We start from the raw sequence: 60,948 nt of genomic DNA, 5'->3' as shown, positions 1-60,948 counted from the left end.
TGTAAGTAACTTTGATAGGAGTTTGTATGTTTCTAACTTTGTATTTCATGTATATTGCTACTGAAATGGTTTAAGGTTCTCTGATATTGTTATGGAATGGATGTATTTTGTATATGGGGAAAACATGTCTTTTTTAGGGTACAGAGGATGGAATGTGCTGGTTTGAAAGGATGTATGTCCCCTGGAGAAGCCATTTTTTAATCTAAATCCCATTTCATAAAGGCAGAATAATCCCTATTCAATACTATATGTTTGAAGCTGTAATCAGATCATCTCCCTGGAGATGTGATTTAATCAAAAGTGTTTGTTAAACTGGATTAGGTGATGACATGTCTCCACCCATTTGGGTGGGTCTTGATTAGTTTCTGAAGTCCTATAAAAGAGGGAACATTTTGGAGAATGAGAGATTCAGAGAGAGAGCAGAGGAGAACGACATTGTCACGAGAAGAAGAGTCCACTAGCCAGCGACCTTTAGAGATGAAGAAGGAAAACACTTCCCGGGGAGCTTCATGAAACAGGAAGCTGAAAGAGAAAGCTAATGGATGATGCCGTGTTCACCATGTGCCCTTCCAGCTGAGAGAGAAGCCCTGATTATGCTCACCATGTGCCTTTTCACTTGAGAGAGAAATCCTGAACTTCATCAGCCTTCTTGAACCAAGATATCTTTCTCTGGATGCCTTCAATTGGACATTTCTATAGATTTGCTTTAATTGGGACATTATCTCAGCCTTAGACTGTAAACTAGCAACTTATTAAATTCCCCCTTTTAAAAGCCATTCTGTTTCTGGTATATTGCATTCTGGCAGCTAGCAAACTAAAACAGTCCTCAATTTTTGCTCTTTCTTGTTTTTTAATATAGGTATTTAAGGCAATAAATTTCCCTCTCAGCACATCCCATAAGTTCTGATAAGTTGCATATTCTCATTTTCATTCATTTCCAGATAGCTACTGATTTTTCTAGCAATTTCTTCTTTGACTCACTGGTTGTTTAAGAGTGTGTTAGTTAATCTCCATATATTTGTGAATGTTCTCATTCTTTGGCGGTTATTGTGATCCAGCTTCACCCCATTGTGATCAGAGAAAGGGCTTTGAAAAATTTCAATATTTTTAAATTTATAAAGACCTGTTTTGTGCCCCAGCATATGATCTATCCTGGAGAATGTTCCATGAGTACTAGAGAAGAATGTATAATCTTGTGCTTTGGGGTGCAATGACCTATATATGTCTATTAGGTCTAATTCATTTATCAAGTTATTTAACTTCTCTATTTCCTTGTTGATCTCCCATCTAGTTGTTCTATCTATAGAGGAGAGTGGTATATTGAAGTCTCATTGCTGAAACATCTCTCACTCCCTTCAGCTTTGCCAATGTCTGTCTCATGTACTTTGGAGCTCCTTCATTGGGAACATAAGCATTTATGATTGTTATATCTTCTTGGTGAATTGGCCCTTTAATTAGTATATAGTGTCCTTCTTTGTCTCTTATAATGTCTTTACATTTAAAGTTTATTTTGTCCAATATTAGTATAGCTACTTCTGCTTTCCTTTGGTTACAACTTGCATGGAACATCTTTTTCAATCCTTTCACTTTCAATCTATTTGCATCCTTATGTCTAAAATGAGTCTCTTGTAACCAGAATATAGCTGGATTATGTTTCTTAATCCATTCTGCTAATCTGTATCTTTTAATTGATAAGTTTATTCCATTAGCATTCAAAGTTATTACTGAAAAGGCATTTTGTTATTCCACCATCTTATGTTTTTTTATTTTATTCGTCAGATCTGTTTATTCTTTTCTCTTTCTGTTTGTATTCTTTAAATTACCCTTAGTGGTACTCTTCAATTCTGTGCCCTCCTTCAGACCTCCCTCTCCTGTCTTTTTTTTTTTTTTTCAGCTGGTAGAACTCCTTTTAGTATTTCTCGTAGGGCTGATCTCTTGTTGACAAAATTCTTTCAGGACAGCTTTGTGAAGGCTGTAATCTCTTCCTCAATTTTAAAGGACAATTTGGCTGGGTACAGAATTCTTGGCTGGAAGTCTTTCTCTTTCAGGATCTTGAATATATCATATCACTTCTTCTTCTTGCCTCCATGGTGCTAGTTGAGTAGTCTGAACTCAGTCTTATTTGATTTCCCTTGTATGTAGCAGATTGCTTTCCTCTTGCCCCTTTCAGGATTTTCTGCTTCTCTTCAACATTTGATAGACTGATTAGCATATTCCTTGGGGAAGGATTTATTCTGTTTGGAGTTCTTTGGGTTTCTTTGACTTGTATATTTATGTCCTTTATGAGGGTTGGGAAGTTTTCCCCCATTATATCCTCAACTACTCTTCCTAGCCATTTACTCCTCTCTTTTCCTTCTGGGACACCAATGATTCTTATATTTGTGCGGTTTGTTTTATCTATCGTTTCCCATCTTTTTTTTTTTTTTTTTTTTTTTTTTGCCATTTGCTGTTTTGAGTCTTTGAAGTCAATTATCCTGTCCTCTATTTCACTTATTCTCTCTCCTGTCTCTTCAAATCTGGTGTTGTGTGCCTCTAGTATGTTTTTTTATTTGGTCAGCAGAGTCTTTAATCTCCATGATTTCTACTATTTTTTTATTTATTCTTTCAAATTCATCTTTGCACTCTTCTACTGTCTTCTTGATCTCCTTTATGTCATTTGCTATCCTGCTTATTTTATTAAGTAGAGTTTATGAACATCTTTGATTAGTTGTTATAATGTCTGTGTCTCCTCTGGTTTTTTAATTTGGTCATTAGGCAGGGCTCTATCTGTCTGCATTGTGATATGCTTAGTAACCTTCAGCTGTTTTTATCACAGGTAGATATTTTGATTGATTTACTTTGGGAGTTGATTTTTTTCAGTAGCCTAAGGCTTTGTGTTTGAGGGATGGTTGTACAGCAGGGAGCAGGGCATGGGGTGGAGCATCAGTATGGTGATTTGTTTCAGGGCAGGTATGGGCGCAGGTAGGGGATGTTACGCTGGTGCTTGTGAATGTGGGCACCCAGCGGCCAGAGAGGATGTAGCTGTGTGGGTGCACCATTCTGGGAGATGTAACCCTGGTGGGCACTGGTCTAAGGCACGGGGCCCTTTGTGTGCATGCATAAAGCTGTGGCAACAGGTCGGCATTATGCCTTCATGGATTGGGGACAGATGTGACCCAGCTGTGCAGTTCAGCACTGTCTCAGAGCTGGGAAGTGAGGCTGAGGGCTGTGTGCATGCATGGCTCTAGGATTGCTGTAATGTGCAGTTCCCAGAGCTGAATGCCATGACTGGGGACCTGTGTGCATGCGTGGGCCTGGGAGTGCCGTAAACTGATGTGCTGAGCTCGGGGGGGGGGTGAGGCTGTGCGACACTATGGGGGGCTGGGGGGGCGCTGGGGGTAGCCTAGGTATGGAGGTTAATGCACGCAACCTTTATGCGCTGATAGCAACCTGCAGGGAACAGGGAGGGGGAGGTAGTGCTTGGGAGGGGTGTAGGAGAGGTGGGTTGGGCTGCGCTTGGGTTGGGGGTGTGGGGCAGGTATGTGCACTGGGGGCTGGTGGGGTGGGGGCACCTGGAGCATGGGGAATGGGAACAGGTGAGGGGGTTTAGGTGCGTGGGGTGTGGGGTGAGTCACAAGCCATGGGGCTGCGCCGGTGAGGATAGCACACCCAGGAAATGTGGTCTGGCTTACTTCCTAGTCCCGTGTACCCATCTGTGCACTCCCGCGGGTTCTGCCGCTCCCCGCCTCCATGCCAGACTCCAGCCCTCTGCCTCTCAGTTCCTCGTCCTCTGCAACCAGGGCTGCCACATGTGGTACAGAAGGCTCTCCTAGGTCAGCTGCACTCCTGAAATGCTGCCTCAGTTGGTCCCTTCTCTAACTTTTCCATGGAGCAGGGCTAATCTCAAGCTGCTTTAGTTGCCCATCTTCCCAGAAGCCTCCTCAGAATAAAACAATTTTAAAAATTCATAGATGTGTGAAGCACAGTGAAACCTAAAGCAAATGACAGACTATAGTTAATAGTACAAGTATAAAAATGTTCTTTCATCAGTTATAACAAGTGTTCCACACTAATGCAAAGTGTTAATAATAACGTGGTATATGGGACTCTGTATTTGATGCATGATTTTTCTGTAACCCTACATCTTCTCTAATAAAAAATTAATATGTAGGGTAGTGCGACAGTGGTTCAGTGGCAGAATTCTTGCCTGTTATGCCGGAGACCTGGGTGCATTTCCCAGTGCCTGCCCATGCAAAAAACAAAGAAATTAATACATAGATTACTGCAGGACCCATGGAGGAGGTGTCCATGAATCTGGGAGTACTTGGGCTGAGTCCACTCAATGCTGACTTCCAGGAAGGTGGTGGAATAGGACAGGCTGAGTTCACCTCCAATCCATGGAACAACCGGAGAGATTACAGAAAAATTACCTGGACCTCAGTTCCAGGGTGCGAGTGACCTGAGAGAGTCTATGTAGGGAGGTTCTGGATGAAAAGCAGAGAAATTGGGACACAGAGAATGGGGTGAATGAATGTACTTGGTCATGACTCCGCTGGGGACAAGAGATGGTGCCCAGGAAAGTTCCTGCCCCTGCAGCTAGGTTAGGCGATTAGCTCCCTCAGCTCCGCAGCTGGGAACTTCATTGCAGAGCCCAGAAGCCGGCAAACTTGCTTTCCCTGAGTACAGAGACCATCTCAGTAGGTTCTGAGATGCACGAACCTATGGCTCCCCTTTCAATATGGAGGCCTGGAGCCTTCAGGAGTATGTGGATGGAGAGGCAGGGATGAGGAAGCAAGCAATGCCATGCCCTATACCCCCGCACCCCTGTATGCACCATGCCCCACAATCCCCCCACTGTCATGTGCCCCCCTCCCCCATGCCCCCATGCTATGCCCTGCATCCCTCCATGGGCAATACCCAGTCCCACAAACCAAGGTGATTCCAAGCAGGAACCTGTGGGTCACGAGAATCATTGGGCCCACAAGCAGAATCCCGCTGAGGTGCACACTGCCCAGCCACCAGCCCCAGGGTTGGTGGGTTTTAGCATGCATCAGAACCAGTGGACTTGGCTGGATTTGCAACAGGTCTCCATCCAGCTCACCTGGCAGCCACAGTCAAGGAGAGGTGGGCCTGTGGAGACAAGAAGGCCCAAGAGTGACATCTGCTGAGATGAAATGGAAAGGGTAGTCTGTCTAGCTTATGCAGACACTCAAGAAGAGTTGCATCCCTGCATGAGGCCTGGGCCTTGGTTTGGTGGGAAATTACTGACTAACCAACTGTGAAAGGAAATTGTTTTGGTTTTAAGCTGCCAGAATGCAATATACCAGAAACGGAATGGCTTTTAAAAAGGGAATCTATTAAGTTGCAAATTTACAGTTCTAAAGCCATGAAAATGTCCAGATTAAGGTATTCTGAGAAAGATACCTTAACTCCCAAAAAGGGTCAATGAAGTTTGGAGTTTCTCTCTCAGCTGGGAGGGCATATCGTGGCATCTGCTAAATTTCTCTCCTCATTCCATAAAGTTTCCCCGGGGTGTTTTCCTTGTGCTCCAAAAGTCTCTGGCTGTGTGTGGGCTCTGTTGGCTCTGAGCTTTTTCCAAAATGGTTCCCTCTTAAAGGGCTCCAGTAAGCAACCCCACCTTGAATGGGTGGAAACACATCTCCATGGAAACCATCTAATAAATGTTACCACCCACAATTGGTTTCACATCTCCATGGGGAAAAAAAAAGATCCCACCCAGCATTCTTGAATGAGTATTAAAGGACATGGATTTTCTGGGGAACATAATAGCGTCAAACCAGCAGACAGACCTTCAATACAAACCCAAGTAAACACAAAACCTTAGAGGACTGAGGAAAATCAACATTCAAATAGCCCTATCAAGATAATCAAATATCTCAAAGCCCACAGAAAATCACAAAGCACATGAAGATGCAGGCAGATATGGCCCAGCCAAATGACCAAATTAAAACACCAGAGGAGACACAGAATTTGGAACAACTAATCAAAGATGTTCATACAAATCTCATGAATAAATCCAATGGGTTGGGAAATGACTTAAAGGATATCAAGAAGACACTAGAAAAGCATAAAGAACAATTTGAAAGAATAAATAGAGAAATAGCAGATCTCACAATGATGAAAGATACTGTAGACAAAATTAAAAATATACTAGCTGCCTCTAGTGTAGCTGTCTACACAACAGCATATTTGAAGAGGCAGGAGAAAGAATAAGTGAACTAGAAGACAGGACAATTGAATTCAAATGCACAAGAGAACAAATGCCAAAAACGATGGAAACCTTGGAATTGGATCTAAGGGAGATTATGGACAAAATGAAGGACAGAAATATAAGAATCATTGGTGTCCCAGAAGAAGAGAAAAGTAGAGGTCTAGGAAGATTAATTGAAGAAATAATAGGGAAAAACTTCCTGACCCTTATATAAGATATATAACTATGCAAGTCAAAGAAGTCAAACAAACACCAATAAAATAAATAGACCTACTCCAAGGCCCATATAATCAGTCTGTCAAATGCTGAAGAGAAGCAGAAAGTCCTGAAAGCAGCAAGAGAAAGGGAATTCACCCATTCAAGAGAAGCCACATAAGACTAAGTTTGGACTACACAACAGTCACCATGGAGGTGAGAAGGCAGTGGTATGATATATAGAAGATCCTGAAAGAGAAAGACTTCCAGCCAAGAATTCGTTATCCAGCCAAGTTGTCCTTCAAAAGCGAGGGAGAGATTAAAATTTTCACAAATTTCACAAAGACAAACAAAAGCTGAGATAATTTGTCAACAAGAGACCAGCCCTATATGAAATACTAAAGAGTTCTGTTGGCTGAAAAAAAAAAAAAAAAGACAGGAGAGGGAGGTTTGGAGGAGGGCACAGAATCAAAGAGAACCAATAAAGGTAACTTAAAGTTTAAAAAGTGAAAGAGGGAAAAGAATATATAGATCTGGCCAATAAAAATCAAAGGATAAGATGGCAGATTCAAGATATGCTGTTGCAGTAATAACTTTGAATGTTAATGAACTAAACTCAACAATTAAAAGATGCGGATTGGCAGAATGAATTAAGAAATATAATCCAGTTATATGCTGCTTACAAGAGGCTCATCTTAAACCAAATGATATAAATGGATTGAAAGTAAAAGGATGAAAAAAGATATTTCATGCAAATTGTAACCAAAAGAAAGCAGGAGAGGCTATATTAATAACAGACAAAATAGACTTTAAATGTAAAGACATCATAAAAGACAAGGAAGGCTGCTACATATTAATAAAAGGGACAATTCAACAAGAAGAAATAACAATCATAAATGTTTATAGTCCTGATCAAAGGAGCTCCAAAGTACATGAGGCAGACATTGACAAAACTGAAGGGAGCATTAGACATTTCAATAATAATAGTGGGAGACTTTAATACACTACTCTCCTCTATAATATAACCACCAGACAGAAGATCAACAAGGAAATATCAAACTAAAACAATTTGATAAATGACTTAGACTTAACAGATATATATATAGGTCATTTCACCCAAAACCACTGGATATACATTCTTCTCTAGTGCTAATGGAACATTCTCCAGGATAGATCATATGCAGGGCCACAAAACAGGTCTTTATAAATTTTAAAACATTGAAATTATTCAAAGCAATTTCTCTGATCACAACAGAATGAAGCTGGAAATCAATAACCACCAAAGAGCCAGAACCTTCTCAAATATTTGGAGATTAAGTAACACACTCTTAAAACAATCAGTGGGCCAAAGAAGAAATTGCTCGATAAATTGATAAATATCTGGGGACAAATGAAAATGAGAATACAACATATCAGAACTTATGGGGGGCAGCAAAGGCAGTATTGAGAGGGAAATGTGTGCCTATATTAAAAAAGAAGAAAGAGCAAAAATCAAGAACTTAAACTGCTTACCTGGAGAAACTACAGAAAGAAAAGCAAACTAACTGCAAAGCAAATAGAAGAAGAGAAACAACAAAGATTAAAGCAGAATTAAGTGAATTGGAGAACAAAAAAAGTAGAGAGAGTCAATAAAACCAAAAGTTGGTTCTTTGAGACAATCAACAAAATTGGTAACCTCCTACCTAGACTAACAAAGAAAAAAAGAGAGGGAGTGCAAATAAACAAAATCAGAAATGAGAGAGGGGTCGTCACCACAGACCCTGAGGAAATTTTTTTTAATCTTAAGATGACACTATGAATAACTATACACCAACAAACTAGACAATTTAGATGAAAGGGACAAATTCCTAGAAGCACATGAACAAGCTACACTGACTCAAGAATAGAATATCTCAACAAACCAATCACAAGTAAAGAGATTCAATAAGTTTTTACCTCATATCTTCTTACAAAGTAAAGCCCAGGGCCAGATGGCTTCATAGGGGAATTTTATCAAACACTTCAAAAAGAATTAACATCAATCCTGCTCAAACTCTTCCAAAAAAAAAAATGAAGAAAAGGGAACACTACCTAAGTCATTTTTGAAGCTAACATTACTCTAATACCAAAACTGGGTAAAGATGCTATAAGAAAGGAAAACTACAGATCAATCTCTGTAATAAACATAGGTACAAAAATTCTCAACAAAATACTAGCAAATCGAATCCAACAACACATTAAAAGAATCATACACCATGACCAAGTGGTGTTTATGCCAGGAATGCAAGGGTGGTTCAACACAAGAAAAGCAATGAATGTAATACAGCACATGAATAAATCAAAATGGGAAAATCAGCTTGATTGATGCTGAAAAAGTATTCGACAAAGTTTAGCATCCTTTTCTGATAAAAACACTTCAAAACGTAGGAATTGAAGGAAACTTCCTCAATATCATAAAGGACATATATGAAAAACACAGCCAGCATCATACTCAATGGAGAGAGACTGAAAGCTTTCCCCCTAAGATAGGGAAGGAGACAAGGATGCCCTCTGTCACCATTATTATTCAACACTGTACTAGAAGTTCTAACTAGAATAATCAAGCAGGAAAAATCAGAAAGAAAGAAGTAAGATCTTCATTGTTTGCAAATGACACAATACTATATTTGGAAAATCCTGAGAAATCTATGACAAAGTTTCTTGAGTTAATAAGCAAATTCGGCAAAGTGGTGGGATACAAGATTAATGTGCAGAAATCAGTAATGTTTCTATATGCACATAATGACCTCACTGAGGAGACAATTAAGGGGAAAACCCATTCAAAATAGCAACTAAAAGAATCAAGGATTTAGGAACAAACTTAACCAGGGATGTACAGGACCTGTACACAGAAAACTAGAAAACATTGCTAAAAGAGATCAAAGAAGATCTAAATAGGTGGAAAGACATTTCCTGCTCATGGATAGGAAAGTTAAATGTAGTTAAGATGTCAATTCTCCCCAAAGTTATCTACATATTCAAAGCAATACCAATCAAAATTCCAGCAACCTGCTTTGAAGATTTGGAAAAGCTAGTTATCAAATTCGTTTGGTAGGGAAAGAGACCTCAAATAGCTAAAAATATCCTAAAAAGGAAGAACAAAGTGGGAGGACTAACATTTCCTGATTTTAAAACTTATTATAAAGCCACAGTGGTCAAAACAGCAAGATACTGGCACAAAGATAGAAGTACTGACCGATGGAGATAGGTCAAGAATCAAGAGTGCGGAGATAGGCCAACAAGTCTATGGTCAATTGATCTTAGACAAGGCTCCCAAATCCACTGAACTAGTACAGGATAGGTTTTTTCAGAGAGAACAGGAACATAAGAGGACCCTTACCTTACACCCTATACAAAAATTAACTCAGAGTGGTTCAAAGACCTAAATATAAGAGCCAGTACTATAAAACTTCTAGAAGAAAATATCAGGAAACATCTTCAAGACCTAGTAATAGGTGGTAAAGTCTTAAACTTTATACCAAAAGCAGAGCAATGAAAGAAAAAATAGGGAACTCCTATTTTCTTAAAACATTTTAATAAAATGTTTCTGTATCTCAAGGGACTTTGTCAAAAAGATGAAAAAGCAGCCAACTAATTGGGAGAAATATTTGGAAATCCATACTGATAAAGGTTTGGTATACTGTATGCATAAAGAGATCACACTATTCAACAAATAAAGAGCAGACCATCCAATTATAAAATGGGATAGAGATATAAATAGACATATTTCTGAACTGCAAATACAGATGGCTATAAAGCACATGAAGAGATTCTCATTCTCATTAGCTAAGGGAAATGCAAATCAAGATTACAACGAGCTATCACCTCACACTTATAAGAATGGCTGCTGTGAAACAAAAAAGAAACTACAAATTTTGGGCAGGAGGTAGAGAAATTGGAACACGTATTCACTGCTGGTGGGAATTACAATGGTACAGCTGCTGTGGAAGACTGTTTGGCAGTCCCTTAGAAAACTAAATGTTGAGTTGCCCTACAATCTGTCAATACCACTACTTGGTATATACCCAGAAGACCTGAAATCAGGAACACAAACAGACATTTGCACACCAATGTTCATAGCCACTTTTCACCAATTTCCAAAAGATGGAAACAATCCAAGTGCCCCTCAACAGACGAGTAGATAAACAAAATGTAGTATGTACATATGATGGAATTTTATGCAGCAGTAAGATGAAACGAGGAACTGAAGCACGCGACAACATGGATGAGCCTTGAGGACAAAATGCTGAGTGAAATACGCCAGACACAAAAGGATAGATATTGTATGATTTTGCTATTATGACCTTTGTAAAAGTAAACTCAGAGACTTATAATGTAGAATACAGGGGACCTAGAGATATATAGAAGCTAGAGATGGGTGAACGGTTAGCTAATGAGGTTGAACTTAAATGTAAAGGAAATGATAGAAGTGATGGCAGTTCATTAGTGGGTTTATAAGTAATACTGCCATATTGAAGTGAACATGATTGAAAGGGATTGCATAGAGCCATGTGTCTCACCAATTAACACTACAAATATAAATAAGTTCTTGCATGAACTATTTCAAAGGTATAAATCTTGTACAAAGAGTCAATAATACAGGGGTATTGGGGGGAAACTACTATTGTATACTATGGCCTAAATTTAACATGAAGACATCAACAGTACCACAGCAATAACAGAGGGAAATAATTAGGGAGGAAGGACAAGACTTAAGGGGAGTTTGGGATTTTCTATTTAGTGAGGGTGTGTTTATTATTTTTCACTTTGGAGCAATGAAAATTGTCTAAAATTGAGTGTTGATGATTGTACAACAAAATGAGGATGTGAGACGTGGATTGTTGATTCTGGACATTATCCATCATGCCCAATGGATGGAGGTGGCTGGAGTATACATTGACTGAGAAGCAAAAAGGTGAATGTGGTGTGCACATATGATGAAATATTGTGCAGCCACAGAAAGGAATGAAGTCATGAGTCATGCAACGACATGACTAAACCTTAAGGATATTATATGATTCAAAATAATCCAGACACAAAAGAACAAATATTGTATGGTGTCTTTTAGGAAATAAGAAAAAGCCCCATAAGAAAATTGGGGCCTAGATTGTAAGTTCTTATAGCAGTCACATTTAGTCCAGAGCTGTAAATGTTATTTCTAGATTTTGAGATTCTATTCTACATATGAATAATTTGGCATTTCCCTGGAAATTTGGGTACTTGTGTGACCCTAAGAGTTAGAGTTGGAGTTCTGCATGTCTGAAAGTCAGCATTGTTACATACAACAACTGTTAAAGAAACTGAAAGAAGGATCAGGCTTCAATTAAAGATAAGAATGAAGCCAATCTGGTCAGGACTAAAGTAAATCAGAATACAGGGTAAAGAAGGCCATTGTCCATATTAGAACTTCACCTACTGTATGAGGCCAAAGGAAGAGTGGTTTATTTTGTCCCAAACCTAAATTTTCTGTAGCACATAATCCAGCTCAAACTGTCTGGATAGCTCATTGAAACAACCCAAACACATGGAGCCCAGAATGGGAACGAGGGCTTGTGATTCTGTATAGTTTAATGTACTACCTGGATACATCCCAGAGTATGCTAGACAGATAATTAAAAAGTGTTGGAGCAGTGCGATGGTGGCTCAGTGGCAGAATTCTCTCCTGCCATGCGAGAGACCTGGGTTCGTTTCCTGGTGTCTGCCCATGTAAAAAGAAAGAAAGAAAAAGCATTGGCAAATGCTTTTTAAAATCCCTTGAAGAATTGGAGAAAAAATATTGAGCTAGTAAACTTTACAGCCAGGGAGACCCCTAATGCTGTCTCAAATATTAAGGACACCAAGTCAATAGGCCAAACCCTTAATCTTAAGGCTTACTCTTACCAAATTGATTTATGTAGTGGAGAAGCTAAGCCTACCTGTAGTGATGCCTAAGAAACCTCTTTCATTGATAAGATGTAGCCTCTCTCTCTAAGCCCAACTCTGCAAGTGAAATCATTACCCTCCTCCCTAGGTGGGATATGACATTCAGGGGTGAAAGTCTCCCTGGCGATGTGGGACATGACTCCCAGGGATGAGCCTGGCCCTGGCACCGTGGTATCAACAACGGCTTCTTGACCAAAAGGGGGAAAAGAAATGTAACAAAATAAGGTATCAGTGGCTAAGAGAGTTCTAATAGAGTCAAGAGGCTATTCTGGAGGCTACACTTACACAAGCTTCAGCTAGATATTGCTATTTACCATGGTTTGCCAACCCCCAACCAACAACATTCCTGTTAACCCTAAAGGACACCTTGGGCTCTATCTGATATTGCATAAAACTGTCACACACTAAGATTAGTTCCAGAAACCTATAACCCCCAAATGGTTCCTAGGCCAGATAAAGCCTGAAATGTAGAGGAGCCAGACTCTCCAAGAACACCAACCTGTTCCATCCCCCTTTCCCACATGAAAAAGTTAGAATGGGCATAGCCCAAATACCCCTAAAGATTTGGAGAAAGATAAAAAGAGGTGGTGGAGTTTTACAGAGAAGGTAGGATTTAACAAATGAATATGACTCCTGAATCATTACATAAGTATTTCTTTTAGTCTCCAGTGTCTTGGAGTAGCTAGAGGAAAAAGCTAAAATTGTGGAACTATAACCCACAAGAAACTCTGAAATCTGCTTTATAACTGCTTGTTACAATATACTTGGAAATTTATTGCTTTTTTGGTATATATATTATATTTCACAATAAAAATGCTTATAAATAAATAAATTAAAATGATACATTAGAAAAAAATTTTTAAAAGCTAAGGCCAAACTAGTTTAGGGTGGGCCCTAATACAATATGACTGGTGTCCTTATAAAAAGAGACTAAATTTGGACACAGAGACAGACAGATACGAGGGGAGAAAGCCATGTGATGATGGAAACAGATATTGAAGTGCTGCAATAGCACACTAAGGATTATCAAGGATTGCCTGCAAAGCACTGGAAGAAAGACACAGAACAGATTCCTCCGTTCAGAGTTCAGAGGAGTTCAACCTTGCATTTGAACTTCTAGACTCCAGAACTGTGAGATAATAAATTTCTGTTTTCAGCCACCCAGTTTGTGGTCATTTATTACAGCAGTCCTTAGCAAACTAAGATACTGTTCTTACTGAGGTTACCAGAATGCTCCATGTCGGCAAAGCCAAAGGTCATTTCCCAGTCCTTACCCTAATTTGACCTCTCAGGAACATTCCACCCATTCTTCTGGAACCATTCCCTCCACTGGGCTGTAGAGGACTCCACACCCTCCTGGTTTTCCTCCTGCCTCACTGACCTCTCTGTTTCAGTCTGCACCACTGGCTTATCTTCCTCCATGGCTCCACCTCTAATAGAAGGCACATTCTAGGGATTGGCTTTGGGCATCCTTCTCTTCTCCAATACCCCACATACTCCTCTGCTGCAGTTACCACCTCTGTGCTAGTGAACCCCAAACCTATATCTGAAGCAGTGCCTTTCCTTCCATCTTCCACTTCAGAAGCATTTATAGTGGCATCACATCTTATTAGGGTTTACATTCTAAGGCAAAAATGGAATAGACCCCCAAAAGTCCCTTCAATAACCCAAAAAGTAAAATAATGTACCTAGGAGGCATTCTTGGCACCTCTCTCTCTCCTGTACGTGCATGTGCACACACACAAGCACAAACCCAAATGCAGCCATCTTTAAATACAAGATCCAAATGCAAGAATTGAGCCCAGTGTGATGGTCATACCATGAAAGGCGTGTGAGAACTGAGACCCACGGCAGAAGCAGCACTACCACTTCTTCCATCTGACATTCATTGCAGAACACATGCTCACTTGGTGGGAGGGCAGGTGGAATTGTTAGAATATTTTCCATTGTCATTTTCTTTCTTTCTCTGGCAGAGTGAGTAGAGTAGAATTCAGATAAATGAAATGCTTGCATTATGCTGCTCACTGGATAGCTCCACTTACATGTCCATTTTAAACTCTGCGAATCCCAGACTGAACTCATTGTCCACCCCCCACCCCCCACTCAATAAACCTTCAACTCCTCCTTTATTTCCATCACCCCACCCTGGCAAACCCCATGTCCCTTTTCTACTTAGGCAGGGGAAGGAGGGTCCCCGGTTTGTTTGGTGGTGTGCTTACGATCAGCCAGTGAGCTAACAGAAATGGTTCGGCACAGGCGAAGGAAAATATCTCTTATGAGCAATGTTTCCAGTTGAGATTTAGAGTCAATCTAGCGATGGTCTGGGAGACTCACAATGCCAGGGTGGTCTGCTATGTGAGGATGAATAAGGGCATATTATTGAGAAACCTAAGCCCAAAGCCCCTCCCACCCACTAACCCAGTGACAAGTCCTATTTAACATGCTCATGGGGACTCTCCATGACCTTGTATTTGATATGGCACTCTTCTATGTGTGACTGGTGTGTAATTTACCTCTGGACGAGTCCTGTAGAATTACATCTCGTTTGCTCCCAGAAGTCAGCAAACTATGGCCCACAGGGCAAACACAGCCCATCATCTGTTTTTGTAAATAAATTTCCATTGGAACACAGTAATGCTCATTCTTTTGCATGTTGTGTATGGCTGCTTTTGTGCCACAACAGGAGAGCTGAGTGGTTGCTACAGAGACCGTATGAATGGCAAAGTCTAAAATATGCAGTGTCACTTTTTTTGTTTGTTTTTACATTTTTAATACAAATGCCTGACTATGCTCAATCATTAAGCTGCATGCATGAAGAACTGGCCAACCCAAACAGTGTATTAGTCACTAAGAAATGGAACTTTAAGGGCTTCAGTAAGTGCTTCCGTATCATTAAGGTAGTATTTATGTATTTATTAAGTATTTATGTTGTAAAACTGATATGTAGCTTGATCTTTAGGGGACAGGACCACCAACCAATACATGGAGATTTTGTGTGTGTGTGGACAGAATTACTTTTGACATTCAGTTTTGCTATACAGAAACAGAATGAATAAAGGAACTTTTATTTTTTTGCAAAAGGTAAGTAAAAGACTCAATTTGATTCTTCTAGATGGGGGAAAAAGGAGTTGAAAGTAGGTCTTCATTTTGCAGTCATCATCCGTATGAATTCTTAGTGATTGACTTATCCATCACCAATATCTGCTTCTCTGCTCATTTCATTTACTTCTTTGTCCGTTAGTTTATCTTCTAAATTTGTCATTACATGACCATAGCTCTGCTGTGCTGATGTAATCACTGCCAACCTTGTCAAAGACTCGAAATGCCATGTGAACTTCTTCATTGTCTTTCCTTTTTCTAGCCATCATGGTAAAAATTTCTGAGCAGTCAATGGTGCCATTACCATCAGCATCCGCTTCATTGATCATGTCCTGTAACTGATTCTGCTGAGTTCTGACCCGTGACCTCATGACAGTTCCAAGTTCCTTTGTTGTGCAGGTGCCATCGCCATCTTTATTACATAGGGAGAAAGCTTCTTTGAATTCAGCAATCTGTTCTTCAGACAGCTCATCAGCCATGGTGCGAGTGAAGGGAGGATGTGCAGAGGGAGCAAGGGTGGCTGGACCAGCACAGGAGCTGTGACCTCAGGGGTGCTTCTGCAGCAGCAGCTGCTGGTCTTAAGGCTCCGTGTGAGCCACTGTTGCCTGTGCTGCTGCCTGACTGCAAGTAAAGGCACTACACTATGATACTTTCAGCCCCACCGCCCACTATGTCGCTCTTTACTGAAATAGTTTGCCAACTCCTGATCTAGACTGTGGTGGTCTGAGCCCCACCACCACCACTGGAGGTTGAGGCCCCTTAACATAGAACTTCAAAGCCTGGAAGTTGGCCTTGACGGTAAGTACATATCGCATAGCATTTAATTTGCAGGAATTAATATGTAAGTGCTCAGAAAAAGAATAATGATTTAAATAGGGCAGTAATTTTTACTCCCCTACTGCTCAATTAGCACATGATTAATGTAAGCATGAGATAAATGGGAATGGTGAATCTGCTGCTCCTTCAATCTGTTTTAGTTCCCACATGCTTCTCACCATGTGAGCATCTCACCATGTTGAGTGTGATGCTAGTGCATACTGTTCAATAAATCATGTTGGGACAACTGGATGGCCATCTCTATGAAAATATAGTTGGTCCTTACCTAACGTGTAAACCAAGAGAAATTCCAATCATCATGGACATAGAAACTCTTCTCCTACTTGAAGAAGTTATTGGTAGTATGGTCTGGTTGGAGACAGGAAAGATGACTGAAGCTTACTGGTACCGAGGGACACCAAGGAACCAGTAGGTGGGCTTGATGGAGCTTGTCTGAAGCAGGTAAAACTCTTGGCTGGACAAAAGGTGTTTTAATTTCCTTGGCTTCTCAAGTAAATACCATGTAATGGGAATTTTAAAAGCTCATGTTTTTACAGCAGCGGGGGGTGCAAGGGTAGTTCAGTGGTAGAATTCTCGCCTGCCACATGGGAGACCCGGGTTCAATTCCCATCCCCTGCACTTCCCAAACAAACAAGCAAAAACAAGCAGAAAAACAAAAAATTCAACAAATGGTCCAATAATGGGCTACTCATATGGAAAAAGAATGAAATATGACCCCGCCATACAGCATACAAAAAAAAGAAAAAACTCATGGTTTTGAGATTAGGAGAAAGTCCGAATCAAGGCATCATCAAGTGATGCTTTCTTCCCAAAGATTGTGGTGTTTGGGGGCTGGTTGCTGGCAATCTTTGATCCTTAGCTTGTCACATGGCAAGGCACATGGCGGTATCTCCTGGTCTCTCCTTTCTCTTCTGGATTTCACTAATGTTCAGGTTCTGGCTGTTCCCTCTGTGGCTGAATTTCATTCTGCTTATAAAGGACTCCAGTAATAGGATTAAGGCCTATCTCTATTGAAGTGGGCCACACCTTAACTGAAGTAATCAAAAGGTCCTACTTACAGTGATTTCACACCCACAGGAATGGGTTAAGTTTAAGGACTTGCTTTTCTGAAGTACATACAGCTTCAAACCACTACAGAGGATGACCCAGGAATTTCAGGTTGGTCCTTTCCAATGGGTATCTATCAGGGTTGACCAGGAAGTGGGGGAAAAGCAGTCTAGAGTGGACAAAGTCAGTGTTTCATGTATGGTGAAGCTCCAGAAGCATATCTTGATATCACAGGCAGATGACAACCGTCAGCCCAAGTTGGCAAACTTGGTCAACTGCTGGTCAAGCAAACTACTCTTCATTAGTTACTTCCAGGTAGCTGGAACACTACACAACCCAATCACCATGACCATGGTGTCATTCACCTCCCCATTCACAGAACCTCTAAAATTCCAGACACTAGAAGACTCACAGCCCATGGAGCTCGTCCAGGAGCTGAGGTAGTCCTGGAAAAGGTGGAGAGTGATTCCTGTTTCATTTTTCAAGTAGACAACTGGAGACCCTGAGAGAAGAGGAAGGGAGAGAGCTTGAGGAAGCTCAGATCCAAGCTGGTAACTAGATCCTTGCAGAGGTGTGAATATTATTAATAATAAAGCCAACAATAAACACTTCACATATATTAACTCAGCCTGCATGACCACCTTATGAGATGAATATTATTATTATTTCCGTTTTTGAGATGTGGCACCTGATAAACTATATGCTTATCCAAAGTCCTGGGCCCAAGAAAACAGGAAACAGGCCCCCCCCAAGGGACATGGCAAAGATTAATGGCCAAACCTGACAGAAAGCAGAGGACAAACCATTCCTAGAAGATGGCTCACCATCTCCAACCATATGGCATTGGAGACGGAAGGGAGACATTGGCAATGTTTCACTGATAGCACCAGCCTCTGAACCACAGGCTGAGATGCTCCCAACCTCCACAGCAAGTGTCTCAATTCAGAGGGCAAGGGAGGGAGCTGGACCTCCTTTAAAAGTCTGTTTCAATACTTCCAGGCCAACCCTGAACTCCAGCCCACAAAGTTATCTGAGGCTTGTTGTGTGTCTCTCAGCTCCCTCTCATCAGAACGTGGAAACTTGGTTCCTGTCGTATGCCCACAGGCTCCAGTGTGGAGAGGATATAGAGTAGGACATTTAACAGGTTCTTTCTGATAACTGGCTCTGACCCCAAAGAGGGAGGTGGCATGTTAGAAAGTTGATCAACCACTTTTAATCATGGCCACCCCACTACCTGGCTTGGAAACACCCACTGTGGGGAAACGAATTGTGAGATTAGTGGTCTCACCTCACCCCCAAATTTTCTGGGTGGAGCTGTTCACAAGCATGTGTGAGTAGGTCCTCAAACACAACTACCTTTATTTACAGGATGGTTTTATCAAATCTGGAAGGTTGGGGATTTCAGAGACTCTGGTAAGTTCAACCTGGAGCATCTTCCGGATCCTTGCCAAGAACCAAGAACTCGGGGCCTAGTTCTTTGTGGTTTTTTTTTTTTTTTTTTAATATCATCTTAGGTCACTTCTTTACCAGCAGGTCCATGAAACAAATGCTTTGTTCAGATCCCTAAGTGCCAAATAGAGGGTCAGCCACAGCAGGGGCAGGACCCCTGTGCCCTGTTCGTGGAGTGATCAGGATTGGAAAACCCTTCCAGTTGCCTGCAAACTATTCTACCAGCTCACTGCTGCCTGCAGTGTGCTGGGTGACCACTTGGAGACACTGTCGTGTCACAAGAAGCACAGAGAAGCCTGGCTACCATTTCAGTCACAGCCTTCTGAGGTATGAGACCCACTAGGGAAACTTGTGGGGTTCTGGTAATTTGGGGGATTTTCTTCACTGTCAGGAAGGATCTGTCCCAGTCAGTAGTAGGGGCCTGGGCTGTGCACCTCATGTAGTTATTGTGAAGAGTGGTGCAGATAGGCAAAAACAGAGGCCTAAAGGGGATCTAGCTTCATTTTGCACCAGACCTTGCTTGATCAGCTGCACCAAGCAAGGAGTCAAGACAAAGATGCAGAGCCAAGCAGGTATGGAAAAGAAAGGAACCAGGGCAGAAGGCAAGCAGAGAAGGGGAGGACAGAACCCCAGAGGAGGTCTTGGCTCCTGCATTTAGGGTTTCTTGCACTTGGTGTGTGCATGTGTAAGGTGGGGGTAGGGTGCATTTAGAGGACCAAACACAGAGCAAACAGCCCAAACCAGAGACCAGACATTATGTTTGACACCTCTACCCTTCTTTCCCCTTCCCAAAAGTTCTTTCATTTCTATCCCTGAGTATCCCTTACATTTTTCCGCTTCTATCCAACTCTACAACCTTCAGCCTAGTACAAGCCACCAATATCTCTACTTGATGATTTTAAGTAGGGTTACCAGATAAAATACAAGATGCACAGCTAAATTTGAATTTCAGACAAATAGAATATTTTTAGTATATTCTATGCAATATTTGGGGCATACTTATACTAAAAATTATTCTTTGTTTATCTGAAATTCACATTTAACTGGGCATTCTGGGTTTTCCTTTGTTTTATATTTTGTTTTGTTTTGTTTTTAAAACTGATGATGCTACCAAACACTTCCTAGCCTCATACCTTTACAATCCACTCTCTGCAAAGCAACTAGAATGAACTTACAGAAATTGAAATATAATCATATCACAACTCTACTCAAAGCCTTTCAATGACTCCCGATCTCCCAGGGATCAGGTTCAAGACCTTAGGATGGCAGACAAGGTCCTCCAGGCCCTGACTAGCTTTTAACTTCAAGTCCTACTGGTTTCCCAAACCCACACAATGCCCCCATTATACAAAATATCCTGATATCTCTTGAGTATGCCCCCATACTTTTACTCAAATCTATTTTTGTCTTGAAGACCCTTGCCCCAGCTAACTCAAACTCAGTCATCAAAATCACCCTTCACCTCTTCTTGCCATGTCCTTTCCAACTGTCACACCATGCCTCTCCCAAGAAAAACACGCCCATCTCTTTTTTAAAAACTTTTAAATTGTATAATATAACACATATACAAAGCAAAGAAAGAAAAAAAACAATAGACTTCAAAGCACTCTTCAACAGGTAGTTACAGGACAGATCCCAGAGTTTGTCGTGGGCCACCGTACCATCGTCTCAGACTTTTCCTTCTAGCTGCTCCAGAACACTGAAGCCTAGAAGGAATATATATATTTTTATAATCACTTTTTTTGTGAAAAATAACATGTATAAAAAAAGCAATAAATGTCAATGCACAGTGTAACAATTAGTTGAAGAGCAGATTTCAGAGTTTGGTATGGGTTACAATTCCACAATTTTAGGTTTTTACTTCTAGCTGCTCTAAGATACTGGAGATCAACATCATGACTCAGCAATCATAGTCATTTGTTAAACCCTACCTTCTCTGTATAACTCCACCATCACCTTTGATCTTTCTGTCCCTCTCTTTAAGGGTATTTGTGCTATGGCCATTCTAACTTTTTCATGTTGGAAGGTGCTGTCAACAATAAGGGGTAGGGAAATGGAACTAGGTGGTGTTCTGGAGAAGCAGGCCTCTCTAGGTTTCAGGACTTACCTGGCCCAGGGACCCATCTGGAGGTTGTAGGTTTTGAAGAGTTACTCTAGTACATGGAACCTTTGTAGAGTCTTATATATTGCCCTAGGTGTTCTTTAGAATTGTCAGGAATGGTTTTGGTTGGGATTTTGCAAGTTACAATAGGTAGCAATGTCTAACTGAAGCTTGCATAAGAATGACCTCCAGTATAGCCGCTCGACTGTATTTGAACTCTCAGCTGCTGATACCTTATTTGTTGTACTTCTTTTCCCCCTTTTGGTCAAGATAGCATTGTTGATCCCATCGTGCCAGGGCCAGACTCATCCCTGGGAATCATCTCCCATGCTACCAGGGACACTTTCACCCTTGGATGTCATGTCCCACGTAGTGGGCGGGAGCACGCCCATCTTTGTGCCACCTCTGCACCGAATAATGACCTTGAACATGGCACTTACTTAATTGTATCAGAGGATCTGTTTATGTGTCTGTTTCTCCCACTTCACTGCTGTCTCCTTCAAGGAAATGCCCCAGTGTTATTCATCTTTGTACCCACAGTGATTATAGCACAGTGCTTGACCCAGAGTGGGGCACTCATTAAATGTGCAGGGTAGGAATGAATGGGTGAATAGATGACAAGAAGTGATTCTAAATCTAAAACCTGAATGGGTTCCTGGAAGTGAAATGACTGCTATGACAGTAGGGGACACCAGGGGGCAGAATAACTTCAGTTTTCTTTGGTTTGCCAGGCAGGGGTGGAGGAGATAGTACAGAAAGCTGACTCCCTGCCTCTTGGCTCCCCTCTCCAGTTCTAAGGAGAGGTGTCCTGTCATGTGTTGTTTCGTCTTGTTTTCAATTCATGGAAAAACAAAAAACAGGAAGGGACTTAAGAAACCATTTGGTCCAATCCTCTGCTTTCAGGTAGATAAAAAATTCTTTCCATTTGCATTTAACAGGCTGTTTACAGGTAGTTTAAAACCATTCCTTTGTTACAAATTAATCACAAAGAGCTTTGGAGACTCACTCAAAGTGACACAGAGAGTGAAAGGTCTAAGGGGACCAAGAACTCAGCGCTTTACAGACATGCCATTTCATCTCACTGCGGCCCTCTGAGGTAGACGCTATTATTATCTTACAGATGAGGAAACAGGCACAGAGAGGTGATCACTTGGCCAAGATCACACAGTGGTACAGCTGGGACTTGAACACAGTTCTCCCATCTTCCTTTCAAGTGCTCTTGCCTCTTCACACTCAGAAAATTTTGCTTAGCTTTTTTCTTTTCTTTTGTTCTTTCTTTTCTTTTGGCCCTATTTCCAGGCAACTTTTCTGCAGGCAATATCTTGGATTTCCCTGTTCTGGAGCTGCTGATCTGAGTCAAGTTTGGTTACTGGGTTAGCCACAGAGCCAAGCCTAGACTTTCTTTGAGGGCCTGAAATTTCAGTGATTCCCAAAGAAACCACTAGGTCTTGGCCCAGGCCTTGAGGCAGCTACAAACATAAGCAAGGCCAAGAGAATGGTGAAGCAAGTGAAATGCCAAGGGTATAAAATTAAGGGAGACACTCATTCATAGGGTCACCTGAAGGCAGACTCTGAGAGTGAGTGCGTACCACCTTCAATTTTGTGCCTTAGATGCCTCACTTGTCTCACCCTCATTCTTCCTGGGTACAAAATTTAAAACCGAAGCCCTGTTTTTCTTTCCTCCAACTACTAGGCTAGCCTAACCATGGAGGGGCCACCAGGAGGCATGGGGCTGCTTGAGCTCTTAGAAGGAAGGTCAGATGCTTCTTAGATATTTGGGGACTGCGTTTTACACTGAGTAGCTGGTTCATTGAAGAATCTCACTCAGTAGGGTGTGAAGATACAATAATTTTCTTTTTCTTCAGTCACTGCCCCCAATTTGAAAGGGTACCAGGGGCCTCTCCACTTCAGAGTTTCCTGATGTGGGGGCACCTATTCAGCCACGACTTCTTCCAGGACCAACCCCTAACCTCACCCCCCACATGTGTGCCCACAGCAGTATTCTCAGAGGCTTTTGCTTCTGGGGTCCTGTCACCCAACAGCCAGTCCTGTTGGGTGGAATAAGGTAAGACAGCTCAAACCTACCTATCTCCCAAGGTGTCCACTTGACCCAAGGGGAACTCACACTGGTTTGCCATCCCACTGCTGTCCCTGCTCTATGCTCTCCCCATCCCGCCTTTGATTTGCTCTTGTAGTCTGAGGCCAGAGCCACAAGTCTGCCACCCAAGCAGATGTCCAAGCAAGATTGAGGTGCCACTCTCCTCTCTTCCCAGCCCCCACCCACCCACAATCTTGATGGCATTCTTTGGGAGTCCCTTCACCTGGCTGGGGGCATAAGGGAGGGTTTGCTTGTTTTGTTGCCTCTTAACAAAAGGGAAATGTTGGGTCCCCTTTGTTGGAAAGTCTTCAGCCTTGAGCCCTAGTTGCCTGTTCTAGGGCCATAGGAGAAGTCCCATTCACATCCTGTTGAATGTCTTTTGCATAAATTTGTATGCCTCTGCTCCAAGGATTGGGGATAAAGTAAGTGCTCTTATTCACTTTGGCTATTTCGAATTGAGTAGAGATTGGGCTTGGAGCACCAAGGTGCCAGCAGAGGAGAAGAGATTAACTGGAGCCCATTCTCAAGTAAGAGCCACCTTACTTAGGGTAGAATTTCAAGAGCAATTCATTATCACGCATTAGACACATGCCTCATGCAATTCTCTGAGCCTCAATTTCTTCATCTGTAAACTGGGGATCATGCAAATGTCTCAGGAAGGTAGTGAAGAATAGATGAGATTATATACATAGAAGTCCTATATAAACTGTAAAGTGCTGTCAATGAGGAGGGATGAATTATTAATCAGAAGTCAACCTTAACCTCAATGGGTTTGCAGGGATTAGGGAGCAATTCCGAGTCGATTATAATGGAGGGCTGAGCTGTGGAAGGCAGTAGAGTTGGTGGTTAAGAGCAGGGGCCTTGGGATCAGATTTGTCTAGGTCCTAACTCTAACCTGTACCAGCTGGGTGACTTCAGATAAGTCACTTTCTCTCTCAGAGCCTCAGTTCCCTCACAAGTGATACCACCACCAGCAGCAGCGGCACTACCAGCACCACCACTCTGTTCCCCCACATTTGGGTGGATCAGATGTGGTAACACACAAGAAGAATGAAGTAGCAGAGGGCTTGATGCATAGTAGTACACCATAAATGTTAGGTATAGCTATTGTTATTGGACGATCAGAGCCACTAAAAAGGAAAGAAGAGTCAGGGGAGGTTTCCTGGGGGAGATTAGGCTTGAGATTGACTTTGAAAGAGGAGAAGGGCTTGGAAGATCAGATAGAAAAAGATGCTTGAAGTTAAGTCTTGTCACACACTAAAACAAAACAAATAACGACACACTTCCATCCTCCCTCATGGATGATATAAAGAGACGGTCATGCGGTGGTCAGACGCAAGAAGATTATACCAATGAGAAGTGTATTAGTTAGGGATCTCTAGAGAAACAGACTCAACAGGGAACACTCGCAAATATAAAATTTATAAAAGTGTCTCACGTGACCACGGGAACGCAGAGTCCAAAACCTGTAGGGCAGGCTGTGAAGCCGACGATTCCGATGGAGGGTCTGGACGAACTCCACAGGAGAGGCTCTTGGGCCAAAGCAGGAAGAGAGCCTGTCTCCTCTGAATCTTCCTTAAAAGGCTTCCAGTGATTAGACTGAGCATCACTCATGCAGAAGACACGCCCCTTCGGCTGATTACAAGTGGAATCAGCTGTGGATGCAGCTGACATGATCATGATTTAATTCTGTGAAATGTCCTCATTGCAACAGACAGGCCAGCACTTGCCCAACCAGGCAAGCAGGTACCACCACTTGGCCAAGTTGACACATGAACCTGACCATGACAATAAGTCAATAGTGAGATGCCCCTCCTAGTCTTGATGCAATTCAAACCTCTTCATGGGGCAGGGGAGGGATCATCCTGGGCCAAGCTATGCTGTCTGCCTCCTTCTCTGTGACCCAGGGTGGCTCTAAGTCCTTGACCTGCCTTTCCAGTGTTTCCCTGAGAAATCAGTCCCTAACAATGTGCCTCATGATTGGCAATGGATAAATGCATGGCCCCTTCCAGGCATTTCAATGGGGGCTTTCTGGAGACAATGCCTTGTCTCCTAGGGTTTCCTGGTGTTTTAGCAGCTAGAGCTCTTGTTTTCTTACTTGAAACCTCAGTGGATTATAATGGATTGTTAATTGAATCCCAGGACTTCAGTTTGCATCTGTCCTTATAGCAAGGACTCACTAGGAACACACCGAGTCCTGGGGACAAGCTGGGCCGGAGAGAACAGCTGGTGGCATTCATCTGCTTTCGCTCTTTCTTGGATGAAAATGGTATACCATTTCCTTTTCTTTGCCACTGAGTATTAGTCAGGATAGGTTAGGTTATGCTGCAGTAATATAGAAACACTGAAGTCTCAGTGGTTTAACTCAGAAAGACATTTCCTGTTCTCACAAAATCTGATGCAGGTTAGACAGCCCTCCTCCCTCTTGTAGTTATGTTATCTGGAGCGAGAGGGCATAGGAAACTTGGTATATTTTGAGGTTTACTATGTCTCCTGCCCACAGTGTGAACACAAAACTTGCATCACAGATGTATCAATAGAACCCAGGAAACTCAGAGGAATTGGGTAGAGACCGGGCTTTTGATTGCCAAGTAGGTGTCTTCAGGAACTGATATGAATGAATTGATAAGCCTAGTCTGTGACCTGCACAATTATGGCTGATTCTTAACATGTTGGAAACAGATGAATTCTGTTTCCTTTAGTGAGTATTAAGAGGCAGTATGGCAAACTCACTGTTTCACAGCCCAGCCCCAGTATGAACAAGTTCAAAGTTGGACTTTGTGGAATCCAAACTAGAGCAAATTTGCTGTTCTGAAATGGTCATAACCATGTGGGGAAAATATGTGACTGGGTGCCATGCATTTCATCTTTTCTGTGAAAACATAAATAACTGAGTAGTATATTTTTACAGGTTGTTGAAGGGAAAGGTCTCAATAGTCTCAGATAGTTTCTGTGCTTGAAACCCTCCAGTAGCTTCTCTTACGATGGCTTACAAGGCCCTGTGTGATCGATCAGTCTATACCTACCCTCCAACCTCACCCCTCTTCACTCTCCCTGGGTCTGACAACCCAGTCACACTGGCCTTGGAACCAAAGAAGGTTCCCCAAGCCCTTTGCTGCCTTGTGGCTTTTGCACTTGCCTTAACTTCTTCCTGGAAGTCTCTTCACCCAGATCTTCTCAGGCAGTTTCCTTTTGATGGTTCAGGTCTCATCTCAAATGTCACTCCTTCACAGAGGCCCGTATAAAACCATCAAGTCTCTCCACCTCCCTCCTGGTCACCCACATATACATACCCTGCACTTACCTTGTTTAGTTACTTACTTTTGAATGACTTCTAAGGGAATTGTCCAAGCTGGACCTACTAGACCGTGAATTTCTCAAAGGAAAATAGGGACTGGGGTCTCTATTTCCTTTGTCTCCCCCATAGTAAGAAGCGGGCAGTGCTGACTCATGTTTAAGAATACCTGAGTCCTGGGACCTAGATTGTAAGCTCTTATAGCAGAACATTTAGTCCGGAGTGTTAATTATTATTTCTGGATTTTTAGAGGCTGTTTTACATGTTTGTAACCTGGTATTTAGAGGTAAGAATGAAGCCGATCAGGTCAGGATTAAGGTAATTCAGAACACAAGGGGAAGGAAGACATTGTCTATATTTTAGAACCGCACCTATTCTTTGAGACCAAAGGAAGAAAGGATTATTTTGGCAGGAACCTACATTTTCTGTAGCACATAATCTTAACTCGACCTGTCTGAATATCTCACTGGAACAATTGAAATACAGGGAGCCCAGAATAAGGGTCCTTAATCCTGTATAGCTTAATGCACTGCCTGGATACCTCCTAGAATATATAAAGCAGATAATCAAAAAGTATTGTCAAAGTCCCTTGAGGGATGGGAGAAAAAATATGGAACTTTTAAACTTTGTCATCAGGGAATCCCCTGATACTGTGTCAAAGATTGGGATACCCAAATCAATAGGCCAAGCTCTTGATCTTGAGGCTTATTCTTGTGAAGCTTATGTAGAGAGCTGAGAAGCTTAGCCTACCTATAGGTATGCCAAAGAGTCACTTGTGAAGGACCTCTGTTGTTGCTCAGATGTGGCCTCACTCTCCCTAAGCCCAACTCTGCAAGTGAAATCATTGCCTTCCCCACTACGTGGAACATGACATCCAGGGGTCGAGATCTCCCTGGAGGCATGGAAGATGACTCCCAGGGATGAATCCAGACCTGGCATGGTGAGATCAACAATTCCATCCTGACCAAAAGGGGAAAAGAAGTGTAACTAATAAAGTATCAGTGGCTGAGAGAGTTCAAATAGAGTTGAGAGGCTACTGTGGAGGTCACTCTTATGCATGCTTCAGTTAAACCTTGCTACCTTTCATAACTTGCAAAATCCCAACCAAAAAAATTCCAGCCAATCTTAAAGAACTTAGGTCAATATATAAGATTTTTCAAAAGTTCCATGTGCTAGGGTAACTTTCCAGAAACCTACAACCTCCAGATGGGTCCCTGGACCAGATAAGTTCTGAAACCTAGAGGGCCCAGCCTCTCTAGAACATCAACTAGTTCCATCTCCCTACCCCGTATTATTGACAGCACCTTCCAACGTGAAAAGGTTAAAATGACCATAGCCTAAATACCCCTGAAGAGTGGGATAGAAAGATCAAAGCTGATGGTGGAGTTGTGCAGAGAAGGTAGAATTTAACAAAGAAATATGATTGCTGAATCATTAAATTGATATTTCTTTTAGTCTCCAGTATCTTACAGCAGCTAGCAGTGAAAACCTAAAATTGTGGAATTGTAACCCATACCAAACTCCGAAATCCATTCTACAACTAATTATGGTGCTGTGCTTTGAAATTTATTGCTTTTTTGTAAATATGTTATTTTTCACACAAAAGAAGTCGATTGTGATGATAAAAAAATTTCCTTCTAAGGGGATGCAAGGGTAGTTAGGGGCTGCAAGCATGGTTCAGTGGTAGAATTCTCACCTGCCATGCGGGAGATCCATGTATTTCCCAAAAACAAGCAAATAAGCAAAGAAAGAAAGAAAAAACAAACAAAAACTCAACAAATGGTGCTGCAATAACGATATACTCACATGGAAAAAGAATGAAATGTGACCCTGGGCATATAGCATACAGAAAACAAACAAACAAACAAATATTTATTCCTTCTAGCCTCCTATATTCTGGAGCAGCTAGAAGGAAAAATCTGAGAGGATGGTATGGTAGTCCATGACAATCTCTGGGATCTGTCCTGTAACTACTTGTTGGAGAGTGCTTTGAAAGCTATTGCTTTTTTGTTTCTTCGTATATAAGTTATATTATACAATAAAAAAGTTAAAAAAAAAAAAAAGAATACCTGAGTGCTAAGGTAGCAGTGGAGTTAGCAAAGCCCTGGATGAAATACACATGAGAAAAATTGAGCAGCTGTTGTGTAAGTTGAGTCCTCACTCTGTTTTGGGCTCCAGGCAGTCCTGGCCTCTGTCTACCTCCATGGAGCTTACAGTTCCTATGGGACAAACACAAATCAAGTAATTATGCTATTATTATTACTACAGATTATTACTGTTATTGTTACATAGATAGCAGCAGTAATAGCTACACTTATATTGGTCTTACATATTTTGTGCTGGGCATTTGGGGATATGGATTCTGTCCTAGAGACTCACCATGTAGAAATAACAATAAGTAACACTTACATAGTGCTTATTATGTACCAACCATTGTTCCAAGCGCCTTAAATCTATTAACTCATTTAAACTTCACAGTGGCCCTATGAGGTAAGCACCATCATTATTTCTGTTTTTACAGAGGAGGACACTTGGGCTAGGAGAAGTCAAGTAACTTGCCCAAGGTCACAAGCCAGTGAGTGTGAAAAGAGCTATTATTAGTTGCTAAAGCGGGGGATTCCCTTGTTTTTATTGTGGGGTTGTGACCTAGGATGCTTAGGAAGTGCTATATCAACTCCAACTACAGTTTAGATCCTGTCTTCTGATAGTCAGTAAACAAACAACACTGGAGAAGACCTGAGTGTGCTCTGTGCACTGTTGAGTTTTCTCATTGATTGATTTTGTCTGTGACTGAATAGTTCTGAACCTCAGTCAGTGAGGCCCTTTCACAAGAGTAAAAATTTTCTGTAACTGATCTTGGAAAGGAAGTCATGGTTATGAGAATTTCTCTTTGCTCCAAGTTAGGATTTCACACTGGCCAGTTTAATGGATTCTATGTAGGCTGTTCCCAAATCCAATGCCAGCCTCCCTGCCCTGCCCCAAGGAATGGCTGAAAATGCATTACAATTTAAATACCATTATATTTTGCATAGTACTCAGAAAGAATTGAGCACTATACAAAGTAGGTGCAAGGCACTGCTCTTAGCATTTGGGACTACAGCAGTGTACAAAACAGCCTAAAGCCCCTCCTCTCATGGTATGTACAGTGATATGGAGAAAGGCAAACAATAAAGAAAATGAATGAGTGAAAAATGACATTTGATGTTAAGTTATGGAGAAACCAAAGAATGGAAGGGGAATAGGGAGAGCCCGGGAAGGGTACAATAGTAAATCAAGTGACCAGGGTAGGCCTGACCAAGAAATTGGCTCATGAGTAAAGATCTGAAGGAGGTAAAAATGCTTTCTGTAGCCTAGCTTGAGGGTCTGGCATATGTAACACCTTACACATTGCCCTAGCTTGCTCTAAGGTGGATTTCCGCTTTTTGTGTCAGCTCACCAGGTATGAGGTGGGGCTAGGCACAAGCAGTTGGGGCTAAGGGTCCCCACCCAATCTTCCAGGGCTTGGAAAGCTGCTGGCCTGAATTGACCCCGACATCAGACTCCTCCTGCAACTAAAGGGGCAGGTGGAGACCCACAGAGCCTTGCAAAAGTCTCAAAGGGGGAAACTCTCTCCCTAGCACCTTATCAGTTTCCTAATGAGGACCCTGCTGAGAACCTCAGCAGTTGTCTGTCCTTCTGGGTCTGTATTTTTGATGTGAAGGCAGTCCTGGGCTAGACTCTCCATCTCCCCCAAAAGGACACCAGCCACACTGGATTAAGGCCCACTCTACTCCAGTACGCTACATTTTATCTTGCCTAATTCCATCTGTCTTGACCCTACTTCCAAATAACTCACATTCTGAGGTACCGAGGATTAGGACTTCAACAGAACTTTTGAGGGGACACGATTCAAGCCTTAATAGGAGGTATTCCTTAAATGACAGCTGTTATTAGTGTTAATTAGCAAGCTTTTGCAGAGTACCTGCTTTGTGCCTGGCACTGTACTAGGTGCCTGGAGAGTTAGGCAGAGGGGTTCAGGGATGAGTCAGACAAACCCAACTTGGCTCTATTCCCCAACCAGATACTGCTGCTTCAATTCAGCTGCCTCATCAATGAGCCCTTGTATTTGAGTATACGACTACCTGGTGTGAGTCCCACAGGGTTCAAGCCGGGAAGCGTAGCTGACAGTGCAACATCCTCATCCCACCCCCCACAAACCACATCCCTCCTAGAGACCCAACTGAGTGCTTGAGTGCAGACCTGCCCTTGGCTCATGGCAGGTGTCCCCAACTATGTGTCTGGACACAGGGCCAGGCACCAGTGCAGTGAGCTGCTCTGCAAACCCATCAGGACAGAGTTTCTTAGCTTACTCTCCTCGGCTTCTTGGCCACTGGCAGTACATCATCGCTGTCTACCCATTCTTGAGAAGTAGCTTTCCCTCCCTCTTAGATACTTTCCCTGTGATCTTTTGTGCCCCTAGCTTTTCCCCCACCAGCCCTCTCCACAACCCTTGTCCTCAGTCACTATTAGCTTCAGCGATTAGTTGACCTCCCTTGTTGATGGAAAGGCTCATTGAATCATAACAATACATCTTACTGGCCACCAGGGCATTGGCCATTGTTGGATGCATTTGGGAAGAAGAAAGGCAAGGGAAGGAGAGGAGAAGGGAGGAGAGGAGAAGGAAGGGAAGGAGAGGAGTATGAATGACTTGGCCTATGCCCTGACTGATAGCTCGTCATCTCAGTGCAGGAGGGAGAGAGGAAACCCATCAGACATTCTGCACACAGCCCAATACTAAACTCTACAGCCTATACTTTATGTTGTCTAAGAAAGGGGAAGAGCCATGAGGACCACAGCAGAGGAAATGGGACTAGACCTGGATGCTGAAAGAGAGGAAGCACTGCAATTGGGCAGGTAGGCACCCAGATATATGAGTGCTGGTAGCAAGGACAGTTGGGTGGTGAGGAGTGAAGGAGATGTCAGTCAGGTCCAGGCAACAGGTGGATCACCAAAAGTGGGGGCCAGGTGTGGGTGCAGAGGAAAGACACAGAGGGGCCTCAACCTTTGGTGAGTAGATTGCAGAGGCTGTGATGACAGCCCGTTCTCTCCAACTCTTATTTTGTTCTCTTTCAGTGTGACCGCTCCCCCCACCCCCCACCACTCTCCCTTCTTTGGGTTTCATTGTCTCTTTCCTTTCTTCTAAATCTGTTATTTATCTGAAAAATAAGTATGTTCATACTGGAAGCAGATAGTGTCTCCTGTCCTGCTTTCCATTCCAGTTCTGAGATCTGATTCAACAAGAACATCTTCTTTCAGACATCTCTCTCCGACCTTGGCCCTGCCAACTCCTGCTGATGTGTGCCCCTATGGGAGAGAAATGGGGCTCCAGGCCTTGGGTTTCCTTCTGTCATTTGCTGAGGGTTCTGGAACAAGCCTGTTTCACTTCTGTCCCAGGCTGGAGAATGATGGGGATGCCAAATCCAGAAGTGGCTTTTCTTTCAGAGTTCAATGGCTTCCTCTTGGCACCACAGTCCCTTTAAGATGAGAGAGAAGCAGAGGAGATCTTTGATGCTATTCAACTGAGAAACCCATCAGGTGGGAGCAAGCCTGAAAATGCCAGGGTGAAAGGCTCAATAGTTGCTGGGGGTTCTGCTTGGACTTTGTTTTCTAATGATAAACATTCCCTGACATAAACACAGTCTGAGTGGGGAATAACAACATTCAGTCCCCGAACAAACAAAACAGGAATGGGACTGCCTTACGTGGGTGATAGTTCTCATTACATGATGCAGTTCAAGAGGCCTTCGCTGTGGAATTTCCTGTCTTGAGCATGATGGATTTTCCATTCTTATCCTTGAATGAACACCCACCTTGGGACTTAGTGCATGGTCACTGGGGCTCGGCAAGGTCCCTGGGAAAAGGGCTGCATTGTCTCAGCAAGACCTGGATTCAGAGGGGATGGCCTCCTTTCTTAAGTTAGGGTTGTGTCAGGTGAGTGCTGTTACTGCACCCTTCAGGCAGCCGTGAGACCTGTTGTCCTCAGGTGTCCTCAGACTTGAAACTGCTTTCTTTTTTTCCTACCCAATCTTGGGTTATTCCCCTTCACGCACCAAACACTTCAGAAGTAACGGATTTATCCCTGCTTTCCATGGAATGCCACGACTCTGCTTATTCTATTGCATCCCTGACTCTCTGTTTATTCTATTCCTATTGCTTGGAGCAGCCTGCCTCCAACCCTCATTTCTGTTCACTCAAGGGGCAGTATAGTATGGTGGTTTCAAGCTGGACTCTGCCTGAGTTTGTTTCTGGGCTCTATCACTTACCATCTGTGTGACTTTGGCCAAGATATTTAACTTCTCTGTGCCTCTTTTTCCATGTCTGTTAAATGGGGATAATGGTATCTACCTCATAGCATTGTGCTAAACCCTAAATGGGTTAATATTTGTAACAGACTTAGGAGTACCTGGTACATGGTATATACCATATAAAGTGTTAGGAATTAAAATTCAAATCCTTCCCTCTTTTCAAGGCTTAGTTCAAATGCCCCCTCCTCCATGAAGTCTTTCTGATCCACCCAAGTGGAAATGTTCTCTCCTTCCTCTAACCTCCCATGGTCTTTTACCTGGATCTTTCCTGGGGAACTAACTACTTGATGCCGTGGCAATTTATGTACATTAGCCATCTGAGGGCTGAGACTCTTCCCACAATGTCCACAGAGCCTTGCACCTAGTAAGTGCTTGAGAGATCCTTGGTAAATGGTTGAATTGTGTTGAAAAGGAGGAGATAACAGGACCTGGTAGGAGAGCATTCTTCAACCCTGGCTGGCTTCCCCATGTGAAGGTGACGGCCTTGACCTACCATAACAAGTTCTGTATGTATCAATGGGTGCTCACATGGGTCCTTCACTCCTCCCTTATCAGGCCTTCTTTGTGAGTATTGCAAAGCTTAGGGCAAAGGCAACAGAGAACAGAGTGAAGGGATGGACCAAGCAGCCTCCACTATGTTGTCCCATGATGGTAACTCTCTAATCCCAGGATTTCAGGTCTACAGTATAGCCAGATCAGTCCTGAACTCAGAGCCAGACCCTACACATTTCCAGCCCTCAAAATGCGAACTACTACTCCCCTTCTCATATGCCTTATCCAGGTCTGCTGAACTGGAGGCCTCCAGATATTGCCAACTTTCCTTCCCTTCTTTCTCTCCTGGCCAAGGATTAAACACATCTAGCATTTCTTTGAATGAGACCCATCATCCATTGAGGCTGGATCTACTGAGCTATTTTCTTGGTAGCCCCAAGCACCCCCATATACCTTTAACTACTCCACTTTCTCATTTCTGTTCTTTGCCTGTGCCACTTCTTACTGAAATGACTTATCTGTGGGCTTCAAGCGACCATGGATTTTTTGTATACTTCACAGCACCTAGCGTGGTGAGGGTGAAGGGTGGCCTTACATGTAACAGAGGGCTCAGAAGGTTGAAACAAGGGGGAAAACTATAATCATTCTGATGATACTTTTCCCAACTTTATAAATTCTGATCAGGAGTGGACTTCAGAGTGATCAGGGTTCTCCATGCCCTTTGAGATCTAAACAGCATTGCTTTAAGCCCCCCTGTGCCATGACCTGTGCAGGATTCACAATCTCATGGCCTCCACTGCTGCCCAGGCTCATTGAACATTGTCTCTGCTTTTGCCATATTGAACAAGACATGAAACATAGACCCTCCTTCAGTTCCCACCAAAAATAAAAAATTTACCTGTGATCTTTGGTGGAGTGGAATCCAGGGGAGGAGTCACATGACTGCACAGATTTCCTTCATCTCTCTAGCTTCCCTTTCCCCCCTCCTCTCTGCTCCTCACTCTTTCATTCGAGGCTTTCTGAGGTACTGCCAAATTCCTCCCCCTCCCCTGAAGTCTTGGTGCCCATTAGAGGAGTAAAGGTGGAAGAGAGGCATCACTTTCTACTCCAAAGTATAAGTATTATTTAAGTATTTTTACCAACATAGGTAGTTCTTGCCCTGTGGATCATGGGGCTAACTACTAAGTAATAAAATTTTCCCCACCTCATCACATGAGCAGACACTTTTTCCACTTTGGACTCCAATTCCATGATCTGTAAAATGAACTAGAATCACTAGAACAGTCCTGTCCAACAGAATTATAATGCAAACCACATATGCAATTTAAAATTGTCTAGTAGTCACATAAAAAAAAATCCAAAGAAACAGGTGAAGTTAGTATTTTATTTTTAATTTCTACCCTCTAAGACAGGAATGGGAGAACTACTGAAGGAAGTTTTAAACAACAATATTGAGGTGTGTTCTAGTTTGCTAGCTGCCGGAATGCGATATACCAGAAACAATGGGTTTTAAAAAGGGAAATTTAATAAGTTGCTAGTTTACAGTTCTAAGGCCAAGACAATGTCCCAATTAAAACAAGTCTATAGAAATGTCCAATCTAAGGCATCCAGAGAAAGATACCTTGATTCAAGAATGCTGATGAAGTTCAGAGTTTTTGTCTCAAGTGAAAAGGTACACGGAGAACACAGAGTTTCTCTCTCATCTGGAAAGGCACATGACAACATGTTCAGGATTTCTCTGTCATCTGGAAAGGCACATGGCGAACATGGCATCATCTGCTAGCTTCCTCTCCTGGCTTCCTGTTTCATGAAGCTCCCCAGGAGGCATTTTTCTTCTTCATCTCCAAAGGTCACTGGCTGCTGGACTCTCTGCTTCTTGTGGCTATGTTGTTCTGCAGCATTCTCCCAAATACTTCTTCTTTTATAGGATTCCAATAAACTAATTAAGACCCACCTGGAATGGGTGGAGACACATCTCCATGGAGATAATCTAATCAAGTTCCAACATACAGAGCTAAATAGGGTTTGAGAGAAACAGTTGCTCCCACAAGATTGGATTAGAATTAAGCCACGACTTTTCTAGGGTACATAAATCTTTTCAAACCAGCACGAGGTGTAATTGACATATGATAAATTCACATATTATTTGTATATAGTGTACAATTTTATATATTTTGACATATCCATGCACCCATGAAACCATCACTACCACCAAAATAGTACACATATTCATCACCCAGAAGTTTCCTTGTGCCCCTTTGTAATTATATATATTTAATAATGTATTTTTAGCCCAATATGGCCAAAGTGTTACGATTTTGACATATAATCAACATAAGCAATTATTAATGAGATATCTTACATTCTTTCTCTAATACTAAGTCTTCAAAATTGTGTGTATATGGCAAGCAAACTCACTGCCCTCCCCCTCTCTACATGGGACATGACTCCCAGCGGTGTGGACCTTCTTGGCAACGTGGGACAGAAATCCTAGAATGAGTTGGGACTCAGCATCAAGGGATTGAGAAAATCTTCTTGATCAAAAGGGGGAAGAGCGAAATGAGACAAAAGAAAGTGCCAGTGGCTGAGAGATTCCAAACAGAGTTGAGAGGTTATCCTGGAGGTTATTCTTACTCATTAAGTAGATATTACCTTGTTATCCAAGATGTAATGAAGAGACTGGAGGGAACTGCCTGCAAATGTGGAGTTGTGCTCCAGTGGCCATGTTTCTTGAAGATAATTGTATGATGATACGGCTGTCGCAGTGTGACTGTGTGGTTGCGAGAGCCTTGTGTCTGTTGCTCCTTTTGTCTACCTTACCGATGGACAAGTGAAACATATGGATTAAAAATAAATAAATAATAGCGGGAACAAATGTTAAAATAAATTTAGTAGATTAAAATGCTGGTGATCGGTGAAGAGGAGGGATAAGGGGTATGGTATGTATGAATTTTTTCTGTTTTCTTTTTATTGCTTTTTCTGAATTGATGCAGATGTTCTAAGAAATGATCATGATGATGAATATACAACTATGTGATGATGGTGTGGTTTATTGATTATATAACAAGAACGGAATGATCATATGATAAGAATGTTTGTGTTTGTATGTGGCTATGTATCATAAATAAAAAATAAATTAATTTTTAAAAATTGTGGGTATACTTTAGACTTCCATCTTGTTTTGCACTAGCCGCATTTCCAGGGCTCAAAAGCCACACATGGCTGGTAGCAACCACACTGGACAATGGACATCTAGATGATCAATCACTAAAGACCTTTCCATTTCTCATCCTAAAGGGCTCCATGTGTCCATATTTTATCTCTCATGCATCTACTGATGCCTGTCTTCATCTTGGGTCTTTCAGAATCTACAGTCTTTTGTCCCTGGATGATCTCATCTGGGTGCTGTCTGAGTCAGCTCCAGCTTTGTGGTATCTACCTTGGACATGGAGAGCAGGCTGCCGCTTCCCAGTGTTCAAAACGGCTTGAACCAAGTACAGCTATTACTGTTGCTGTGTGCTGGCCTCTGGTGAGGCCCACTGTCCAGACCCATATTCACTGTCACTATTGCCCCAGCTGAGGCATCCATTTGTAGGAAACCCTCTTATGCAATCACATTCCAGAGAAGGCTCTGGAAAGGGTAATTTCTGCCAAGAACGGAGTTAAAGCATATTGGTACTGAGGTGTGTGACTAATAATAAAGTACCAAAGTTTGCAAATGAGTTACTTTTTATTATAAACAAGGGTGGGTGTGGGGTTATCCTTATTATAAGTGAGGCTGGAGGCAGAGCTGCCCCAAGAATAAGGTCACTGTCACTCTGATTGGCTTTATTAAATGGGACAGAAAAGCTACAAAGCCTCTGAGCTGGGACTTGAACATGACCTGTCACATCTTCTTGTGCTTGGAAGCTTGAGCAACCATTAAAGATGGCTAACAGGGGCAGCCATGGTTAGTACAGATTTGGATGGGGATGTGGGTGTCACAACCCAAGTATGCCAATGGGAACATGCTTAACTGTTGTAGTGAAAAAAGATTGAGAAATTCTGGAACAGCGTACCAAGGTGGTTTAGGCTGTCTCGAGCAAGAGGCCTCCGTTTGCCAGGGATATTCACTGAGGTACCTACAGAAGTCTTAGAGCTGAGCCATGCCCAATAAGACTGCCTTGGTGTGGCTGCCAGTGAAAGGGCAAGAAAGCAAGCTCATAGACCTTCCAGACCCAAGTGCCCTCAGAATTAGCCCTTCTTTTGGCAGTGAAAGATAAGCCTAGGGTCAGGCAGGGAAAGGGCTACAGGTAATCAACTTAAACTCCCCCTGCTTTCCTTTAGACCTAAGGAGCATCCTGTATGGGTTGAGGGAGCTGCCTGCCTTCCTCAGGGATAGGGAAGGAGGCTAAGGTGGTGCAGTAGGGGAGAAGAACTGACTCTAGGATGGCCATTTGGGGCCAGAAGGAAGCTGCAGCTTTTGCTTTTGCAGCTGCAGCGGCAGTGAAGAAAGCGGGAGGGCATCCTGAGGCGGGAAATGCCTATCAGTGTCATCCCCAGCTGCTTCCGGCTTCACCCTTCAAGGATTCTGCGACTCCTCTGTATCCTTGCCAACTCCTCTCCTCTGGCCCAAGTTCTGGCAGGCAGCTGGATGTCCCCCTCAGGGCCCTAGTCACAGATTCTCTGAAGGACCATCAGCTCTCTATTGTTGTCCATGCTTCTCCGGCATTCCTTTGGCTCATGAAGGGAAATGCCTGAAGAGCCCACCCACCTCCTCAGAGATGCTTGGCCTAATAGTCACCAACACTCCTGACCCCTCAGGGGACACTGCTTGAGGAGGTCTGGCTAAGCTGGCTGCTTTATAAGTACACCTGCCGAAGGCCACAGATGGACTCAGAGGGACTAACTAGGCCTTTGTGCCTTGGGCACCACCCAAAAGGCCGCATCTTTCCCAAATAAACGAATCCCAATAAACAAATAAGTAAAATGGATAATACGGTATGTGGCAATAAGTGTTATGGATAAAAAATAAAAGAATAAAGGAGGACAATGAGTAAGGAGGGTGTTCTAGTTTCCTAGCTGCTGGAATGTGATATACCAGAAACAGAACAGCTTTTAAGGGGGAATTTATTAAGTTGCAAGTTTACAGTTCTAAGGCCATGAAGGTGTCCCAAACAATGCGAGTCTACAAGTAAGTCCAAATGAAGTCACCAACAAGAGGTTACCTTCACTCTAGAAAGGCCAATGAAGTTCAGGGTTTCCCTCTCAACTGGAGAGGTACACGGAGAACATGGCAACGTCTGCTGGCTTTCTCTCTAGACTTCTTGTTTCTGAAGCTTCCCCAGGGGCGTTTTCCTTTACTCCAAAGGTCTCTGGCTGTGTGGGCTCTCATGACTCTGAAGTATTTTCTAAGATGGTTCCTTCTTAAAGGATTTCAGTAAACTAATCAAGCCCCACCTGGTATGGGTGGCTTCACATCTCCCCCTAATCAAAGGTTAATACCCACAATTGGGCGAGTCACATCTCCTTGGAGATAATCTAGTCAAGTTTCCAACCTACAATACTGAATAGGGATTAAAAGAAATGGCTGCCTCCACAAGATGGATCAGGATTAAAGTATGGCTTTTCTGGAGTACATAATCCTTTCAAACTGGGACAGAGGGGTTGCAATTTTAAATATGTTGGTTATGGAAGATTTTATGGAAACGATGAAATGGTAAGCAAATACTGAAGTTTTGAGGGAGTGGACCATGTTAATATCTCGGAGAAGAACACTCCAGGCCAAAGAAAGCAACAAAAGCAAAGGCTCTGTGTGGGGATCCAGGGCCCGAGATTCTCCTCCAAATTGAGAGCGGGTCATTGCACGTAGGTACCTGTGTGGGGATCCAGGTAGACATTAAAGGCCATTAGACCTCTTCAGAGGGGAAAGAATGTGCGAATGGCATCATAAACAAGACACTGAAACTCCCCTCCCCTGATCACTGCTGATAACAAGCCTCCAACCCCTTGTCATAAGACCCGTTGAAACTCTATTGTCACACCCTATTAAATTTCTCTGGCTTGAACCCCTGTCAACCACCCTCTGGCATTTCCTGACCCCTTTGGAAAGTGCTAACTTTTACTTTCTGTGGCTGGCCACCACCGTGGAAGATATTCTCCTGTTTGTAACTCATAATAAAATTCATGTCTGACTCAGCCTGACATGTCATTTAGTCTTCTGCTGCCCCAACCCAAGCCCTCCAAGAGCTGGATTGTAACACCCTGCAGTCAGAATGTGTCTGGAGTGAACAAGTAATGAAAAAGGACCAGTGTATTTGGAGTTGAGAGATAGAGGAAGGAGCATTAAGAGGTGAGGCTGGACCAACACAACAAGCAAACTCACCACCCTCCCCCTGTCTACGTGGGACATGACTCCCAGGATTGTGGACCTTCCTGGCAACGTGGGACAGAAATCCCAGAATGAGCTGAGATTCAGCATCAAGGGATTGAGAAAAACCCTAGAATGAGCTGAGACTCAGCATCAAGGGATTGAGAAAACCTTCTTGACCAAAAGAGGGAAGAGTGAAATGAGACACAGTGTCAATGGCTGAGAGATTCCAAACAGAGTCGAGAGGTTATCCTGGAGGTTATTCTTACACATTAAATAGATATCACCTTGTTAGTCAAGATGTAATGGAGAGAGCGGGCCACAGTGGCTCAGTGGCAGAGTTCTCGCCTGCCATGCCAGGGACCCAGGTTCAATTCCCAGTGCCTGACCATGCAAAAAAAAAAAAAAAAGATGTAGTGGAGAGGCTGGAGGAACTGCTTGAAAATGTAGAGCTGTGTTCCAGTAGCCATGTTTCTTAAAGATGATTGTATAATGATATAGCTTTCACAATGAGACTGTGAAAATCTTGTGTCTGATGCTCCTTTTATTTACTTTATCAACAGACAAGTACAACATATGGAATAAAAATAAATAATGGAGGAACAAATGTTAAAATAAATTTAGATTGAAATGCTAGTGATCAATGAAACAGAGGGGTAAGGGGTATGGGTATGCATGAATTTTTTTCTGTTTTCTTTTTATTTCTTTTTCTGAGTATATACAAATGTTCCAAGAAATGATCATGATGATGAATATGCAACTATGTGATGATATTGTGAATTACTGATTATATATGTAGAATGGAATGATCAAAAGTTAAGAATGTTTGCATTTGTTTGGCATTTAAAAAAACTTTTAATTAATTAAAAAAAGAGAGAGATGAGACTGGAAAGGTACCGGAGGCCAGATCTCGTAGGGCCTTATTTGTCCTTGTAATGAGGGAGGTGTAGATTGCTGGAGAGCTCTGACCAGAGGCATGACAGAATCTGATTTAGATCGTAAAGTATTAATCTGTCTGCTGGGTTGAGAGTACTGTAGACTGTAGGGGGACAAGGGCAGAAGCGGGGAGACCAGGTATAAGGCTCTTGCAATAATACAGGTGAAAGTGAAGGTATCTCAGGCCATCGTGGAGATGGAGGATGTGGTGGCATATGGGCAGAACGTGGTTATGTTCTGAAGGTAGAGGCAACAGGATTTCCTCATGGATTAGATGGGGTTATATGTGAAAGAAAGAGAAGAATCAAGGATCTTGATCAAGAATCAAGACCAAGGATCAAGGATGATTTGAAACTGGCCTGAGGCACTTTTTCTTTTCTTTTTTTTTTCTAACTTTTTTCTAATTGTGAAACATAACATATATACAAAACCCAATAAATTCCCAAGTACATTTCAAAAAGTAGTTATAGAACAGATTTTACAGTTTGGTATGGGTCATAGTTCCATGATTTTCATTTTTCTTCTAGCTGCTGCAAGACCCTGGAGACCAACAGAAATATCAATATAATGATCAGCAGTCATCCTCATTTGTTAAATCCCATCTTCTCTTTATACTCCTCCTTTTCTTTAAATAACAGGTATACATAGAGGCAATAAATTTCAAAGTACATCGCAACAATTAGTTGTAGAACAGATTTCAGGGTTTGGTATGGGTTACAATTCCACAATTTTAGGTTTTCATTTCTGGATGCTCTAATGTACTGGAGACTAAAAGAGATATCAGTATAATAACTCAGCACTCGTATTCATTTGCTAAACCCTACCTTCTCTGTATGACTCCACCATCACCTTTGATTGTTCTGGCCCACTTTTTAGGAATGTTTGGGTTATGGCCATTCCAGTTTTTTCATGTTGGAAGGGGCTGTCGATAATATGGGCTAGAGAGATGGAACTAGTTGATGTTCTGGAGAAGCTGGGCCCTCTAGGTTTCAGGGCTTATCTGGTCCAGGGACCTATCTAAAGGCTGTAGGTTTTGGAGAGTTACCCTAGTACATGGAATCTTTGTAGAATCTTGTATAATGCCCTAGGTATTCTTTAGGATGGGCAGGAATGGTTTTGTTTGGGGTTTGGCAAGTTATTATAGGTAACAATGAAGCATGCATAAGAGTAACCTCAGTGCAGCCTCTCGACTCTATTTGAACTCTCTCAGTTAAACAGTTTTAGAAACACACACACACATGTCCCGTCCCAAAGGGGCTTTTCCAGTGGAGGGACCAAAGGAAGCACCAGGCATGGACTAAGACATGAACTTTTATTATAGGGACTTATTTACAGAAGCGAAGAAAGAAATTAATCTACGAGTCAAATTGCTCTGATGGTGGCCAATACGGAACTCAGTGTGAAAGTGTTCCACATTGATCAGGTGGGGGAAGTGGGGTTTTACAGTGGGCATAGACAAAGAAGACACAGAGGCAAGAGAGGACATGAACATGTTGCTGACACAGTTAACAGTTTCTTAATGTTTGTTTCTCTGGGCACAAGTTCTCATGGAGTTAACCTTGGGAAAAGATAACGAAGGCACAGATCTGAGGGATTATGTGCAGAAATGTGCATAATTGCTTACTAAGTTGGACAAGTTGGGGGATATTGAAAAATGCAAAAACATTGTTGCATTACACACGAGGTCCCTATCATCCTTCCATCATGCACTACAGATAAGGAGACTGGCCCTGAGAAGTTCAGTATCTGGCCTATGGTCTCACGGTTAATAAGTGGTGAAGCTGGAATCCAAACCCAGGCCATCTGGCTTCAATGCCCATGCTTTTGGGCTTTTGGCCAAAGAGGGCAGCTTGTAGTGGTACTACTGCACTTAATGGTCCGAAGTCCTCTCACTCCAGGCCAACCCTGCTTGGATGTGGTATAACAGGACATGATTTGGGGTAACCAAAGGCACCCATATCTCCACACAACCTCTACATGTCATGGGGTGCCTCTCTCTTGGCCTACTTTAAATGGCAGGGCCTATTAAGCCATTAGCCCCAACAATTGCTTTGACATGAGTCTCCTAGACTTCAGGGACACAGAGTCTTATGGAAATGGAACCAGCGAGGGAAAGTTTGAGAAGGAAAAGAGGAGAGATGTACAAGACAGCCCATCCTTATCTCTACTCATTTAACACTTACAAAGCACCTACTATGTGTCAGTCAATGTACAGGGAACTGGAACTTCAGCAAAGGACCAGAGAGAGTCCCTGTAATTACAGGCCTACATTCAAGACAGAGAGAGAGCAACTAGCTAACAGTTACACCAGGGCATGACAAGGCCATGAGAGGAACAGTGAGAGGGAGGTGGGGGCACATAGGAGAGGCCAAACCTAAGTCTAGTCTAAACCCAAACTAGTGAGCCAGGGAGAGCCTCCCAGAGAACACGATTCTATAGGCTGAGATCTAGTTTGAGTCTCACTACAGCTCGAAACAAAAACAACTCAGTGTACGGAGAGTAAAACTAAGACTAAGAGAGGTCAAATGACTTGCCCAGGAACACGGAGTCAATGCTTTGACCCCTCCTACAGCAAGAGCAAGCAAATGAAAACAAGCTCAAATGAAGGAGTGAAGGGGTGAAATAAAGGAGGGGTTTGAGGCTAGGCAAGGTTTAGGCAAGAAGGTGATCCTAGAGAAGATGGAGTTCACAGGAGTGAAGGATATCCAAGTTGAGCAGTGTGACCTGAGAAAGCTTGGCACTCATTGAGCCCCAACTGTGGCTTTGCTCAATGAAGTCCCAGGAAAACCTGAGGCCACTGTCAGCAGCTGGCACACTCAGTCAATTCCTGGGGCAGTTCAAGAGGGGCTACCTCCACTAGCCCCACCAGCTATAGCAGCCCATGACCTGGGCCAACACAGCCATGCATTTAGGAACTGGGGAAGTAACCCTGCCTGCCCACTGCTGGCCTGGTTCCAAAGGAATAATTGCAGATCTTTTATGGGATGTTCATGACACCTTCCTGAGTTAGAATCACCACTAATACCGTCATCCCAACTCATAAGATATTCTGCCTGTTGTGGCCAGCAGCTGTGTCATGTTGTGAATAAATAAAACTTCTGGCCTTAGAAACTGGATTTACCCTACAGTCATTCCCAATGGGACAGAGTTAGGTGTGGATATTAGCATGAGTGATAAGGGGTCTTTAATGCTTTGAATTCATCTACTGATTAGCTCACTATCACCACATAGGTCATGGGTTAGTATTCAACCCAGAATCCCCTACTGGGGCTTGTAAGGAGGTGTCCCCTGCTGAAGAAATGCTCAATGTTCAGTAGACCTAAATTTCAGTAAACCGCTTCCCCTCTTGAGCTTGCATTTGTTCATCTGCTATATGAAGCTAATTATGCCTGTCAGTAGCATGTTACAAAGGAGAAACAAGATGACATCTAGCACAGAAAGCACAGTCTAACATAATGTCTAGTACATAGTGGGTGCTAAAAATGTCAAATCTGAAAAGTCCATTCAACATTCTATGCATTTTTACCTGCCCCCATAATGGAAACTTCTCTCCTCCCCAGATCCTTATTATTATTATCTCTGTGAATAAGCAGAAAGACGAAGGCCCCAGGGGCCTTCAGAAAGTTGAAGAGCCCAAGTTAGATGTTCATAGCATCCTATTTTATTGGGAGTGGCCCTTAAATATGAGAGAGTTGGATATTAAGTCCTGGCTGTACTCATGACTGGCTGTGGACCTTTGGCAAGTCACTGACCCTCTCTGGTCCTCAGGTAACATTTCCAGCTGGCCTAGACCAGTAGTTTTACAAATTATGTTCCACAGAATCCTAGATACCTCGGGGGACACTGATAGGGAGAGGGGTGAGTGGGTGAGGCTCTGTGCCATCCAGTCCTGTATTGATGGAATTTTTATGTGCCACAGCTTTAAAAGTAGTTTCACGACTCTGCCTCCATGATCCTGGCTTTAGCAGGACAGAGCCCAGGGCCGGGATGGTAGGGAATTGGCTTTGTGAACTCTTCCTCTGCCCCAGGGTACATGAGCTCCATGGCCTGGGAGCATCCATACCAGGAGATGCACTTGACCCCAAAGGTGCCCCCAAAATCCATTTTCTCCCATGCCACAGTCTGAGCCCCCTTCTTGCCCTGACAGTCTCAGCTGAGTCTCAAACTCAGACCACTACAGCCAAACACCCTAGGAGCAGTATGATGAGGGAGTCTGCACAGAAGGGCAGCCTAGAAGAGGGAATAAGCCCTGGCTAGCTCTTCCCCTTGGGAGGGAACAGCAAAGGCTAAATGCTGAGGACATTGGCCTGGCCTCCTGGGGCATTCTTACTAAGTATGGAGAGTGGGGGCCTAATATGCATTTGGGACAAAGCCTACCCGGTGCTTGACTGTTGTTGCCATAGAGACCCAGAAAGGTGTTATTAGCATCTTTTCAACTCGGTGGCCCTGTGTGGTCTGGTCCCCTGCAATCTTAGCAGTAGCACATCATCACCCTGGCAACCCATTAGCCTACTGTTGTTACCATGGAAACCCCAGCAAGGCCGATTGGCTCTGGAACTTCCCTGAGGAGATATGCACGGAGAGATCCGCCCATAGCAATGCCCACTCTACAGACCTCCCAACTGACAGTGGCCTGCACCTCAGAAACTGAAGGTAGTTTAGGATCTTTTCTGGATCAATCTCAGATCTCGTGTAACAGGAAAGAATTAGTCCCTTTAGAATGGAAAGTCTATGCCTTGTTACCATGGAAATGCTGCTTTTAAGGATCTCAAAATGATGCAAAACTGACTCTTCAGTCAGGAGATTGAGGTTGGTGACAAAGGAGGCAGTGAGCCTGTCCTTCATTCACTTGCCCATTCATTCATTCATTCAGCATTTATTGAGCACCTATTAATACAATGGGCACTGCACATGTCCTGGGCTCTAAATGGAGGGAACAATGTCCCCTCAAGCACTCTCCTCAATTGAAGGAGGACTATTGAGGTGGGGGGAATCATCTAGCCAAAGGGTGTGGAAGCAGAGAATCTGTGTGTGTAGTGGGGGATACAAGACAATGTTTGCTTGCTATAGTTTCCTTTTATCAGCCTACCTTCTTCTTGTGCCTTCAGGGAATTGGAATTTTTGTGTGGTCTGGATCCCCCAAAAGCTTGGCCAGTCATGCCAGAAGGTTCTAACAAGCCATAGCCTTGTGAAGTTGGAATAGGCTACTTTCATAAGTAGTGAGTTCCTCATCACAGGAGGTCTGCAAGCAGAGGCAGAACAACTGCTCAGTGAGGATTATGTAAGGACCATACAGCATGACTGTTAAGAATGTTAAGAATGTTCTGGAGCCAGATGACATGGATTCAAATCTCAGCTCTGCAATTTCCTAGCTATGTGACCTTGGGCAATTTACTTAAAGCTTGTTGAGGCTCCTTTACCTATTTGTAAAATGGGGATAAGAATCTCTACATCATGGGGTTGTTGTGGGGATTAAATGAGTATAGTCTATGCAAAGCACTGCCCCTCACAAGCCCAGTAACATACATGCAGGCCATAATATTCAGTACATATCCAGGAAGAAATACATATACCAGCCCATTCAGTGTTCACCCATGGACACACACAGAGCCCACGTGTGCCCATGACCTGTCAGCACTCCCTTATACCCTCACAACTTTTGGAGCATATGTTCAGACCCACCAAAACAGTCGCAGACTCAGAATCTTGGAGCAGAAGAGACTTTAGAAGTACCCTCTAAAAGAGGTCACTTTGGCTAATTCCAGTCAGCTACCCCTCCGCACAAACCTTGGTCTTTGCTCTTCCTCATAGTCCCTAGAGAACAGTAAAGATGAGGCAAGCTCAGGAAATTCCCTGACCTAACGCTTGGCGCTGGCCAGAAGAAGTTGTTGCAGTTCCCAGGCTTAGCCAGCAGGGGGCAGCCCCTCACTCCACACGAGACTTCACCCCAGGAAAGAGGAAAATATAAGAAGCTTTCAGAGTCCCATCAACCTGAGAGCTGGCCTAGGCATACCCAGCCACCCACTCCTATGTATGGGGGGCCTTTGCCCCTGCCGACAGACTCATGGAATCAATAGAGCATTGGACAAGTTATCAGAAAGGGATGTTTCAGTTACCCTACCCTGCTTCTCTCCTGCCCTCCCCAGCCTAGAACCCTGCACAGAATCTACCAATGTTCATGAGTTAAATTTAATCCTTCATTCTACAAGTCCCGACCCTTGTTGGGGCCTGCTGCTTCTGTGAAACTCTTTTAAGAATAAATCATATCTGAGTTCTCCCTCCTCAGTACTTGGACACAAGCTGTATGCTCCCTCTACCAGGGCTTCTCTTCTGCTTAATCTTTATGCAACCCTACAGTTTCAGCTCCCACTCCTGCTCAAGGAAGCCTTCTCTGTCATGTGCTCTGTGATAAGCTCAGAGTTTTGTGCTTTTTCCTTCAGAACCCTCCAGAAGCCTTACACAGTTCATTATTCAAAAATCACATCTGTCTCTCCTAAGTTGCAAGGGATGGGGTCCATTGTAGGCAATCAGCATTTTTGTTGCACTTTGAGAAATGAATTTCTAAATTCATTTATAGACTACAAAGCACTTTCACATGCAAACTGGCCATATCCTCTGATGTAGGCATTTCTCTCCCATTTCAGAGAAGTATGGTGCTCTTCAGTTTATCAGCATTTTAACTCCAGAAACTTCCCTTGAGCTGCTTTACAAGCCTGTAAGGGAGTTAGGGGTTATTAGTTCCATTTTAGAGACCACAAAATTGAGGCCCAGAATGGTGAAGTGACTGACCCAGGACTGGTACTTGGAGGAGCCAGCATTTTTAAGTCTCCAGATCCTGTGCTGGAAGGTATAATCATTATTTTCCCCCATCATCATCACTGTTATCAGTCACCTTCATCATGGTTATGGCCCGGTGTTGCCAGGAGAGAAACTGCATGGTTGCCAAGCACACAGGCTTTGTGGGGAGACATACCTGGGTTCCAATCCCGCCATCACCGCCCCACCCCCAGCCGTGTGGCTTTCAAGATTGGAGGAGCCTCAGGGAAGGTTTCCTGGGGCGAATGGGCCTTGACTGGTACCTGAAGAACTGGGGGCATTTGGAGAGGCCCCGAGCAGAAGGGCAGTCTAGGGAGGCTAGAGCAGCACAGGTAAAGCGTGGTTTGAGTGACTTGAGTTGAGGCATTCCCAGCTTCTGCTTCCTGGAAAACATGTATGAAGCTCACTCTCTGGCAGCTCCTGCTGAGGTCATTGAGCAGGCTCAGGGTTAAGGGAGCAGGTGTGGGAGGGGGGGGGTAGAGGGTGCTGTGGCAGCAACAGGCAACCAAGGCTATCCTCAGTGCAGTCACACTCTCGCCATGCACCTCCTTCCCTTTAGCCCCCCAGAAGTAAGGTGAGGTCTCCTCTTGTTCGTGCTCCAATCCCCACCTCTACACCTCCACGGTTCCTTGCGTGGTGTCCTACAGACTGTAGGCGTGTTTTATAGCTGATAGTCCAGGCGATTGATTAGTTTGCATCAGTCCTTGGGTAAAGTAGGGGAAGGCTAAAAAAAAAGGCATCGCCTATGCTTGAGTTCTGAAACTTTTGGCAACGCTTGAGGAGAGGAGGAGCTACTTTTGAAACTTGCATAAGATCTGGGACCTAGAATTTAAGAGGCAATTGGCGGGTGGGGGTGGGGGTGGGGGTGGAGAGGGCTGTGGGGCTGAGCTGGAAGGTGGCCCTGGTGGAGGGAAGTGAGCCGAGTGGGGGTAACAAGGAAGAAGAATCAGCTTGGAACTCCTCCAGGAGCAAGCATTTGAGATCTCTGGGACGATGAAGGTGGGAAGAAGAATCCCTTTGGGAGACTCCTTCATCCCCTCTGTGTGATCTCTTTCCTCCCTGCTTCCTTTATCCTCCCTTATCTTCCCATATCTCTCACACCAGAGTTGCTGAGAGTTCCTGTAGCAGGTGAGAGGAACTCTAGGCCGTGAGAAAGTTTGGGAGCCCAGAGACAGGGGGATGAAACCCTGCAACTTTTGTCAAGGTCACCAGCCCCTATCCCCACACTTGCCAGGGAGGGAGCCAGTCTGAGCAGGCCTCCCACAGCCCTGCAGACACAAAGAGGTCTACTGCTCTGGACTGAGAGTGCCAGAGCGAAGCTCCTCCCCTACAGTCAAGAGGTGCCTGGAGCCCTTGAGCAAATGCTTGGCATTTCAACAGTGCCTTTGCCTTCCTTTAAAGCAGTGCCACCTTTATTCTCTCGTTTCAGTTTTTTTTTTCTTAAAATTTTTTTTGGAAATGATTTCAAACTTAAAGAACAGTTGCAAAAATAATACAAAACTCATTTGGAGAACTCCAACATAACCCCACCCACCCACCCAGATACCCAAATTCACCAATTTTAACATTTTGCAACATTTGCCGTATCATTCTATCTACCCATCTACCAATCCATCTATCCATCTATCTATTCATTTGTCTATTTTCTAAACTTTTGAGAGAAGGTTGTATCCATCACGTTCCTTGAACATATAAGGAACATGTACATAAGCATTTCCTAAGAGCAAGGATATTCACAAATCTCTGCCTCATTTCATTTTCACATATTGTGGAAGATCCTTAGACTAATGACTTAGCCTCTCACTGCCTTGATTTCCTGAGCGACAAAATGCAATTGTGATAACGTTTAAATCACTCAGGAGAAGCGAAGTGCTTAGGACAATGTTTGATACATGGGTCACCCTCTAAGCATGTTTGCTAGTATTATCTAGCTGTGTCCCTTTAAAAAGGTCACTTGATCTTTCTGAGTCCCACCTTTTTCATCTGTGAAAATGTAGGGGTTTGAGGTACTAAATGATTTTCTAGGCTCCTGACAGCTCTGGCATTCTAGAATTTTCTATGCCTGAGATAGCGAGATAGAGAGAACACCTATGAAAAGAGATGAAGGAGGATCATGACCTCCAAAAGATGAACTGACCTATCTAGAGTCTCAAAGCCAGTAACTGGCCAAGCCGGGTTTAGAGTTCAGAGCTTCGAAACTCTAGCTTCAGCCTGCCAATTCTTCAATACCCAGGGAAGATCCGAAAGGGTTTGGTTTATTTACAAATATGCCCATTTTTTCTTCCAGAGCTCCTCCCTCCAGGTCTCTATGGCAGGCCCTGAATTCCTTCTGGATGGTGGGCCTGAGGCATCCTCAATGTTTGCTGGGGCCCCAACAAAGGCCCTACACACTCTGATGGTGGTTTCATACCCATAGCCCTTCAAGGTGGCCTGGGCAGCTGAGGAGGCTAAGTCCCAGAAAGGGCAAAGGAGAGACTTTTGCTGAACTTCCCAGCACATCCTGGGCAGAAGCTGAGCTAGGACTGGAACTCAGGTTTCCCGTTACCTCCCCTTGTGTAGAAAGGAATCTCAAGGGCCAGGCAGCTGTGTCAGGAGCTTGGCTTCACAATTCTACACCAGGGTCCTCAGATCAGGTCTTACTGTTGAGTGCTTAGCACCTTTGGAGAGGCCTCCCAGGCTGCTGCCCAAGCTAACCCTGTGGCAAAGGAGAATGCCGATGGCCTAATCTGTCCCTAGGGAGGCCTGATGGGTTGTCTAGGATACTGCAAGCTCCCAGTGGCCATAGCACAGTCAAGGTAAGGAAGCAGCCCCCTATGGGGAGCATGGCAGTGGGTCGGGCAGAGGACAAATCCAAATTTGAGGCTTGGCTCGCCAATTATTCGCTCTGTCCACTTCTCAGGGTTACAGTGAGGCTCAGCAAAGATAATAATAGCTGCCTTTCAGTGACTTCATCCCATGCGCCATGCGCTGTGCCAACACTTTACCTAGGTCATCTCATTTAACTTCACTACTGCCCTATAGAGTCAGCAGCAGTATCTTTCCCGACTGGGATCTGAAAGCACCCCTTCCACTGATAGTACTTTGTTAGCTTGATTATTATCAGAGCAAGGAACAGAGGTCATCTCATAACCACTATATTAAATTCCCTTAATTATAGTTCTTGATGCAGAATGTAAGTCTTGCCCTTGGACCCCAGGCTAGGGTTCAAGGGCTGAGTTGAAGGGCTCGCTGGTGCTTCCTTTGAGACAGGGCTTGGAAGACTATGGCCCATCACCTGTTTTTATAAATAAAGTTTTATGGGAACACAGTCACGTACATTCATTTATGTATTTTCTGTGGCCGCTTTCGCACAACAACAACACAATGAAGAGTTCAGACAGAGATGTGTGTGGCCCACAAAGTTGAAAACACTATCTGATTCTTTACAGAAAAAAAGGTTGCCGACCCCCTGGTTTGAGACATCCAAGGAAATGTCCCAGATGTAGCTCTCTGGCCTTTGACTAATGTCCAAGGCAATAGCAAGTGGAGTCTCTTGCTGGCTTCGCTCTCTGAGCACCGCCCGTACATTAGGATTCCTGGAGAGGTCTTCCATTTGGGGAATTCCAGAGAAATGCTGGCTAAATCAGCAGGCCTGCTTGGGCCAGGAGGGTAAGGTATTGAGTAAGTCTTCCCCCACTGTTTCCTTTGATGGTTAGCTGGCACAGGTGCACTCCTGACAGAAAGAAACTTTGGATTGGGGGATTTCTTTTGGATAACCTTTAGGCCTGAAAAATAGAGTTACATAAGCATCTCAGAATGGCTGGTTCCCATGGTTCCTTTCGCTCAAGAGCCCAGGCCTAGTGGGGGATCAACAAATGGTGTTACAGTAATGGGATACTCACATGGAAAAAGAATGAAATGGGACCCCCACCATTCAGCACACACACACACACACACACACACAAAACACCTCTGCTTTTTGAAAAATAATCCTCAAGTCTGATTCTATTATATTAGCTGGTTAAGTCAAGATATTTCCAAATGGTGACAACCGTATGTCCTGCCTTCTTTTGCTTAGAAGTCTAATTGTCTTCACAGAAAGTCACACATTTTCCTTCCCCTCATCCTCTGCCTACATCCTCACCCACTAGTAACTTGATACCCACTAGTATCAAGTTGAGCATAGATGCCCCGTGGACCCTGGTGGTTTTTTCCTCTTCCTTGTTCCCATCTCAGCTGCCCACCATCCCCTCACCAACTTCACCAAATGCTATTGGGCCTTCTCAGGCCAGTTTAGGTCTCATGGCCTCCATTAATCTTTCCCTGATTCAATCAGTCCACACCATGCCATCTTGTACTCCAAATTTCTGTTGCACTTAACCAAGATACCAAACACATTTTGTGCTTCTTCTCTGGTTAGGGGACTTTTCTAGTTTGCTAGCTGCTGGAATGCAATATACCAGGGATGGAATGGCTTTTGAAAGGGGAATTTTGTAAGTTGCTAGTTTACAGTTCTAAGGCTGAGAAAATATCCCAATTAAAGCAAGTCTATAGAAATGTCCGGTCTAAGGCATCCAGTGAAAGATACCTTGGTTCAAGAAGGCCGATGAAGTTCAGGGTTTCTCTGTCAAGTGAGAAGGCACATGGTGAACAGGGTCAGGGTTTCTCTCTCAGCTGGAAAGGCATGTGGTGAACACGGCATCATCTGCTAACTTTCTCTCTTGGCTTCCCTTCACGAACCTCCCCAGGAAGCATTTTCCTTCTTCATCTCCAAAAGTCATTGGCTGGTGGACTCTGCTTCTTGTGGTTATGTCATTCTGCTCTGCTCTCTCTGAATCTCTCTCCAAAATGTTTCCTCTTTTATAGGATTCCAGTAAACTAATTAAGACCCACCCAAATGGGTGGAGACATGCCTCCACCTAATCCAGCTTAACAACCATTCTTGATTAAATCACATCTCCAGGGGGATGATCTAATAACAGTTTAAAACATACAATACTGAATAGGGATTAGAAGAAATGTCTGCCTTTACAAAATGTGATCAGGATTAAAACATGGCTTTTCTAAGGTACATACAACATTATGTATTATGTACCGCAGAAAAACCATTTCTTTTAATCCTGACTCAATACTGTAGGTTGGAAATTTTTTATTAGAGTATCTCCACAGAGATGTGACTCACCCAGTTGTGGGTGTGACCTTTTGATTAGACAAAGGTGTGACTCCTCCCATTCCAGGTAGGTCATTAAAAGGAGAGACATTTTGGAGAAATGACTGAAGCCTCAGACAGAAGAAAGGGAGCTGACAGAAACTTAAGAGCAGCGCTGACACAGATACCGACACTTGGAGAACAGAGACACAGGTGTTTGGAGATACTTGGAGCCCAAAAGATGTCGCCATGAGGTGTTAACAAGCCAGAACCTGGAGAGAGCCAAGGGAAGCCAAGAGATGAAAGCCAGCCCTGGAGAAGCAAAGTGAGGCACCTCCACAGGAACAGCAGCTGAAAGCAACAGAGTCTAGGAACAAGGGACCAGCAGATGCCAGCCGTGTGACTACCCAGCTAACAGAGGTGTTCCTGACCCGTCGTCCTTCCTTGAGTTAAGGTATCTTTCCCTGGATGCCGTAATTGGACAGTTTAATAGACTTAGAACTGTAAACTTGTAACTTATTAAATCCCCCTTTCTATAAGCCATTCCAGCTCTGGTATATCACATTCCAACAGCTTATTAACTGTGCTGTTTGAATCTGAGCTGGACCCCAGAAAAGCCATGTCCTTTAATCCTCATTCAATATTGCTGGGTGGGAGCATTTTGACTGTTCCCATGGAGATGTGAAGCACCCAATTTGTGGGTGGTAACTTTTGATTAGATGATTTCCATGGAGGTGTGTCTCCACCCACTGAAGGTGGAGTTGCTTACTGGAATCCTTTAAAAGAGGAAACATTTTGGAGAGAGTCCCTTTTGTAGAGCCACAAGAAAACCAGCAGACACTGTCACGTTCACCACGTGCCCTTCCAGCTGAGAAAGAAACGTTGAACCTCATCAGCCTTCTTGAACCCAGGTATCTTTCTCTGGATGCCTTAGATTGGACATTTCTATAGACTTTTTTAAATTGGGACATTTTCTAGGCCTTAGGACTGTAATCTAGCAACTTATTAAATTCCCCTTTTTAAAAGCCATTCCGTTTCTGGTATATTGTATTCCGACAGCTAGCAAACTAGAATACTAACTAATACATGGACCTTCTCTAGTACCACAGAGTTTGTATTCTCAAATTAAAAGAGCAAATTTTAGATTCAGTTACTAGGCTGTGAGACTTCGGGCAAGTCACTTCACCTCTCTGAACCTGTTTTCTCATTTGTTAGATGGGAATAATGGTCTGTGTTTGCCAGTTGCTGAGTTAATATTTTTCAAGAGCCTTGAGAACTGTTAAAGGGCTGTACATTTGTTATATTTGGGTCTGTATTAATTTATCCTGCTCAGCCACCAACCGCTTCTCCTTGGTTTCATGTGAAATGAGAGCTCTGGGGGGTATTTACAGAAGTAAGAGACCAATCAGCATAAATTCAGCCCACCCAAAAACTATTTGCCTAAAAACAGTTCCTCTGATGACCAGTTTGCCTAAAAGTCAAACTAGCAATTTTTAAAGCAGTCATTTAGCACCACCACCCCAAGAGGCACCTCTAACATAATGATATTTTTAAAATTTCTATGTCACAGTTTGCAGCACTTTGTAAATGAGATTGTTTCATATGCTCATGGGTAACTTTTTCTATTTTCTCTCTTATTGAACACTTCTATAACTTTTTAGCACGTTTGATGACTTTTTCTTTAAATGCTATATGTCTAGCACTAAATACTTGTCAAATTCATAGAATTCCCCATAAGGTTTATTGAATGCGCCCTTTTTGATCACCCCTGCCTCCTTCTCACTGGGTTTTGTTCTGCATTGTGTATGCCTGTATGCACCTAATGGGCTTATTAACCAAATTAGCATGGACGCAATGTTCCTTTCTGTTCTGCAAGATATTGACATTTTGACAACCAGCATGAGGAAGTGAGACAGATGGGGCAGAATTGTATTGAATTCCTTGCATTTTATTTTTCGGGTTATCTCATTCATCAAGCAACTCTACCTTGCAAAACATAAAATGATACATACAGAGTTATTACCAAATGTATTTACTGTTAGAAACATAACATTTTCCAAAAAAGCAAACTGGCTAAAAAGTCCCGAAAGTGTTCAAAGGTAGATAAAATAGAAGACATCCACCAAGAATATACAAAATTGTTTTTAGTAGAATCCCACAATTAATTGGAATGCTCTCAAATAAATTGCTTTTTCAAAATCCTTCAAATGGCACTGCAAAAAAAAAAAAAAAAATTAGGACACCAAAACAGATGCCAACACATTCAAAAGTAGGCTGAATTTTATGTGAACTGGTCATTAGGCAAAGGGATTTTGTGTGTGTGTGTGAGTCTGTGGCAAATTGGTTTGAGGCCAGTTGACCTAGAACCGATTGGGAATACAGGCACTTACGTCCACGTACATGCAACATGTTAGCGCTGGGGCAGTCGTAGGCCTCAGTGGACAGGATCGCCCCTCCTCAACACGACCGCCCAAAGTAAGGGATAATAGCTTTTACCTCTTTATTATAAAGACATATTTACACCAAACAATCTTTACAAACACAGTGAACACAATTACAGGAAGGGGTCAAATTCATAATGAAAAGGCCCTTAATATCTTTGTATAAATTAGTATAAGAATCATACACAACCACTTTAAATAAGACATCCCCCCAAGCCCACCCACTCCCCTCCTCTGCCTTGCATCTCCCAATTTTCTCAGCCATCCCCATCTCCTCCCCTTCCCCATGGGGCCGGGCTTGGCGATAGAACATGGCGGGCTGATGAAGCAGGAGATGCAGGAAGGAGAAGGAGGAAGGCCCAGTTCCTGGAGGGGGCATCAGTGGCAGAAGAGACTTTCTGGGCACTGGCCAGACCCTACTCCATGCCTGGGGGGTGTGGGGGGGAGGCTTGTGCCCAGCCCATCTTCCCCGGGTGGGCCTTGAAGCGGCAGTAGCAGCAGCAGCAGCAGTAGTGTTAGCAGCAGCAGAGGTAAGGGGTTTGAGGGTTATTATGGGACTTGGGGAGCCCTGACTCCCCCTGCCCCTACATATTTGTAGATGGGCATCAGGCTCCTGTCTTCCTTCTTCTCCTTCCCAGGAGGCCTCTGAGAAGGAAGCTTACCTAGACGAAAGGCAAGGGGGTCCATCTTCAGGGAAGCTCAAGGGAAGGTCCCTCAGGAAAGATGAGGTCCCCTGGGGGAGTGCTATCCCACCTACACTTCCTCCCATCTTTTTCTTCCCTTCCTTCTTCCTGCTTTTCCTTCCTTCTTTCCTTCTGTTCTATGCTTCCTTCTCCACTCTTTCCCCAAGGATAGGCCAGGATGAAGGAAGGTCTAGTCAGCACCAAGCTACAGGGAGTGGGGAGATGGTGCCAGGGAAGGAAAAGCTATAGGGTAACTTCCTGGCTCTTGAAAACCAGTGGCGATGCCTATCCTGTGAAGATATTCCAGGCTTGAAAATGCTGTAGGAACAGGGGGAGCTGGCCAGTTCTAGAACTTTTCAGCCCAGGTCGGGAAATGAACCAGTTAGGGAGGTGGGAGAAGCTCCGTCCCCATGATAGGGCAGTTCACAGCCAGACTGCCTTTCCCTTCCCAGCCACCTCCAGCCCCAACCCCGAGAAAAGGCACTTCATTTGTTTTGAAAAGATGTCACAAAGACGGAAGGACATGATTCAGGGTAAGACTGGGGAGGCCTGAGTCTCCATTCTGGCTCTGTGGTGATCCTGAACAGGCCACTGGCCCTGTTTTTTACAGGAGTTTGCATAAAGTGATGGAGCTAAGTGATCGCTGAGGTTCCTTTTGGCTCTAATATTCTGTGCTTCTTGGCTAAAACAATTATCCTGCCTGGCTTTTGTTCCTAGAAAGATATAGAGCCATCTCAGGCCCAGAGCTCTGCCTTCCTGAGCAGGAGCTTGAAGTAGCTGGGGGTGGGAAGGAGAAAGGAGTGTTAAAGGATGCAGAAAGATGAGCAAAGTGACAGAGTACATCATGGGACTTCTTCCTAGCCTCTTCCTTCACTGGGCCAAACATGAGCACGAAGAAGAGGCCACACCAGCTTTTCCTACTCTTCTCCCATGTTTCATTCCCCCTTCACCAGAGTTCCAATGCCTTCCAATGCCCCAATTCGGATCGCAGCCCCCCAGAATCCCAAACTAGAATCTCTCATTGCTTATCTCTGTGTTCATCTCCTGGAGGCCAGGCTGAAGGGTCCCACTAACAAGAAATTATGGGATTTGCTGGAACCCATTGTAGAAAGGAGTGTTTCCACCCAGGCTCCAAGGCATACACAAGGAAGGAAGTGCCAAGTAAAGGCTTGGGGCATCTGGATGGAAAAGGGAGAGAGTAAAGCATGGGGAAAGCCTCTGGGAGAAGAAGGAAGGTGAGGAAGGCCTTCCAGTGCTGGGTCTCCAAAGTCAGTCCAGAGATGGGGAAGGAAGATGGGGCAAATGGATCCTGGAGAGAGAAAGGGAATCATCCAAAGTAGGGCAGGATCATGCCATTCAAGGAAGATGGTGGATGAGAAGAGCTGGGACCATCAGCCACTGGAGCAGGTGCAAGACGAGAGGCGAATGGATGGATGTGGGAGCTCCAGAGAAGCAGATCAATCTATGGAGTAGAGAGAACCGCAGGGGGCAGGCACTTGGAGGTCCCTTCAGTCAGTTCTAAAGAGACAAAAACAACAAAGGGGAAATCACTGACATGTTTTATGACAAAAGAACCACTGAGAAAAGGGAAGGAGATAGTCTTCATCTGCCCACCCCACTCCAGAACCCTGAACCTAAAGCCCAAGGCCCCTGAGTCGGTGCCAGCCTTTGCTAGCTACAGTAGGAAAGACAGCCAGCCAGGCCTTCGGGGCGGGCTTAGGCACTGCTCTCTCTGCTGCCGCCTTTGATTCTTCTCTCTTTTCTCCAAACTCTGGGGCAACCACAGCCAGAACTCTTCCTTTTCTCTGTCTGATACCCCCTTCCCCAAAGGCTCTCTGCCTCCCTTGGGACGATCCACGCTAGTTCACCTGTAGGTACACCCTGGAACAACCCTCCCCAGCTCCAAGGCCCCCAGAGCTTCTAGAATTCTCCGAATCGGCCTGTCCAACCTCAGGCAGTAGGGTGGAGGGTAGCCAGCATCCAGCTCGAGGGGAGTCAGGAGAGTAGCCCCAAGTGCCAAGCCCCTCTCTGAGCCTCGTCTCTTCTACTATAAATGAAAAGGTTGGACAGGGATGCTAAAAGCTTCCTTCCAGGTCTAAGCCCTATGTCATGTATAGTGCCAGCACGGCTTGGTGGATGTGTTTGATAAGGGGCAGAGGCTCAAGTACCTGCTTCAGAAAGGCATGGGACCCTTATGGGAGAGGCGGGGCCGCTGGCGGCGGAATTTCCTCCTACTTCCCTGCCAAGGCACTGGTCCATTCCTTGACCCTCTGGGCTGCACGCGGTGGCGGACACTGCTTTCCTCCAGTGCCTTCCCATCAGAAGGCTGCATCAAGGGCCCTGCGGGAAGGAGGAAATCTGTTAACAAGGAAGGGGGATGGAAATGGGGCAGCCTTTCCATGAGGCGGCGCTACTGTAGCTTTTCTTTTCTATCCTAATGAAAAACTTGCAATTTTTACCCTGACCGGGGGCCATCAGAACCCACGACTCACATCTTGCAATTTATGTCCTTTTGACATTTATATCATGTTTATGACAGGTGCAAACATCTTCTTTCCTTGCAACATCAGTGCGGATGCAGTTTGGGACATCATGCCTGTAGCTGGATGGGGCTCAGGAGGCAATAACTCCCACCGCACTCCCCAAAGCATAGATTTATCCCTTTTCTTTGCTGAAGGATTTAAAAGCAAATTCCATGCATCAAGTCATTGTCCTCTTACGTCCTTCAATATATAAGGTGATACACTTTAGAGTACCAGAGATCTCATACCTCACCCGTAACTGTTACCCATGCAGCCTGTCAGTGGGTATAGTGGGGGGACTTGGGGGAGGGAGTCTTTGACTCCTCCTGCCTTATTCTGGGCTCTACTCAGCCCATGACTAGACTTAGAGGCCAAGAAATCTTGAATGAGTGAATGAGTGAATGAATGAGTAGTCACCTGTTGCGCCATGTCTGGGCATCGGGACGGGGAGGGGCTGTTGCAGTTGGCACCTCCTCACTCGAAGCCCAACCTCATTTAACCTCAAGATCACACCCCTCATTCCGTGTCTGATATAAATTCCTTCCATTCCAACCCCAGCTGGCTTCTATTGGGCTCTCTGGGGCTTCTCTCTACATCTGTCCACATCTGGCTTAGAGTATTAGCCTCCTAGTGCCAGACCGAGCCCTGAAAATAGAATCCAAGTGGTGCTGGGTGTTCTCGGGTGTCCTGAAGGAGAAGGCACACAGGTCTGCTCTCCTGGGGCCTGCTGTCTGGCCAGGGAAACTGAGCCAGTGCTCTAGAGACAGATTCTGGCTGCAGGAGGCAGGCAGAGTGAGCAGATGATGCTGGGAGGAGACAGATTGGCAGGGGGCTTGTGCAAGGCCCAGTACAAGTCTGGCTGGCAGAAATATGGCTTCTGAGGCCAGGGATAATGAATTCCAGTCTCCTCCCCCACCCCCAGACCTGGCACCATCAGCCTTGCCCTCAGCTATATCCCTGTCCCTTGAGCCCCATTTCCAGCCACCCAGGAATCCCCAGCCTTGGCTCACAGTTTCCATATACCTCCCATTGGCTGTTATCCCCCCAATTATACCCTGGGTGGCTTCTCCTTAGCCTACTCCCCTGCCTCCACACATCCCTATGCTCTGGCCCCTTCCTTGGCTCCCTGGCTCCTGCGATTCCTCCTGCACTTGCACACAATTTTCAGATGTGCATTCTTCTCTTGGGACAAAAGTAGGCAAAGCTTGTCCTTAGCGCCCTCTTCACTAGGGCTTCCGGGGCCTCAGGATCTCCTCATTCACACCCAGACAGACACACATCCCACACACACTCATATCATCTAACACTCCACCCAGGCTGTACCATGCTCAGGTCTTTCCCCTCCTTCCCTTCTTCTCCAGGAAACATCATCAGGCTCAATAAGATCTTGCTATTTGGTGCTTTCAGTTGGAGTGGGTTCATGTGGCAACTCCTCCCCTAAATTTAAAATCTATGGGAATTAAAACAAAAATGGGTAGGAGACGTGGAAAGGGGCCAGGGGCTGCTTCTGTCCTGACTATCATAGAGCTACTTTCTTGGTGCCATCTATGATGGGTCTGGGGCTGGTGAGAGAGGAGAGGGAAGCATCTTCACCAAATATCCCTCTCCAGCTACTTCAGCTTCTGCCCTGAGTCTCAGGGTCCCCTCAGGGGTCACCTGCCTGCTGAGTGTAGATTTAAATGACACTGATGAGAAGTTGGTCCCAGAGATGCCCTCTGGGTGACTAGGACTTGCTAAGGGTGTGGGCAGGCAACAGGGAAGGACCCTGGGGGCCTTTAAAAAGTAAGTGAAGCTTCAGGTCTTCCTTCCACATGGGGGTGGGGTGATAGCATCAGCTATGGCACCAGGGATACAGAGGGCATGGGGAGGAGAGGTTTGGTGCCAGGGTGAGGAGGTTATCACCTCCATAGACTCAGCATCCAAGACTGTGCATGTTTGAGGTAGCAAGGGAGGGAGAGATAGGGTGCGGGGTCCCCAAGGGGAGGCAGGCCAAGAGCCAGGCTGCGGAGCAGGGAGGGTGGTTTAGACTCTGGCCAGGAAGAGTTCCAGACTGGAGGTCTTCAGAGAAGAACCACCCTGAGCTGACTGAACAGTCAGCCAGGCCTGGGGAGCAACCACCTAGAAGCCCCCTAGATGCCCATGATCTTTCTTCACCAAGGTGACTGCTTCTCCCTTAGGCCCATCTTTTTCCAGCCTCAAGCCACGCCACCTCAACTTCTTTCTCTCTAAGGGCGCTTCACTGGCCTGGTTCCCTTCCAGCCACCCACCCCACACACAGCCTTGGGGTCCCACTGCTGCTGGAGTCCAACAGAACTGTGGCTTTTCACAAGGGCAACTGAGAGAAGGCTTGGGTCCAGTGGTGGAATAATATTATTTGGGGTCTTTCAGAAGAGCACAGCAGCACTGATATAATCTATGCCAATTCCCCCAGTCCCCCTAGTTCCCCCGCCTCTTGAAGGCCCTGGCATCTTGTGTCCCATTGGGTGGGGGCTCAGTATCCCCCTCATAGCTGGATGTCTGCAGGCTCCTCCAGCACCCAGATCCTATCACCCACCTGTTTCCTACTGGTGATTCTGAGTCTGGCTCACCCAAAGATAAGCTGACAAGTGAAACCTGGGCTTTATCCTGACCAAAGGGGAGAATTAGAGGCTATCGATTCTCATCTCTGCAGAGGTTCTGGTGGCACAAAAGAGTTTCCCTTTAGAAATGGGAGCCATCCTCAGTGCACTTATTTTCTTCCAGCTCATTTGTTACTTAAAGGGAGGCTGGTGTGAACACCAAAGAATCTTAGCCCTGGAGCCACTGCTGTTGAAAGCACCACCCACAAGGAAGCCTCACCACTCTGAGGAGCCCAGTCAGGTGAAGAACAGCATTTGATTTTCATGCAACCTGAACTCCAAACCTACCAGCGCACAAAGAGGTACATACGGGTGACTTTTCAGGAACCCCCTGGCCTCACCAGAAA

General features: G+C 44.1%; 1 protein-coding gene and 1 pseudogene across 1 annotated transcript in view; both read right to left on the bottom strand.

Annotated features, from left to right (window-relative positions):
* Positions 1–15,488: 15,488 nt before the first annotated feature.
* Positions 15,489–15,924, bottom strand: LOC143670604 (uncharacterized; annotated as a pseudogene).
* A 38,340-nt stretch (positions 15,925–54,264) lies between these two features.
* APLN (apelin) overlaps positions 54,265–60,948 on the bottom strand; it is a 9,811-nt gene continuing 3,127 nt past the window's right edge. The window contains exons 2-3 of the mRNA XM_077145055.1: positions 57,630–57,801; positions 54,265–56,979 (exon numbers count right to left, since the gene is read on the bottom strand). Coding sequence (XP_077001170.1) covers positions 57,635–57,801 — 167 coding nt within the window. The 3' untranslated portion in view covers positions 54,265–56,979; positions 57,630–57,634. The remainder of the gene's footprint in view (positions 56,980–57,629; positions 57,802–60,948) is intronic.

The sequence above is a fragment of the Tamandua tetradactyla genome, chromosome X, assembly GCF_023851605.1.
Source record: "Tamandua tetradactyla isolate mTamTet1 chromosome X, mTamTet1.pri, whole genome shotgun sequence".
Taxonomy (NCBI): Eukaryota; Metazoa; Chordata; class Mammalia; order Pilosa; family Myrmecophagidae; genus Tamandua; species Tamandua tetradactyla.
Note: the sequence above shows the minus strand (reverse complement) of the source record. Positions and strands in the feature narration are given on the sequence as shown.